The sequence below is a fragment of the Agelaius phoeniceus genome, chromosome Z, assembly GCF_051311805.1.
Source record: "Agelaius phoeniceus isolate bAgePho1 chromosome Z, bAgePho1.hap1, whole genome shotgun sequence".
Classification (NCBI taxonomy): domain Eukaryota; kingdom Metazoa; phylum Chordata; class Aves; order Passeriformes; family Icteridae; genus Agelaius; species Agelaius phoeniceus.
In genome coordinates, this window is record NC_135303.1 from 12,955,637 (window position 1) to 13,026,550 (window position 70,914).

The 70,914-nt window shown below is 47.6% G+C and overlaps 1 protein-coding gene across 1 annotated transcript; it reads left to right on the forward strand.

The window, feature by feature from the left end:
- The first annotated feature begins 16,668 nt into the window (after positions 1–16,668).
- LOC129133665 (uncharacterized) lies at positions 16,669–42,004 on the forward strand. The gene is made up of 11 exons (XM_054653292.1): positions 16,669–16,894; positions 17,832–17,869; positions 18,328–18,459; positions 30,602–30,736; positions 31,014–31,346; positions 35,226–35,338; positions 36,003–36,120; positions 36,799–36,898; positions 37,300–37,496; positions 40,419–40,556; positions 41,930–42,004. The coding sequence occupies exons 1-11, from the start codon at positions 16,669–16,671 to the stop codon at positions 42,002–42,004; spliced, it is 1,605 nt and encodes a 534-aa protein (XP_054509267.1).
- Positions 42,005–70,914: the final 28,910 nt, after the last annotated feature.

Consider the following 70,914-nt stretch of genomic DNA (forward strand, 5'->3'; position numbering starts at 1 on the left):
GGTAAAACAGCCCCTTCTGAGCTGCCGAGAGCGAAAACTTCGCACCCATCGCTCAATGTTCGGTGGCAGCCGCGGTAAAGCCCCCCCCCGTTCCAGTAAACTCGAAAGAAAGAAAGAAATAAGGGTGCCCACCCCCAGCCCCTGTCTAGAGAAAAAGAAGGGTGGTGACGAAACACCAATAGAGGGGAAGGCGACAGGGAGAGTAGCAGAATACTCACAAAATCCGGAGGCGACAAACGAAAAGCTGGAACGAGGGGTTTCCTGCGACAGGACGACTCCAGGGTGCAAGGAGCTGCCGTCCAAGGTCCCCGGGGAGCGCCACCTCACGAACAAGGTCTGCTCGACCACAGGGTAGTTCCGCGACCGCTGGGATTCTCGAAATCCCGTCCGTGGGGTCCACGAGTCCGAAAAAGGGGGGGCCCCACGCCGGGCGCCAAAACTGGAGCAGTGGCCGGTGAAAAGTGAAACGCCTAGGCTAGATAAGTGTCCAGCCAACCTCCAGCCAGTCAGGCACTTCCCCAACCCGAAGTCAGGGCCTTGTGCCCAAGGCGATGTCAAGCCTTGCGGACGTGTGGCCGCAGTAGAGAGCTCCAAAGTCGCAGGATGAAATGAAGAGGCGACCCTCAGTTTCTTCGGGGGGGGGGTGGTTTTATTGGTAGGGAAACGTGGAGGTTCAGGTAGAAGTAGCTGAGGGCCCCGAGGCAAGGAAAGCCTCGGGTTTTACAGAGGGTGGGAGGGGTGAAAGATAGCAAATCAGAGAGGGATACATTAAGGATTGGCATGATCAGAGAACCCATCAAACACAGTTGCAGGAGGGACCCTGGCCCCTAACCCAATCACTCGACACCCTGGCCCGAACTCTCTAGAAAAAGAGGCAGGGGTGTCGAGTGACAGGCAGGCTGCCAGGGGTGGGGAACAAGAAAGATAACCAAGACAACTGGGGAGGGGTTTGGGGATTGACACAAACTGGTAACAGGGCAGGACCTTCTGAGAGAACTGTGGGGGGAAAACTGAACAAGCATAAAACACACCACAACAACTGCCTAAGGTAGCTCAGAAGTGATTTTGGAATACTGCTCTTGGACTTTAAGTAGTATGGACTATTCCTCACCCAGATGTGTGGCTGTGAGCCTGTGTGTTTATCAGTGACACACAAAATGAGAGAGGCAGACAAATTCTGCAGGTCTCCTGGGGTTCAGGTGCCCTCCTGCATAATTCTGCTTGCTGCAAAAACTTCTTGCCAAGCAGTGGAAGATACATCTCCCTCTTCTTGTCCAGGAATATCAGCTTGGCCATCTGCCTCTTACAGCTCATGACAAGGGAAGTACTGGGACCTGGACATATCATAGACTCAAAACATCATCTCATATTTGCTGTCCTTCAGTAAAGAATGTCTCCTTATCAGAGGAACTTGAAGACATTCTAGACCTAAACCGAAGTAAAATAGAACAAAAAAAATAAAGCATATGTTGTCAGTATTTATGTTGTTAGTATTTAGAAAATACAAATATTTGCAAAAGGCTCAAGTGAATAAATGAAGAAACAAAGCAGGGTTTACTCTGTTAAAGCTTGGAATGAAAGTCTGCCTCCTTATGCATCCAACTGCTCTATAGGTGTACACCTGCTAGGGATTTTACATTTGTGTATACTGTATGTCTCAGGCTAAAACCATATGAAAACAAACCAAACTATGGTAGACGTGGCCTTTGAGTCCTAGCAAAATGCACGTATTGTACTTGAATATCTGTATAGAGGCTTTGCCCTGGGAGGTCCCAGTTGTCCTTGATGGGCTGCAGCTGTGACCAGTGAAGATAACTGGGATAAAAGGGGGTGGGTTAGCCAGTCAGGGGGAAGCCTTGGAGGAGCCCTGACCTGAGAGAGAACAGCATGCAGAAGAAGGAGTCTGTGCTGTGAAGATCTGCAGCCATGAGAACACACTGAGGAGGTATGGACTTTAGAAATCTGATAACAACAGTATGGGACTCTAGAAGTAGAACAACCACACCAAACCAACCAAATAAAAAAACTCCACAAAAATCCCCAGCCCCAAACTAAACTAATCTAAACTAACAAACAATCAAACAGGAAAAAAAACACCAATTGCCCTGCCACCAAACCAAATCAAAAGTAGGTGGAGGATCTTGTTTCCATAATGTTTCTCCTTTGACACAAGACAGTTTAGACCTCTTTTTGAACATAAAAGAAAAACATACATTCTAGGTAGCAAGATTAACTTCTCACCTGAATAAATAAGAAAGGAGGACATTTTAGTGAGGCAAGAATTTTACCCTTACTCTTTAGCAAAATAATTGGTACCTTACTTTCCTGGAAACATCACTTCTAGATATGCTTTTACAGTCAGTGCTGAATCAGCCAAATAGTAGCTCCTTGTCTGCTGATGAATAGTCATAATTCTCGGGGTATTTTGGTGTGTGGAGATAAACAGGTGAAAAGGAGCATAAGCCATTTCCTCTGAACTCCTGCTGTTTATGGGAACAGGTATGGATTTTGGGGATGTTAAAACAGTGCACTCCAGCAATCTGACTCCACACATTCAGAGGTCTGAGGCACACTCAGTACTTCCTGGCACCAGCTGAGGACTATGTGCTTCTGTAAAGCCAAAATGCAAAATTACCACTGTTAAGGTTAGAGCAACGATGTTGTTTTAGAATTAGGCAAATTTATTGCACAAAATTATTTTGATGACAGAATGTGATTTTTTTCAGACAAATGATGGAAATTGCAACCAAATGTGTCTGTTTTAGGTAAACTAGAATGCAAGGCTGATTTTTTCATTTTGAGATTTAGATCTTAATTGTATTTGTGCTGGACAAACAATTGGATATACCATTACAAGGAGAAAGAGGTGAAAATATTTTGAGAAAGGAGGAGCATGAGCCATATTACCATATGAAGAGAAGAGGTCTCACATAGGCCCAGCTTTCTGCCACATGGCCAATCTGATTCTAATTCTGAACCCAGTGGAGAGCAATAACCATCCTCACTTAAGTAGTGGAAAAGGGAATGTGCTTGCTTGGGTAAATTGATGTTTTTTTAGTAAATCTTTGTCTGACCATGGAAGATGAAGGAAAAAGACAAAAATTTTATAACACTATTGGAATGAGGTGGGGAAAAAATGATGGATGATGGAGTTGTTCTCTTCCTCTGGTCTGAAATCAACACAACAGTTTTCGAAGTTCAAACCTGAAATCCCTGTCATTCTGGATAGTTTAATTCCTTTACATCTGTTTTATTTATTAGTATCAATACTTTGAACTAATAACAGTTATTACAAACACCTGTTTAGACTGGAGTGTGCTGCTTTTTGTTTTCTGACTCGTAGCATGTCTATGGTGTTCATTCAGTTACTTTCCCTGTTACAGTAAGATCTCTGTCTGGAGCGGTGGCCGGTGGAAAGTAAAACGCCCAGGCTAGATAAGTGTCCAGCCAAACTCCAGCCAGTCAGGCACTTCCCCAACCCGAAGTCAGGGCCTTGTGCCCAAGGCGATGTCAAGCCTTGCGGACGTGTGGCCGCAGTAGAGAGCTCCAAAGTCGCAGGATGAAATGAAGAGGCGACCCTCAATTTCTTCGGGGGGGGGGGGGGGTGGTTTTATTGGTAGGGAAACGCGGAGTTTCAGGGAGAAGAAGCTGAGGGCCCCGAGGCAGGGAAAGCCTCGGGTTTTACAGAGGGTGGGAGGGGTGAAAGATAGCAAATCAGAGAGGGATACATTAAGGATTGGCATGATCGGAGAACCCATCAAACACAGTTGCGGGAGGGACCCTGGCCCCTAACCCAATCACTCGACACCCTGGCCCGAACTCTCTAGAAAAAGAGGCAGGGGTGTCGAGTGACAGGCAGGCTGCCAGGGGTGGGGAACAAGAAAGATAACCAAGACAACTGGGGAGGGGTTTGGGGATTGACACAAACTGGTAACAGGGCAGGACCTTCTGAGAGAACTGTGGGGGGAAAACTGAACAAGCATCAAACACACCACAACATCTGTCTCTTTGGAAAGGTTTGGATTTGTACTCCATTGTGTGGAACAAAGCTGGTTTTCACTGGGAGCCCAGCACAGGTGTGTGTCCACCTGGGGAAGTCTCATCACAAGCACAGTAAACTCAGGGTGTTCCTTCCTGCCTTGTGGAGTTTTTGATTTCCAAACACACCTTCTTCCACTTTGTCTGGAAACTGCATGGTTCACACAGACAGCATGGTTCTGATATTATTGTCTCCATAATCTAAACATAAAAACATCTTGCATATAAATCTGTTTTCGAGGAAATAACATTTACCTTAGGACTCAAATCACCACTAACTGCTTTAGAAATACTATTACTCATTTGATACCTCTTCAGGGAATGTATAAAACATCTCCACCATTACTAAAGATACCAAAATGTTGTGTGGCCCTGAAAACTGGACTACTGGGAGGCTACTGAAGGGACGGGGGAGTGGCACCAGGGCCCTTGTGGTTTCAGGGCCCTTTGTGACATGCTGTGACATAGAGGCTGCTGATGGGATGCCATGTGGCAGTGTGTCACAGGGCCTTTAACTACCCACTATGCAATGGGTGCTGGCAGCAACACCCACAGTGCCTGAAGGATGTGACAGGACAAGGACACGATGAAACAGCACAGGACTCTGTGAGGATCCCCCGAGCAGCCACCTTCCTCCTTGCTGACCTTTTGTTTTCTGTAGATTTCTCCTGCCCCTATGTCCAGATCCCTCGAGGCCAGGCAGCAGCATGGCAGAGGGAAACCCTCCAGTGTTCCTGGGCAGGCCTGGATGAAGCAGGAGGAGGAGGAAGGCCCTGGGGCTGCCCCAAAATGGCCTCCTGAAAAGCTGGAGAAGTTCCAGCCGCTGCGGACCGGTGAGTGGCAGAGCTGGGTCGCAGGGCCAGTGACTGCAGCCGGCCTGACCCCATCCCATCCCCTTGGACATCCCCAGGGATGATGAAGGGGGAGGAGGGCGTGGGGCTGATGCCCCATGGCAGTCGTGCTCCATTCACTGAGCCTCCCTGTGCTGGGCCTGCCTTGGGAGTGTGGATCCAGGGAGGCTCAGCTGTGTTCTCCAGCCTTTCCCTCAGCTCCTCAGCTCTTGCTGTGCCTGCTCTTTGCCAGAGCCAGTTGAGGACCTGACAGAAGACCAGAAGCACACCCAGAGGCGTTTCAGACGTAGAGCTCAGGTACCCACAGCTGTCCCTGCCTGGTGCTCTTGCTGTACAGCTGAGCAGCACCGCTGTGGACAACTCTCTCTTCTTGGTCCTTCCTCCTGCAGAATTTTTGGAAATACGTCAGGAACGATGAACGGGAAGAGACCACCATTGCAGCCCTTGAGGGCATGGTACGCTGTGACCCCTACAATGCTGAGGCTTGTGCTGCTGTGCTGGATTTGCTTGCACAGACGGAAACCTCCAATCTGAAGCATGTAGGTAGCTGTGGCCAGAGCTCGAGCCTCTGGGGATTGTGTGGTCCCACAAGCCAGGTCAGATGGGCACCAAAAAGCTCCTTAGGCCAGCACAGTGTGGTGGGGAGCAAAGCAATTCTCTGCAGAAGCTGTGCATTTGGCTCAGTCTGGTAGCAATCCAGCTCCTCTTCCATGTCTCCTCCAGGTGCCAACCATTGTGAAGTTCATCCACCAGTGGCTTGTGTCCAACAAGGATGTGTCTTCTGAGCACAGACTGGACAAGTCCCTTTTAGAGCTGACCCATGCACACCCTAGTGATGTGGTTGTGACCCTCCTGTGCTCTGCCCCATCATGTGAAAGGTATGGGGCACATCTGCCTTTAGAGCCCATCAGTCTGCAGACCCCATCTGCATGTAAGCTGTTAGAGTGATGGAGAGTTCCAGGACCCTCCAACTGCTTCATTTCCCAGCATTGGCGTGTCAGTCATAGAGCCTGTTCCCATGCTCCCTCCCTGACCCTCAAGACTGTCTCTTGGCCACCTGCCCACTGGCAGGGACAGGATCACTGAGGCTGAGGGCAGAGGCAGGGCTGGGGGCCAGCCTATGGCTGCCTAGGCCACAGGATTGGGTCTGAGACCCCACTGACCGAAAGCTCTGGGCCTGCAGAGCTGCTCTGACCATGTGGAAAGTGCTCGTTTCCTCGAGCAGGACTGCAAAGATGGTGCTGTCGGAGTTGCCCTGCATTCTGGAGGACTGGCCGGAGCACAGCACATGCACCTCGGATGGGGACAGAAAGAAAGTCTTTGCCCTGGCTGTGAGTTTCTCCCCAGGTCTTTTCTTGCCCCCAGGGTCACTGTTCAGTCAGCTCTCCATACTCCCTCACCTCTGCATCTCCTTCCCTCAGATTCACTGCAAGCCTGGGCTAGGGGCAGGTTCAGGGGCAGCCAGGCTGGTGCCTCCATGGCTCAGAGCAATGTCTAAGCATGGTCTCTGGGTGTTTTGTTTTTGCAGGCAACCAAGGCACTGTGGGAGATCATCCATCTGCCCTTGTCCCCAGAGGCATCGATAGTGGCCCCCTCCCTCTTTGTGGCTCTGCTGGTCCAAGTTTTCTGCAGCACAGAGCAGATGCCAGAATGCATCAATATACTCTGGCGGAGATGGCAGAAGAGAGAGCACTTTCCCACCAACCCCAAAAGGTGTTCCTTCCCAGTCTTTCTGTCTCTCCCATGCCCCTGGACCTTGGGCCAGGGCTGTCTGTGTGACCTGAGCTTTGCTCTGCACACAGGTTTGTGGTGCTGACAGTGAAAGCACTGCTCTGCCGTCTGTGGCTCGAGGATGTGGTGTTGGCAGTTGAACGTAAGAGAGGCTGGGACACACTCCTCAACAGTGACACCCACCAATATGCAGTGGGTCTGTTGGCCAGGTGAGAGCCTCCTTCTCCTCGCTGCCCCCATCATTTCTCCCCTGCAGATGGGGCAGCCCACACTGTCACCAAGGGATGGCCCAGCAGGCAAAAAGGCTGGGAGAAGCAGATGCGCAGGAGCAGCCACCTCTCAAAGCATCAACATTGCCTCCTGCGGCCCCTGGGGTGATGGCACAGAGCAGGGCGAAATGTGCATGCAGCCCCATTGAGGGCAGCCTGCTAGGGCAGGGCAGGTTGCACTGAAGGGCAGTGACAGAGCCTGGGGGCGTGGTTCCCTGGAGGCTTTTTACAGTGTCTTACCCAAAAGCAGCTTTCTGATGTTGTGCACTGCCTTTCTCTTGGTGAATGGTGGCATGGAAAGACCAGGCCTGTGTGAGTCAGTGTTGGGAGAAGCTTGCTCACCTTGCTCAGGGTTGATGTTGCCTTCTTCCTTGTGCCAGAGAGATGCGCCGTGTCTCCAGGTCCTTCCGGGAAATGATCGCACGCCACCTGGTCATGCTGCTCAGCAGGGAGGAGTCATGCTGGCGGGTCCCTGCCATGGCATTCCTTGTCGAGGTGATCCTGATGGCGAGCTCTGCCTCACTGAGCTGCCTCCTGACACTCTATCTCCTGTAGCCACAGCTGTGGGGGGAGCCCAATCAGTGGAGCTGAGGCAGAGCACAGACTCTGCTCTGTGCCCTTGGCCCCTTGTTGCAGGGGTGACACTTCCACCTCTGTTTCCTGCCACCATGGTGCCACCCCTCACTCTTCCATCATGGCTCCTCAAGGTCAAAGGATCTGAGGCTGCCGAGGGCTGGAGGGCGCAGAAAAGTGGATGAGAGGTCTCTGCAGGGCATGGAGCCCAGGGGCTCTGCACAGCCTCTGCTGCCTTTGGGCTGAGCGGTCTGGGACCCTGCTCCTGCCCTGTGTGGTGCTGGGGTCCTGCCAGCTGGGAACCCCGTCACTGTATGATGCAACCTGTGTCTTTCAGTTCCTGCAATGCTTTGAAAAAGAGGAAATGGTTGATACCATCCTGCAGCTCATGTCAAGTCATCTGCAGAGTGATTGCAAAGAAATGCGTCGCTTGGTGCTCAGAGGCCTCCTTGTGCTCTGCAAGAGTCCCTGGAAGGTGAGAAGAACTGGCTGAACATGTGCTGGCAGCATGGGGCTGGGTAGGGAATGCTGGGTGATGCAGGACCTAAAATGTGGCTGGGCTCTGAGGGCTGTGCCACCTGCTCCCAACATTTTGCCTCCCCGTTCAGCTGCCCAAGTCCTTTGGGGCAGACCTGTGCCTTCTGGGCCCCAAGGCTGCACCACCAGAACAGTTAGAGCAGCCTTCCATAGCTTTGCAATACAGCCTTGTGTTCCACACAGGCCAGAAGGTTGCAGAGCTTTCCTGAAAGCCTCGTGGAACTACTGGAGGATGCGGATGGGGAGCTGGTTGGGCTGACCCTCTCTGTGCTCAGCAAGATGCTCCAGGACAAAAAAGTGACAATTCCTGTCCCCATTGGTCTGCAGCTGGCTGAGGCACTCCGGCCACTCTTCGACAGTGTAAGACTATACCCTCTATCGTGGTTGCTGTGTGCTGCCAAGAAACTTTGTGCCCTGTGGATTTTCAGGCCCCTGCGCAGGTGGGCCTGGAATAGCCAGTGCTGAGGTCTTGCCCACTTCCTTTCCACAAGGACACCAGCCATGTGCAACTTCTCTCCATTTGCCTCTTTCGAGAGATGATAGTCTACCTAAAGAAAGAGGGAAAAAATTCCCTGAAGATGTGTGTACGGCAGAGTCTGCTTCCACTTTTCTACCACCTGTATGATGAGAACCAGCGTGTGGCAAAGGTGAGGATTCCAAGCTGCCTTCTGCCCTAGTGACTCACAGACTGCAGCTCTCCATCCTCCTCCTGGCTTTGCCTCCAGGGACATAGATCCTTGCCCCAGGCTGTGGTACCATCTCCTGGTCTCTGCTGCTATTTAGGCTTCTCTGGAAACCCTGCTTCAAGCGACCAAGTTTCTGAAGAAGAGGAAGTTCAAAAGACATCTGGAGAAGGACAAGCTATGGAGATGTAGTGAGTGCCTGGTAGGGATGGTTCCAAAACCCAAAACACAGCCTGAACAAACCCTCTGCCCACAGTACCCAAGGCCTGTGGGGCTGGTAGCTGTGCCCCTGCCCACTCCTGCACTTGTTGCCAACAGCCTGCACCCCACATGCTGCTTCTTACTGTTGGCCTGTGAGCTCACAAACTTTTCCAGACTCCTTCCCCCACAATCCAGGGGGCCAATGGAGCCCTGGCCCAGTTGTTCTTTGGCAGCAGACTGGCATCAAGGTTCACTATGGAGTACCCAGCCCTCTGCTCCCTTCAGACTCTGGCACCATCCAGCTGCTGTCTGAGTAGGAGAGCCCAGTCCTGGGAACAAGGGCAAGCTGGTCAAGGCACAAAGTCTGTACCAACCCTTCCCTTCCTGCCCTTGCACTGTCTCCAGCTGGCAGAGGACAGAAAAACAACAGACGAGTACTGGCGCCAGTCCCTGGCATACCTGCAGAGCTCACAGGAGTCCATGCGAGAGATTGCCATCAAGTTCCTTGGTGAGCCACAGCCCCAGGGGCACTCCTGTCCCACTACAGCTTTGCCCCAGCCCTGGCTGCTGTGCTGGTAACAGGATTTAGCCCAGTGACTTTAGAGCCCTGGCTCTCTGGTTCAGGGCCACAGTCCCTTGAGGCCGCTGCCACCCTCTGTCACCCCGGAGTTTCACAATCTTGGAAGGTCCTGGGCTCAGCCCTGCCAGGGGAGGAGGGCGTATGGCTGTACTGGCAGCACTGGTGTGGGGAAGCTGAGTCACTGGGGCCATAACAGGGTCTGTGTTCCCAGGCCTCATTGGGCAGCGCATGAGGGAACGACGGCAGGAAGAGTTCCAGATCATCTGTGATGGTGAGTGGGGTGTCAGCTGGGGCTGAGCAGGGAGGAGTAGAGAGTCAGGAAGCTTCAATTCCTGCCCCATCTTGTAAGAGGTCTGTTCCCTGCACAGAAGAAGTGCAGTGTAGGCAGAGCAGAGAAAGATTTAAGGGGCATATGGGATATTTGTAGCCAGCACCTTCCAGCTGATTCCATTAGCCCCTGTTCTCTCCTGGCCATGGGAAGAGCTGGATGGGAAGGCCCTCCTGGGAATGTCAGGAAGGCTCCTGGGGACTCAGCAGATCCGTGATCTGACCTTGTCTCTTCTGTGTTCCAGCCCTTCTAGGCATGGGAAATGACATCAGCCCCTCTGTCTCAACCCTGGCAGATCAAACACTGCACAGCCTAAGAACTGTACAAAGAAATGGATTGCCTGGCCCATTGCAGCTGCTACAAGACCAGCTGCGCAGGGTGTGCAGGAGATAACCTTCCCTCTGGGTCCATGGCTGGCCATGCTTTGCAAGCTGTGAGCAGAGCTGATCCCAGCAGCCCTGTCTGCTGGGACCACCTCAGCCTGCAGGAAGGCCAAGTGGGTCCTGGCCTCTCCTGACCCACAGCACAGCTTTCTTTCTTCCCAGCATGGAAATATAAAAACTGTATTATCACATCACACAGAGAGCCAGAAGCTTTTTATTTTGGCTGCAAGTGTCCACAGAGCATTGGGGAAGAGGAGAAAAAGTGTTTTGCAGCAAGCAACCCAGCTACTCAGGCAGGAAGGTAGGAAAAGTGTCTGGAAGCTTCTTTTTAGGACTTTGGTTGTTCTGCTGAAGCTTCTGACAGAGCTGATGGGCAGATCCCAGAGCTGTGGAGAGTTCCTGGGAAATTTGTCCTTGGATATGTCTATGAATGCTCTCCCAGCCATGAACTGCCATCTGTGTCCTGTCCATATGTTACTGCCTTGACTGTTGAGTGTCTGAGGTGCCTCTTGAGGCTGCTATGTGTTATAGGTAAAAGTTAAGTTATGTTAAGTTAGGGTATAGTTCAATTATATTGTATTAGTTATGTTATATTAATTGCATTACGTTAAGACTGGGGGGGCTGATTAGAATGCGCTAGGAGAAGGGTCCAGGGTTTGGTGGGAGGATGGTCTGGTGGGGCAAGGCGAGGTCGAAGAGGGATTGGATGGAAGATCTGACCAATCATTCGAAGCCCTGCAGAAACGATTGGTCCAGAATGAACGGCGGTAAAGACCAATGAGAAGCCTGGAAATGGACCAATCACCATGCGGATCCAAAATGGACCATTCTGGACTCAAAGGGGGCTATAAATGGGGGGAGTTTGGTTGGGCCAGGGTTCTTCTTTTCGGAAACTTGTTTGCTGGGGAGAACCCAGTGCACTTGGGGTTAGCACACTGTTCTGGTTTTGGCTCACTGTGTGGGTGCTTGGGCTTATCCTGAGTACTCCGTTCCTTGCAGCTATTTTAATAAACAAGAACCTCTTTCTCCAGAGAAAGTTTGGCCTCGTTCATATTCGTAACACTATGGACCTCCTTCACCAAGGAATGGATTGTGATACAACATCCCTTTCTGCTTATATTTGGGCACTGACAGAGCCTGGACCACTCTGGCTCGAGCTTGGGCTCTCGCCAAGCAAGATTGCTAATAAGAACAGCTCATGGTCCTCAGCTCTTCCCTCCTGCTGTGACAGACAGACATGGCCATGGGGACAGAATGGAGCTGCCCCATCTGCCAGGTCACTAAGAAGGATCTGAATTTTTCTCTGCCCTGTCACCACCCAGTTCTGCCTGGGCTGCATCCTGCAGTGGGCAAAGAGAAATCCAGCATGCCCACTCTGCAGAAGAATGATAGAAGCTGTCAGGTTTTCTGAGTAGGATGAACAGGGAACATAAAATTTGCCATCAGCTCCCCCAGACAATTGCTAGAGTCCAGCAGGGAGAGAGCCTGAAAACCTTGCTGAAAACAGCCCCCAAGACCCTGTGATGGCTGCTCCATCTTCCCCACAGGGAACACTGTCCCCAGCTGAGCAGGGGGCTGCAGAACCAGAGCCTGTGGATGGCCTTCTGCCTAAGGTGTGGGCCGAATTTTTCAAATAACAATGTCATCTACTGGACCAAAGGTGGCCCTGGCTGCACCAGAAGCTGAAGGGAATATGCCAGGACCAGAGATGGCTGGTTAAAGAATTCATAGAGCAGCATCCTGCACGTCCTCTGTGCCTATGATCAAGTTGCCAAAATTTTGGTGCCAGTACTGCAGCTTCTCCTCTGTAGCAATCTGAATTGCTGCTAGCATAGTCCAGGGTAAAGAAGCAAAAAGGACCTTTGCATAATGTCCATAAAACATCTGTATGTTTTATTCAGCCGTGCAGTGAGATGTTCAGGTCCCAGCACCCACACACAGAGGGTCTCACTTTGTCTCCACAGGGGCCTGGGGGCTGACCCTGATCTCCGGGTAGTACAAAGATGAGGGCCAAACAGGGAATAGGGAAGGTGTGGCTCAGGAACACAGGAACAGACATAGGAACAGGGGAAGGAGCCAATGGGGTCGAACAGCTTTTTGAGGGAAGCTTCTTGTGTCTCCCTAGACCAGGGAATGCGCCCTCAGGGTCTCCACAATTCCCCGTGTTCTATATTATTTAGACAGCTTCTCTGAAGGATCAACTGAATCAACACAAAATGACAAAAACAATCAAAAGCACTCATAAGACAATTGTTCAAAATGCAAACAATTCTGAGTTCTCAATGTGCCAGCAGATTTCTTGGAGTGTCTTAGATCTGGGAGGAGGGATGCAGGGTTTTCTTAGCACAGTTTATCAGGAAGCTGAGTCATACATACTGAACTCTGGTCCATGGCCTCCTCACAGTCATCGTGCAGCAAGGAGGCCCAGAGGCTGCTGTGCTCTGGTCCTGTCAGGGATGAAAACAATGGCTCTGTGGCCAGTGCCAGCTCCAGCTCCAGCAGCTCACAAGAGGAGACTCCTTCCAGAAGCTCTGTTGGCCCTAGTGGAAGACCAACAGAGCACACTGGAAGCCACCCTCCATTGCAGCCACCCCCTAGCTGCACCCATCATCACTGCAAAGCAGGACCTGCCCCAGAGGACCTGCGGCAGGAGCTCGTGAAAGTGGCAGGTTCCTCTGCCCAGGGCAGAAGTCACAGAACCTCTGCTCCTGCCTGGGACAGGGGCTGCTTACCCTGGTGTCCCACGAAGAGGAGGGATCCTGGGCCCCAAACTCTGCCCAGCCCTGCAAAAGGCAACCTTGCTAGGTTCCTGCAGCCATTCAGTCAAATAAGAGGAAAAAAATGTCTCTTTAGCTGACATAGTCTCTGCACACAGCTTTCTCCCCCTTCTCCTGGTGCCTTTCCCTGACTCCAGGAAGAGCTGCAGGAAATGCTGTGTGAGCCATGATGATGGAAGAGTTACTGATAAAAACACTGGGGTGATGCTTTCAGAGGAGTCATGAATGGAAGAGTGACCAACCTTCCAGCCAATTGTATGCCAAAAGTTTCCATTCTTTAAATAATAGACTGCAATAAATTAGTAAAAAGAAAGATAACAGAAACAAATCTCCCACAGCTGCTGGCTTTCCTCAGGCTCTATGGTCTATGTATTGCTAGACTTACTTCATTTAGACAGAATATTAACTGCTCTGACTTGTTGGAGACTGACCACAAGGTCTCATCTGTGGTGAGCAGTCACTAAAATTAGCTCAGCAGAGGCATCCTCAGCTGTGTAAGTGTAGCAGAAATACATATTCTCTGCTTCATGACTGTGTGGCAACAGCTGCTGGTGTGGATTTGTCAGCGTTGCTTCATGGATTACTCCTGGGAAGGAATTGTGTGCACAGGCACAGTATGATGGCTTCTATCTTCTCTAATTACTCCAATCAGATGATGGCCAGACCTTTTAGGCAAAAACCATCATGACAGAATAATTTACAATATTCTCCAAACTACTCCTGTGGTTTTGATTTTCTTACTGATTAGGTTCAGTGTCTGGCCTCAAGAAATCAGTCCAGAAAAAACAGGCAAACCTCAGCTTGCAAGTTAGAGTGCAAGTCTTTAATCTGCCATTTTTGCAGTATCTACAAAAAACTTTTCAACATATTTGCAAAAAAACCTCTTCATTCTTGCTATACCTATCCTGAGTATACCTGTCTTGCTATACCTATCTCTTCGTTCTTGCTATACCTATCCTGAGTCTCTCCTCATTTTATTTTGATTTGAGATCCAAGCCTGACTTTTTTCTGGACAGGGAAGTAAGAACCAGCTGCAAATACAGACTAGTGTGAATCTATACTGCAGGAACTGAGCTGTAGCTTGGAATTAAAGGCAAGAAGTGATGCCATGGTAAATGGGAACATTTAGTGCTGACATAGGAGCCTTCTGCAATGCTCCACCAACCCATGGTTCACATTGCTACAAACTCTCTTTCTGCTGTTACAAAGAGTGTTGAAGAGCTGACTATAAGTAAAAAAAATAACCAGAAGGATAATTTTTGTTAATATGGCGAACAATGACTATCTGATAATTCAGACCTCATAGAAGTGAGTATTGAGATTTCCACTTAGTACGTGCCGGCAGTTTTAATTTGAAATCAACAGGTTTATCCAAATCAAGTTATCCATAGGAATTAATTTGCTCTATGATCACCTAAAAATGCCTCATTGCCTGATAAGTTTAGTAGAAATTTGCTAAGTCAACAGTCCACAGATTTTAATTTCTTCTTTAGTGGCTGTTCTGCAGGAAAGCTTTTACAGACTAATCAGTTTGGATGTAATTAAAATGCCAGTACATTTCATAGAGCCATTTTGGTATTAGAACAATACCATATGACTGCACAGCCTTTTAAAAAATACTTTAAAATAAATTTTCAAATCAACAGTCTGAGTAGGACTCAGAATAAAAACTCTACCAAACTTCAACACCATTGGAAGATTCCCTTGTCACCCTGTGAATCAACTTTACATTCAGAAGATGAAAAGTCCCAATTATGGTGGTTTTGGTATGGTTAGGAATTGGGGAAGGGTCTTTTTCCTTCTCAACTCCATGCTGCAGTGCCTTCGGGATATGGCCTGCTGGCTGTTGTTTGTGCAGCCCTGGTATTTCTACATGAGGCAGAAAGTGCAATTGCATTTCCAGCCAAAAGCCCATGAGGAGTGGGGCAGCCAGAGCTGTGCCAGATACAGGCCAGCAGCTGTGCCACGAGAGGGTTTTGGTTTCTGTCCAGTGCAGCTGGTGCATCTTTTCCGTGACTGCCTCCCCTTCCCAGGTGCCCATGGATAGCAGGTGCAGGGTTCTGCAAGGGGTATGGAACAGGGTGGGGATGTCTGCTGGCAACAGAGTGCAGCGGAGAGCAAACAGTCCAGGATGTTCCTGGAGAGTGTGAGAGAGAACTTCTAACACAGCTGGTGACTGAGCCAGTGAGGGAAGGCACTGCTGGACCTGCTGTTTGTGAAGAGAGAAGGGCTGGTGGGTGACAGGAGGGTTGGAGGCGGCCTTGGGCTCAGTGATCACAAAATGCTTGTGTTTGATTCCCAGAGAAGGAATGAGAGATGTTGGGGAAGTGTTGACCTGCAACAAATTGTGAATTTGTTAAGCTTTAACAGGCAGTGCTTAGTTGTACCTTCCCTCACACCAGTGGTTAATGTGTGCAAGTGGATATCTTAGCCTTGAGAATAAAGACAGTGGGCCTACTGAGGAGGTAGCTGCAGTGCATTCAAGAAGAAGAAAGCTCTTGACCATGGAAGGAGAATTTGATGAATGGGATGTTCACCACATGACCACCAGAGACCCTCAAGAGACCCCTACTCTAAATGTCAGTAATTTTGGGGAAGTGATTTAAACATGTCAAATACTTTGTGAGAATGTTTAGCCTGTGAGTTTGAGCAAAGTAATGAATAAAAGTAATGAAAGTAATGTCTTAGTTCCATGAATACTAACACGTGGGTGTGCATGTTTCAGGGAAGCGATTCCCCACGCACCCAGCACTGAAATAAAATAACGCCTCTGTTCTCACACTGAGCTGGCAGTGTGGATCGCGCCCTGCTCGGTAACTTTAATTTTGGTCATTGCTATTGAAGCATAAAGAATGGTTGAAATGAAATATTTTCCAGCTGTTTCCATCTTGTTTACCTTTCGGGGGACCAGGTTCTGTGCTGCAGGTGTCCTGGGTGTGTGCAGAGCAGTGCAGCCCCAGAAACCCCTTGGTTTGCCCACAAGTTGTCATGCCTTGTTCCCAGGTGTGCCCAGCTGTGGCAGGAGAAGGAACCTGCAGCGCAGTGGGCACTGTGCCCTGCCCAGCCGGGGCTCTCTGGCACAGAGCAGCAGCAGCAGCGCCAGCACCGTTCAACTGCTCCTGCCTTGGCTTCCCCTGGGACACAGGAGCCTCTGGAAATCAGCACTGCCAGTCACGTTCCCAGCTTGGAGCAGCTGCTGCTGCTGGGCAGATGCTGCCAATTCGACTGCTTCCAAAGGGGAAGAAAGGCAGAGCAGAGGAAGAGATGTACATACACAGCAGCCCTGGGAACATCCAATAAACATGCAGATATATGGGGTGATTTGTTAGGAATTACTTCAGCCACTATGCCAATAGTGCTTTCTCTCCTGGTTCTGTACAATGCTTTGGGCCATTTTCTTGGTTTGATTTCCTTTGCTTGTGTCTCATCTGAGGGCTCAGTTGGGGTACAGGCTGTAGGTGCTTGGGGCACTCTTGGAGTTTCTCTTGGATCCCTTGAACAACAGGCTTTGGCCCATGGGGGGAGTTTGTGCTGCTTTGTGACAGAGGAGAACTTCCAAGGCCATTTTGTGTTTGCTGTAGGGAAGGTTGGTTATTGCTTTGCATAAATTCACAGATTAACATGCTTTGTGATGCTTTGTTTTGTCATACTTTGCTTTGTGATATCAGGGCACGGTTGCCACATCATCGTAGTGACATCAGAAGGGTGCCTTGTTGCATGGAAGGCCTCAGTGCCAGAGCAGCCCTAGCGCTTACTGAGATCAGGAGCATCCTCCTGATTGTGGCCTTTGTCAGTGGGTACCTGCACACTGACAGGAGTCTTTGCTTTTCTAGTGTTAGTGTAAACGTGAACAACAGTGCTACAATGATTGAGCAACTCGCTGCTGCAATTTGCACCATGTATAGCACTGTTTATTCCACTTACTTCATGACTAGCCCGGCAAGTAAGTAGAGGTTTCAACTCTATTTAGGTTAGGGTGTAACCTAACCTGGCTTTTGCATGTCTTCCTGCTCTTTCTTAGTGACTGAGTTTCTGATTTTGAAACAGAAAGAGCATTAGGATGCCACTGCTTTGGTCAGGCTCCTGTCAAGGTGTTCAGCTAAAAAGGGGGTGTCTGTAGCCACAGGGGCAGCATTTGCAAGGCAACCTGCAGGGCTTCTGTTCCCTCCACGGGAGAGTCTGTGGCAGCAGAGTCTGTCATTTCCTCAGTTTGCTGGATCAAGCAGGACAACTTCCAAAATGCAGACTGGGAGGCCTTCTCAGAAGGCCTTCTAAAGACTTTGTAGTTCTCCCCAGAACCGAGGGAAAGCTTCTTTATTTCTAAATTTTGTAATGAAAGGATTTGACTCTATATTGACCCTTGACTGAGTGCTAAAATAGTGATTCCCTTTGCAGTGAAGTGCAAACTCTAAAGCAGTGAATGTCTGCTCCTGAGCCCGGGAGCTGCTGCTGTGCTGTTTCACAATAAAACTGCTACAGCTCAGGGGGATGTGGGGGAAGCTTTTCTGGGTGACTGTTTTCAGCAGCTTAAGGGGAATTAGTGCATGCAACTTCTTTTTTTTTTTTTAAAGTACCTGAAAGACAAAAGAGCAAAAGCTGCTTTATCTGTTGGACAGAACGGAAGCATTGAGTGTTGAAGAACAATTTGCATTTTCTTGATCATGTTTGTATTCATTTACTGGCTAGACAGGCCGAAGTGTAGGCACAACCAAGATTATTGTCCTGATCTCTTGCTGGCTGTGTGAAAGAACTATGTCACGTGGAGGGATGTGGATAAGGAAAAATACTCTCTGTTTGGGTTGACTTCTTCTCTTCTGTGGGATTCAGCAGCCCAGGCAGTTTTCTCACAGCACTTGTTCATTTTCCCTTGCCCACTCCAGATCACATGATCCATGTATTCAGAGGTGCTGATCCTGAGGTGTGTGAGAAAGGAACATTTCATGTTCCTGGTGCTTAAGAATTGTAGAGCAAGCTGTGAGCTTGGCCTGTGTTAGTAGAATGTAGAGGGCCAGCTGGGTAGGCTGAAAGAAAATCCGTTTCCGTGTCTGCAGCAGCAATAACAAAGGCATCGCTGGCTATTTCCTAATTTTCCATTTCAGAACTTTCAAGGAATGAAAAGCTCATTTTGCAGAGAGAATGTTGCTTCTTGCTAGTAGCCAGGGTGTAATGTCTAATTCAGAACTATTAGCAATTCTGTTGAATTAGCCGATTTAAATTTAGTCGCACTGACTTAGAATCCCATTGTTATCAAAGTTTCTGATTTGTCCTTAGTACAGCTGGTTGTAGAAATAGAGCTGAATAGAATAAAATTCTGAATAGAAATGAGGTTATAAATTATAGGTAACCAATGTCCCTCACACTGATGTCTGTCCACAGATCACAGAATCAACAGCAGTCTCTCCTCTGGCTCCCTCTGCTCACGGAGAGGAGGCCGAAGAGGAGGCAAATGAGGTGGATGAGCACCAGCCTCCAGGTGTGGTCACACCACAGCCTGAACATTCTGAGCCAGTAAGTGCCAGTTGTATGTGGTGCTGTCTTTAGTGCAAGGCAGAGCTGCAAGTTTCTGACCAGCCAGCACTTTGCTGTTGCTGGCTGAGGATGCTGAGTGCTGGAGTCCTGCCAGAACCTAGTGATTGCCCCCAGCCTGTGACAGCTGGACAATGGGCTTTGGTCTGTCATGTTTAGGCACCAGCTTCCCGGCATTTTGATAGGGGCCAGCCTGAAGCATGAACGCTCCCTGTTCCCAGAGCAGGGAGCATGTCAAAGACACTGTGTTCAGCCTTGTCGGATACACAGGGGACACTGTGGCGTGGAGAGACCTGTCCCCCTGACCAGCCTGGCCAAGTAGCTGCAGGCACAAAAAAACATTGATCTGACCACACAAGCTCTTTGTGGTGCTTTGTCCCCACAAACTTCTTGGGTGTGCTTACCTGGGACTATTTCAGAGACACACTGGGGATGTAGAGTTGCTGCTTGAAGTCAGGGATTTTGGTGCCTTTGTTGCCAGGTTGCTCTTTTGCTTCTTCAGGCAGAGCAGCCAGTAGCAGAGCAGATAGGTGCTCTGAGTCTGCCTGTTTCTTGGTCTTTGATAAGCTGCAAGGAGATGACTGTGTTGTCCATGAAGCTATGGCGGGCCATTCTTGTCTAGTGTGGCAAAAGAAACAAAGTGAGTAATTCTGAACCCTTCTTCTGAGGAAAAAACCATGCGCTGAATGTGTCTGTTGATACTTTCTATTGTGTAGTTTGCTTTGAAAACTGCATTTGAAAACTGCATTGGAGCCTAGAATGGGGGCAAAGCTGCAAGTCCTTGACTACTGTCCTGTAGTGCTAAAACCAGGATGTACATCTTGCAATGGTGCCTGCTGTATCTGAAGTGAAATGGGCACCTTTGTGGCTGGGGACCTGTGTGGGCCAAAAGGAGCCAGAGGTGCTGGCGGCCTTGATCAGCTGAAGATGAGGCAGCGTGTGGCCAGGTGGCCAAGAAGGCCCAGGGCATGGTGGCCTGTGTCAGCAGCAGTGGGGCAGCAGGAGCAGGGCAGTGAGCGTGGCCCTGTGCTGGGCAGCGCTGGGGCCACAGCTGCAGTGCTGGGTGCACTTGTGGGCCCCCGGGCAGCAGAAAGTCCTTGAGGGGCTGCAGCGTGTGCACAGAAGGACAGGGGAGCTGGGCAAGGGCGTGCAGCACAAGGCCAGTGAGGAGGTGTTGAGGGAGCTTTAGCCTGGACAGTGGGAGGCTCTTGAGGGACCTTCAGGCAGACTTCCATCAATCCCTGCCTTAGATCCATAGATCCAATGCTCAGCAAAAAGGCTGTTTCCCTGCCAAACATCCCTTCACTGCATCCAAGTGCTTTAGACACTGGAGTGGGTAACACTTTCATATTTTGTTTATTTGTTTGTTTGTTTGCTAGAAGGAGAAGCCTTGTGTAATTTGTCCTTCTCCAGGGAGCAAGGGAGCTTTTTCTCAATCTTTCCTGCCCTTTTCCAGCACTGGCAAAAACACATCACTTTCAGGTTAACGGCTCCCATGTCTTTTGGCAGCTAAGGGAATCAGTGTGTGTTGTGTTTGGGAATTGAACAGGAAATCAATGCCCTTGCATTCCAGCTTGTCCTCAGTAATTAGAGGAGCCGGGAGGGGCTGGGCTGCATTTCTTAGTCCAGCCACTTTAGCACCATCAACGTGGTCAAGTACAAGAGAAGAACTTGCCGGAGTGCACATGCACAAAGAGTGCAGTTCCCAGTGCAATGCTTTGGGTCTGATTGCATTCCATAAGGACCCACACGCTCCAGATTCCCCAGCAGTGTGGGTTACTGAAGCAACAGGAGATCAAGTTCAGGATGGCTGCTGATCGGGGCAGTGCTACCAAATGTTGGTGTGTGTAGCGACAGAAAGGACAGTATTGATTCAGGGTTACCCCCATGAGGCGAATAATGTGCTTTGACTCTATGATTTAGAAGCTTAAACAAATGCTTTCTTAAGCTGTGTTATATTACACTAGTACTATATTAAAACTATACTAAAGAGATACTATACTAAAAAGATACTAAAGAAAAACTTGTGACTGTCTCCAGATAGTCACGACACAGCTTTTATCTAATTAGCTAATCAATGTAAAAAACTACCACTAAAATCCAATTAACAAATCACTTTCAGTAAAAAATCACTATAACACATTCTACATGAACAGCAAGTAGAGATAATAATTGTTTTCTCTTCTTCTCTAAGTTTCTCACTACCTTCCCTTAAAAAAAACCTAGGAGAGAGAACTATATCTCTCTGTTAAAAAAATGTAAATACCACAGCACAGTAAAGAGAGATTATAAAAGTGAGATCTGTCTATCTATCTTTCTATTTGAATTTTTCTGGCTCTGCTCCAAAGCAGTGGAAGATGCAAAGCTCACCTAAAGGCATCCCTTCAGGAGAGGAGTAGAGACAAGTTCCATTGACTGATCCTGAGAAGGCAGAGATGTTTGCCCCTCCAGAGATGGTTGTTTTTTTCCTCTCATGTTTTCCTACTCCAGCCTTTTCTGACCTGAAGCCTTTTTTTTTTTGCCTTTAAATTTTTGCATGTCCTAAGGGAGTGGAACTTATCCCATGCTGTAGTTGGGGTCTGGTGACTTTGCTCATACGTGCCATACGTGACACATGGTTTCCTTCACTGGCATCCCCAGGGCTGTGTAAGTGCATTCGTTAATGGGGCTTTAGGAGAGATTCTGTTAGGTCTCAAAGATGACAAATGTTTTCCCATTCACTACTGTGCTGAGACAAAGCAGCCCTGAGCCATGGCAGAGCAGGAGGAGCTCACAGACAGCCCTGCCAGACATGCAGCTTTGTCCATCAGTGACTCTGATGTGGATATAAGAGAGATTCAATGCTGAGAAATGCAAGGTGGGTGCCAATAAAATGTACTAACTCAAAGGCTACCAGAAAGCGTGTCCATGGCTTTGAGAGCCCGTATCCCCAAGAGATTTGGTGGCCTCCAGGCCCCCTGGCCAGTGGCCAGTGCTGCTGGTGGCCAGCAGCCACGAGATGGAGCTCCGAGCCTGATGATGAGCTGGGTGAGCACAATCCCTCCTGCTCTTTGCACTCGTTTTTCCCCTTCTTCCCTCCTGCAGAAATGTGGAGCTGTGAGCATGTAATCCATTTTCTTATTGAGTGAGTGCTTATTCCAAATGTCAGTTTGAGGCTTTTCTTCCCCATCTGCATCTCTGACTTTTCTGCTTTGCTCTCTTGTCCAGCATAGGCCCTGCTGGGTGAGGACTCAAGCCAGGAGTGTGACCAGAGAGTGAGGCCCAGTTGTGAACACAGATCAGGCCAGCTTCACTCAATGTTCCTGCTGAAAGCTGCGGGATGCAGGGAATATTGGTGGACTCAGATGGTTGGTAGTGACATTGAATGGGGATTGACCCAGGCAGAGCCATGGTCAAGAATTTCTGGGAGTTTGCTGAAGATGTTGGGGTAATTCTGTAACCATTCAGCAGCTTCTGTAACTGTGGCAGGAGGTCAGTGTCCTTCCTGCAGCCCTGGCACAGACAGCTCCCAGTATATTTCACAGCCTGGAGACCAAATGAGTCATCAGAATGATCTTGCCCACTTTTACAAGGGATGGTTTGTTGAGGAAAATTTTTTAATTATTTTTCTTCTCAGGTAGAGGGCAGCAGTGCTGATGTCAGAGGGATGGCAGCTGAGGAGAGACAGAAGTTGTCCTTCTTCCTGCAGAGGAAGATTGCAGTTGCAGCGTTTCCCTGGGCTGTGCTCCAGCTGCTCTGAGTCCCTGTGTCAGCTGCAAGGCTCAGTCCTGGCAGCTCCAAGCAGATTTGCTCTGAGGGATTCTCCAGATTCTGCATTGAAACAACTGCCTGATCTCTTGATTGCCCAACTTTACCCATGTCAGGTCTTATATCTATCTGGACTTAAAAACACGAAACCCCGACGTAAGAGCCCGAGTCGTGCCTGACTCCCCTCTGTCAGGAAAAACAGCTGCCTGATTTCTAGTTTGCCTAATCTTCCAAATGTTTGGCCTCACCATATCAGGACTTAAAAACAAACCCCAGCTTCCTTCGCTGGGATTTGTGCCTGACCCCTTTGTCAGGACTTAATTTGCCTGCAGGGCTTGTGAGCTTGCCCGAATCCTTCTCGGGACTTGCAATCTGCCTGACTTCCCTCTGCCAGGACTTTTGGGGTGCGTGCCACTCATACACTATTTCCTCCTCACGCCCGGAGGGGGGGCCCTCTCTGCCCCTTAGGAGACGACTCACTCACGCTTATTCCACTCGCTTCCCTCTGTTCCCGGCCAGCCCCCTCGCGGGGGTTTGGAACCGCGGTACTGAGGGCTCCACACTGAGGGCGAGGGTCCGAGCTGCCCGCTCTCGTCTCACTCACGCTCCACTCACTCGCCTCCTACTCCCGCCGCCGGATTTCTCACCAGTCCGGTGCTCCTCTGCGTCACTGGTCCTGAGCCGGTCTCTCTGCTCCTGATAGCCAGCTGTCCTGGAGGTCCAAGATGGCCAGTTCTGGTGTCCTCTTTGGGCATGGCTATCCCGGACGGGTCCCCAGCTGAAATAAACAGGGCAGGAGACTTTTTCTCCTTTTAATGCCTTTATTAAAAGTGATCAGCTCAAGGTTGGGAAGGCCGCCGGGTCTGCAGTCTCTGTCCTCTCTCCTTGGGTAGAGGAGAGAGGACTCCTCAGGGCAGAGCTGGGGGTCCAGTCCTTGTGGAAGCAGTAGGGTGTGATCCTGATCTCGACTTTCCACTGCCTTCCAGCTCCGGCTCTTGGTTTAAGATGATTTCTTTGCTCAGAGCGAGGGCAACAAAGGTTTTCAGCATCTCTGCAGGCTCAGCACTCTGTTCTTCACATCCAGACATCACTCTAATTTCTTAATTCTGTATTGGCTCGTTGGTTTTGGGGTCTTTTTCAGTAAGTTTGACACTTTCCACGGCATGCTGGTCCTGAAGTTATTTTGCATCTTCTGATGTCCCCCCCCTCCCAGGTCTTCTCCCCTCCCCTGTCACTGTCAGGGGCAAAAAGCCATTAACTTAGCCCTAGCCAGGGCCTTTACTGATACAAAAAGAACCATTAACTTCAACAACTTGTGATTATCATAACAATCAGGTAGCACTGTAGCAGCAACACTGCTCTGACTGGATTTGTAACCTTTTTCCCACAAAAAAATTGGCAGAATTTTTGTTTATAACACTTCTGCAGGAGCCAGCGCCTCACACAGCTCTGGCAGGAAGCGCCTGCAATCCTGCAGTTCTGCACTCAGCCAGAGCAAAGGTGTGAGGTGCAGAGTGTTTGGCAGAAATATTCAGGCCCAGCAGGCCAGCCTACTTTGTGCTGTCTGGCACACAGCAAGCGCTGTGCAATGCAGCTCTGAGCTGCTGGGAGAGAGGGAATCAGGGATGTGCCTGAGAGTTTTGCTTGAGTAGTGAACTGATTAGGAAGGGAGCAGAAGGGTTGCAGTAGGCAATTTGTGTTTTCTTCATTAATTTCTGAAAGAAAGTCATCATGTGTTGCACACAGGTAGGGGTATTAGAAAAGAAAGTCCTTATAAAATCAGGCCTTGCTATGGTAAATTCCCAGCTGGCCTGTTAGGTCTTCTACGTGCAGCCAGATAACTTCCCATGGGAATAGTCATGAGTGCAGTTAGCACAACAAGCTATTGTGCTAAGAAAACTATTTGCATCTGGAATGAACAAGAAATCTGTCCCAGGAGCGTCCACAAAAGAAAAATGTAATCACCTAAGTAAGAGTGAGTCTTAAAAAGAGAGAGTCTTAGCATGTACACACCAAAACACCTTCTAAGCAATCAATTGTGTGGCAAGGAAACTACCAGCCAGTTGGAGTTGAACACGAGGTCTGTGAAAACAATATAAAAATGAGTTATGTGAATAAAGAATTGGCTTTCCCTGCATGAAGAAACTGAGTCCCGGCTGCTTTATTGACACAGCAATGTGGCTTCACTCAGCAGGAGCACTTGCAGGGTGTATTGATGAAACGCTTGTGTTTGATTCCCAGAATAGGAAGGAGAGGCGTTAAGTGTAACAAACAGGGCTTAGTCTTGTGAATTCCTTTAGCTTTAACAGGAGTGCTGAACCCTGTATTCCCCCACTGCAGTGCTTACTGTGTGCAAGTGGCTATCTTGGCCTTGAGAATAAGGAGAGTGGTCCTGCTAAGAAGGTAGCTGGAATGCATTCAAAGGGAAGAAAGTGTTTTTAGGAGGCTCTTGGCCACCAAACGAGAGTTTGAGCACTGGGATTATTTCCCAAATGACTGTCAGGAACTGGAGTGGTATCCCAGGCCCTGCCATGTTTGATCCATATTTGAGCAGGTTGACAAGACAATGAAGAAAAGTGTCTTGTTTAACAGGTGGGACCTTGATCCTTGAAAGAGAAACAATCTATTGGTCAATCAGTGAGCAGTCAAGCTTTGAAAGGGGAACAGTGCATAATGGAGCCCTTGGTGGCAGGGAGTCATGGAGTCATCCTGAGCCATCATCTCACAGTCAGCCATGTGTGAGCTGATGCCATAACTGGGAAAATGGCACTCCTGAGCAGGAGATACAAGGCCTGGTTCTGAGCTGGAAGGGTGAGAAGGATGAGATGCACAGCATGTTGATCCAGAGGATGTCCTGGAAGTGCACTGCCTACCTGCCCCTGCTGCCAAGCACCATGCTTCATCTCCTTCTTCTGCTCAGCGGATTTCTGGAATCCAGGGGTTTGTATGTATTATTTGCTACTGCAATTAATGGAATAAATTTGCTTTGCAAGCTCAGTTGTGTCCTAGGTTCTTTTGTGCATGGGTCTCCTCCTGAACCTTTGGCAACGAAAACCAGGGACCTACAGGACACTCCTACCCTGATGCCAATAAATTCTGAGAAGTGATTGAAATATGTCAATAAATCTGGGGTAATGTTTAGCTTGGGAGTTTCAGCAAAGTATTGAACATGTCTTAGTTCCATGCATACAAACTGGTAGGTGAGATTGCTGGCTGTGCAGGCCTTAGGGAAGTGATTCCCTATGCACCCAGCACTGAAATAAAGTGATGCCTCCTTTCTAACGCTCAGCTGGCAGCAGGGATCAGACCCCGCTTGGTAACTTTCATTTTGGCAACTTCTGTTAGCAGGTAAGAAAGGTCAAAATGAAAGCTTTTCCAGCTGTTTTCCTCTGGTTGATCTTTTCAGGCACCAAAGCTCTGTGCCACGCGTGGCCTGGGTGTGTGCAGAGAAATGCAGCCCCCACAAAGCCCTTGGTTTCCCCACAAGTTCCCAGTTTGACTGCTTCCAAAGGGGAAGAAAGGCAGAGATGTACATCCACAGGAGTCCTGGCCATGTCCAATAAATGTGCAAATATATGGGGAGATTTGTAAGGAATGATTTCAGCTGTCATGCCAACAGTGCCTTCTCTCCTGGTTCTGTGCATTATAGGTGAGTAATGTAGTAGTTGGCTCTCACAATTAAGAGATAGCTATTATGTGGATAGATATTATGTTTAAATGGAAAGTGCTGTTATTGTAATATGTCCTCCCATAGTCCTCTTTCTCATCCCCCTTGTAATAGCCTTGGTAGTCAGGGCATTTGGGGAGGGCTGGCTTGTGACCAGCAGGCGGGGTGGAACAATCCCTGACCTCCAATCAAGGTGCAAGAAAGTAATCTCCACCAATGGACAGCAGAGAAAGAGTTGACTGAGAAAACATTGGGAGGGGCTAAGGGTATGAAAGGCAGAGCATCCCTTTTGTAGATGAGCATGTGGCTGCTAGTCATGGAGACTCCCAGTGCTGCAATCTTTCCTTATTCAGTCCTTTCTAAAGGTTTAATAAACCTTTAAAAAGTTAAAAGAAGGGTTGTTTCTCAGAAGGGCAATGCTTTGGCCCATTTTCTTGCTCTGGTTTCCTTTGCTTGTGTCCCATTTGAGTGCTCACTTGCGGTACAGGCTGTAGGTGCTTTGTGCACTCTTGGAGTTCCTCTTGGATCCCTTGAATGACAGGCTTTGGCCCACAAGGGGAATTTGTGCTGCTTTGTGACAGAGGAGAACTTCCCAGGCTCTTTTGTGTTTGCTGTAGGGAAGGTTGGTTAGTGCTTTGCAAAATCTCACAGAGCAACATGGAGCGTTTGCTTTGTGATGTCAGGGCATGGTTGCCACATTGTCGTGGTGACATCAGAAGGGTGCCTTGGTGCACGGAAGGCCTGAGTGTCAGAGCAGCCCTAGCGCTTGCTCAGTTCAGGAGAATCCTCCTGGGCAAGGCTTTTGTTAGTGGCCTATTGCACACTGACAGGAGCCTCGTTTTTTCTACCGGGTGCGCGCAGCCTGCAGACTTGCAGGCCATGATTACAATGATTGAGCGACTGGCACCTGTCCTTTTCGCCGCATATGGCGTTACATATGGTGCCTATTTCATTACACACTTCGCACGTAAGTAGATGTTTCCTCTTCTGCTTAGGTTGGGGTGTGACCTAACCTGGCTTTTGTATGTCTTCCTGCTCTTTCTTAGTGACTGAGCTTCTGCTTTTGAAACAGAAAGAGCATTAGGATGCCACTGCTTTGGTCAAGCTCCTGTCAAGGTGTTCAGCTAAAAAGGGGGTGTCTGTAGCCACAGGGGCAGCATTTGCAAGGCAACCTGCAGGGCTTCTGTTCCCTCCACGGGAGAGTCTGTGGCAGCAGAGTCTGTCATTTCCTCAGTTTGCTGGGACAAGCAAGACACCTTGGAAAATGTAGACTGGCAGACCTTCAGGGAATGCCTTCTAAAAACTCTGCATTTGTTCCCAGAATTCAGGGAAAGCTTCTTTCTTTCTAAATTTTGTCATGAAGGGATTTGACTGTCTAACTTGACCTTTTACCAAGTGCTTGAATAGTGATTCCCTTTGCAAGGAAGTACAACCGCCAAAGCAGTGAGCATCTACCACAGCTCAGGGGAATTTTGGGGAAGCTTTTCTGGGCAACTGTTTCCAGCAAGTAAATGAGAATTAGTGCATGCAACTGATTAAAAAAAAAAAGACCCGAAGAAGAGGATTTAAAAAGCAGTTTTATGTGTTTTCTAGAAGAGGAGCATTGAGTGTTAAAGAACAATTTGCATTCTCTTGGTCATGTTTGTAGCCATTTACTGGCTCAACAGGCCAAAGTGTAGGCACAACCAAGAATATTGACGTGGTCTCTTGCTGGCTGTGTGAATGAAATGTGTCTCGGGGAGGGATGTTATGAAACGGGAAATCCCCTCTGTTTGGGTTGACTTGTTCTGTGGGATTCAGCAGCCCAGGCAGTTTTCTCACAGCATCTGGTTCATTTCCCCTGCCCACTACAGGTCACCTGAGGCGTGTATTCAGAGGTGCTGATCCTGAGGTGAGTGAGAAAGGAACATTTCATGTTCCCGGTGATTAAGAATTGTAGAGCAAGCTGAGAGCTTGGCCAGTAGCAATAGAATGTAGAGCTAGGAAGGCTGAATGAAAATCCATTTTCATGTCTGCAACAAAAATAACAAAGCCAGAGATGGATATTTTTAAATTTCCATCTCAGAGCTTTGAAGAACTAGAAACCTACTTTTGCAGAGAGAACCTTGCTTACTGATAACAGATAGGGTGGAATATTTACTTAGGATCAATTTCCTTTACAGTTGAATTAGACCATTTTAATTTAGTCAGAGTGCCTTAGAATACTGTTCCTATCAAAATTTATGATATCTATTTAGAAGATGTCATTATAGAACAGGAAGGCCATCTTGCAATGGTGCCTGCTGTATCTGAAGTGAAATGGGCACCTTTGTGGCTGGGGAGCTGCATGGGCCAAAAGGAGCCAGGGTTGCTGGCGGCCTTGATCAGCTGAAGATGAGGCAGCGTGTGGCCAGGTGGCCAAGAAGGCCCAGGGCATGGTGGCCTGTGTCAGCAGCAGTGGGGCAGCAGGAGCAGGGCAGTGAGCGTGGCCCTGTGCTGGGCAGCGCTGGGGCCACAGCTGCAGTGCTGGGTGCACTTGTGGGCCCCTGGGCAGCAGAAAGTCCTTGAGGGGCTGCAGCGTGTGCACAGAAGGACAGGGGAGCTGGGCAAGGGCGTTGCAGCACAAGGCCAGTGAGGAGGTGCTGAGGGAGCTTTAGCCTGGACAATGGGAGGCTCTTGAGGTACCTTCAGGCAAAATTCCATCATTCCCTGCATGACAGTGCTCAGCACAAGGGCTGTTTCACCACCAAACATCCCCTCACTGCATCCAAGGGCTTGAGACACTGCAGTGGGTGACACTTCCATCTTGTGGTTTGTTGGCTCATAGTTTTGTTAGGAAGAGAAGGCCTGTTCATTTTCCTGTTTTTCCAGCAAGTAAAGATGCTTCTGTACAATGTTTCCAGCCCTTTTGCAGCCCTGGATGGCATTCTGATCCAGCCTGAGTTTTCCACGTCTGCAGCAGCAGTAGCAAAGGCGTTGCTGTTGCTTTCCTAGTTTTCCATTTCAGTGCTTTCAAGAACTAAAAGCTCCCTTTTTCCAAGACAACCTTGCTTGCTGATAGCAGCCAGGGAGGAATATTGAATTCATAGCTATATAGAATTCCATTGAATTAGCCCATTTGAATTTGGTTGGTGAGGTTGGTGTGACTTAGAATCCCATTACCAAAAAAATGTATGATTTCTCCTTAGAAGATGTGGTGGTAGATCTGAAAAGACATGAGGTTCTAAATGATAGGTAACAGCCTGTCCCTCATGCTTCTCCCTTGCCACAGATGACAGAAGCAAGAGCCGTCTCTCCCCTGGCTCCCGCTGCTCCTGGAGAAGAAGCCAAAGAGGAGCAAACTGAGGTGGATGAGCGCCAGCCTCCATCAGTGGTGACACCGGAGCCTGGATATTCTGGAGCTGTAAGTGCCAGTTGTGTGTGGTGCTGTCTTTAGTGCAAGGCAGGGCTGCAAGGTTTGGAGCAGCCAGCACTTTGCTGTTGCTGGCTGAGGATGCTGGGTGCTGGAGTCCTGCCAGGAGCTGGGGATTTCCTCCCGCCAGCGACCGCAGAACGTGGCCTTTGAGCTGTCACGTTGAGGCAGCAAAGGGCTGGTGCCTGTGGGAGAGCATCTGGCTGCTTGGCTCAGGGAAGCTCTATCGCTTGGCTTCTGCCGTGCTATGGCCAAGGGCAAAGGAGGGAGTGCTGGAGGTGCCAGGCCATGGTTTGTTTGTTTTCCCTTTCTGGAAAGGTGTGCTTGGATTGTGAAAGCAGTCTGCGCTTTCCTTGAGTAGTTCTTCACTTGTACAGTCTCTTTTGGGCCAGCTGTCTTTTGGCTTTTGATAAGCTGCAAGGGGAGGATTGTGTGGTCCATGCAGCTCTGGGGGGCCATTCTTGTCCCGCCTGGCCAAAGAAACAAAGTGCAGAGTTGCGAAGCTTTCTTGTGAGGCCAAAAGCAGAAGCGGCCAGTTTCTGTTGATGCATAGTTTGGTGCAGTCTGCAGCTTTGGCCAGTGCCTCTGAGCCTGCAGTGGGGGTGAAGCTGCAAGTCCTTGACTGCTGTCTTGTGTTGCTCAGAACAGGAAGGCCATCGTACAATGGTGCCTGCTGTATCTGAAGTGAAATGGGCACCTTTGTGGCTGGGGATCTCTGTGGGTCAAAATGCTTGTCAGAATTCTCAGTTGACAAAAGAGGGAGAAGAAACACCTTGGTTCTCGTCCATATACTGAGGTGGCCATAGAGGCTCTGTGACCTCCATCAAAGATCTTTGCACACATTCTTATCTCCTGAATGACCAGGATTTCTTACAAGAGTATAGATGTCAGGTATGCAGGAATGCTGGTGCAGGCCTGAAATGAACTTGAACTGCAGAAGTGTCTCTCACAAGGGCTGAGCTCACCCAGGAAGCCACCTGCAGAGCCAGGATGGAGCTGTGGGACAGGGTGGGGTGTCAGTCACTACTGAAAGACAAACAGGACATGGCAGAAGCAGAGGGAGGCCCTCAGCAGACCCTTGAGAAATGCCACACCTTCCCTGTCAGCTGCCTGAGAGGCTGTTGGAGCTTCAGTCCCAGATGGCCCCTGATTGTAGGGCCAGGGTCACTTTGGAATCTGTGCCTCTCCTCAAACAGAGAATGACCCAGCAGAGCAGCAGCACAGTGCTTTGGGAACGTGTGAGCCCAGCAGTCTTTGAGTCTTGGCCCACAAAGGTCGTGTGGGAAGTTGGAACCCATCTTCTCTTGCTTTCTGTGCAGGTGCTTCTAGAGAGAGAGCAGGAGCAGATTGCTTCATCAGAGATGCCATGGCAGACTCAGGGAGAGCTGTTCCCAGCGCGAGAGCAGGAAGAGCAGCTCAGGCAGCAGGTGGAAGAGCCACAGGAGAATGGCCAGGTAAGCCTGACTGGCCAGGGGACAGAGGGAAGGGCAGGAAGAGGGGCATAAAGCAGAGCTCTTGGGACTGAGGAGGCCAGGAGTCCCACAGGCACTGGAAGCACAGAGCCTTGGAATCTGCAGAGATCAGCCCTGGGACAGGAGGCTTACACTGGAAGCAGATGTGGGGAGGAAAGCAGAAAGAAGTGGCTGAATAAATGTGATTTTAAGGCTGCAAGAGGAAAAAGCTGAGCCTGATGGCAGCTCCCAGTCACTTGCTCTGCATTTGTGTGTACAGAAGATGAAGGCAGAGCCACAAGCAGAGCTGCCCAAAGCTCAGAGTGCCATCATGGACGTGAAGAGGAGGAAAAAGGAAGACATGGGAAGAATTCAAGAGGAGAATCTCCATCAACAGAGGGGCGATCAACAAAACCAGGTGAGTGAAAGAGTGGCAGCCACTCCAGTCATAAGGCGTCCTCTCCCTCCTTGTTTACAGAACATCAAGGAATACCTGCAGGCCGAGCTGCAGAAAACTGACGCTAGGATCAGGGCATTGGAGAAGAGGCTTGAGGAAGACATGAAGATCATCAGAGAGAAAGATAATCCCCTCCCTCAGGCTCTGCAAAAGCAAGTGAGTGAAAGAGGGATGCAGTCACTGCAGTCACCAAGCTGGTGGTTTCTGCCCTTCTTGCCTTTCCACTCAGAGCAGCAGGGAGTGGGGCCATGCCTCTGAGTGCTGTCCTGCTGTAGTGTGTATCACAGTCACTCTGAAGGACATTTCCTGGTGTGCTGAATCTCAACTGCTGCCCTGGACAGTGAAACTCGTCCCTTGGCCTTTTGGCCAGCAGTCATCCAAATTGATTCCTGCTGGCCTGTTCCTGCTCTCCTTGTTTCTTGAGGTGTTTTTGCAGTGGAATGTGGTGACCCAGATGGAGGATTGGAACAAGCTGTCTGTATCCTCTGTCAATCTGTTCTTTCCCTTTTCTCACAGTCAATGACTCCTGGCTGACAGGGACAAGCTGTAGTGTCTGACTGCTTTGTTCTGTTTGACTTGAGGTGCAAGTGTTGACATCTCACCGGGCAGCCTGCGAAGACTTCCAGCGAATTTCTGGCAATGAAGAGCCCCAAGGTCGGCATGAGGCACAGGAACAGTGCCCACCAGAAGTGCTCCAGGTTGAGCACATCTACACGGGCTCTGGCACTAAAGCTGCTGCCGCAGCAGCATCACCTCGAGGAACCTCTATTGTCAAACCTGGGATCTCGAGCTCGGGCAGTTTGTTCATCTCCAGTGCTGAGAGCAGCATGGCTGCTGCAAACCAGGAGACTGAGGAGAAGTACCTGGAGATGCTGGGTATGTCTGGGGGGCTTCTTGTCTGAGGGACAGTGTGTTGTGTGCAGGTGTCAGCAGAGCTGTACCAAATGCTCCTCCTGAGTTTGGTGTCACAGGGCCATTTAGGACTCCCCAGAGGAAGTGCTGTGCTCCGAGGCAGCGAGAGAGCGCTCTGGGTGAAATGGACTGGCTTTGGAGTATTGTCTTTTTGGTTGGGGATTTTTTATTGGGCTTTTTTGTTTTGGTTTGGTTTTGTTTTTGTGGGTGTTTGTTTTCAGTTTTCTTGTTGCTTTTTTTTTTTTGTTTGTGGTTTTTTTTTATTTTTGTGGGGTTTTATTTGTTTATTTTGTTTGTGGGGTTTTTTTGGTGGAGTTTGTTTTTCTCTATCCTGAAGGAGCCCATCTGCCTCACATGTCCTGCTGATGTCATTTTTTGTCATTTTTATGACTGTTACTGTTACTATTACTACATCTGCATTATATTTTCATGAGAATGCTATCTTTTTGTCAAAGAGAACTACTTTGAAAGAACATCAGGTTACAGGACAAATAGAGAGCACGAGGTGTTTTCCATGTGCCCCCAAAGAAAAAAGCAATACTTTGAGAACAACTTTTATTTAATCTTCTAGTTTTGTGCTTGTCAAGATGTGTCCAAGAGACACATCCAAGTGGTGTGATCAGATAAAAGTGTAATGCAGGCATTTCTCAGGAGAGAGCCTCCAGCCCAGCCATGGTCTATTCCTCAGATCAATGGCACTTTTCCATACCCAATTCCCACTCTTTTCCATGACTGTTAGAATCCTAGCCATTGGCCCAAGCCCTGCTCAGATCAGTCCCTAGGAAAACACATCAAGTCCTTTGTGATTCTGCAGCACAACCCAATCAATCTGCTTCTTGCCCGGAACAGCTGCCAGTGCTGTGCTCTCAGATAAGACCTGGTGGGGCTGAAACCAGAGCCCGGTGGATTCTGTGTCTACCATCACCTGTTGGGACCAAAAGGGCATTGATCTGTGCCTCGGTGGGGCTGATCTCAAAGCCCATCCTGTTGTGTCCTGAATGGGGGCAACAGCTTGTAAGGGGCTCAGGTGCACTCTGGCTTCTTCCCATCAGTGCCTGTCAGTGCTCATGCTTGGGCTTTGCCAGCCTTGTTGTGCTGGCTGCCCTGTCCCTGAGGGTTGCTGGGACTGCAGAGGCTGGAGCCTTCCTTAGCTGGGAGAAGGGCATCTTTGAGCTCAGCCTGCTCATAAACAGGTGAGGGTCCTGATGCTGAAAGGCCCGTTGGGATTAGCTCTAGCATGAGCTGCTCTGGTTTACAAATGGGAAGGCATTCTTTTGGCAAATTGCTGAAAGGTGGAGAAGATGTCCTCCTCTCCTGGAAATGCATCTCCCTGTGCTTTCTTTCCTGTCAAGAGAACTCTTCAAAGGACTGTACAAAATCAGTCTCTGTGCCAGCCATCTGTACTGCAGGGCTGCCTGTCCTGTTGCTGTTGTGATTGTTGTTGTTACCCAGCAAACTCCAAAGGGCTCAGAGCTCCAGAGGGTGGGGCTGCCTTTTGTACCTCCTGGAATCTGGGATCTGTGCTTTCAAGTCAGCATCCTGCATTTTGTTTCCCTCAGGGAGAATGGTGAATCCCATTGAAAATCCTGTGAAGAAATACACTGAGCTGGAACATATTGGCAGCGGGTGAGTCCAACCGCAGTTACTCCTGCACAACCATGGGCCAGGTGTTTTTCTGGTGGAATGTCTATCCAGCGTGAAGTCAGGCAAGCTGCAAAGATGTTCACACACTGGGGATAGATTGTCCCATCTCTCAGTGCTGCTCAGAATTTGTGAGTGGGCTCAGAAGGCATTGTCAGCGACATCTCCATGCTGCCAAGGTCTTGCCTGCATCAAGGAACAGGACCTTGAAGGTCTCCTTGTCACACAAGTATGGAACAGTTCTGTGTCAATTTATCATTTTTGCATGTCTCTAAATCATACTGGCCCACTAACGAAAAAGTAATCTTGCTTGCCTGAAAGAGCAACCTACCCCCTATCAAAGCTGTGAGCTAACAGTTCTCAGGAACATTTCTTTCCAAGAGTTTGCTGAAGGAAATACTCTGTGGTCAGGATAGAAACTGCACAGTTTAGAAACTGAAACCCAAGACAAAAGAAGAAGCTGTCTTTAGGAACTGAGACAGTAAACCCCAACACTTCAGGGACAGGCCCAGTGCCCATGCACTTGGGAGGAAAATGCATCATCTGCCTTCTGGCAGAGCCCTCCTGCATCCTGCAGGTTTTAGACATTTACAGCACAGATCTCCTGTGTGGGCTGGCTTCACTGCAAGATCTAAATGGCTTCTCCTTTTCTGCTTGTGTTTTGTTTCTAGGAGTTTTGGAGATGTTTGCCAAGCACTCAACAATGCCACAGGGAGAGAGGTAAATGTCAACAGGCCCTGCAAACTCTGCTGCTCTTGAGGGGCTTTCCCCTCTGGTGTTAGCTGTGGCTGGAGCTTTGGGCAGAGCTGTGCTGAGAAGGCACAAGAAGCACAGACTGGTGCCAGCCTGCAAAATACATTTGGGACTTTGTCCTCCTCAGCTGCCGGAAGGAAGGCACGGAGGGCAGCGGTTCCTTTCAGAGAAGGACGCGCTCGCTCGCTCTCCATTGCTAAAACAAAGGTGGTGCCTTTGAGCACCTCACTGCTCTTTGGGGCTACAGCTTCAGAGTCCTGAATTCTCATTTCTGGCTGCCAACAAATACATCTGAAAGTTCCTGGTAGTTCCTTAGCCACCTGCAGTGCTGCCCTTGGGAACTGCACGTGGGGAGAGATCTGCAAGGTGTCCCTCGAAGCCCTGCCCATAGGCCAAGATGTATCCACAGAGTATTAAGGCATGGATTACTTCTTCTGAATCCCATCCAAAGCAGCAGAGAGTGTGGTCAGAGGTTTGCCGGTGATAGCTGAGACACCACTGTTACCAAGTGGTCAAGGCAAAATGTCAGTGGCCCCACGTGTGCTGTAACTGGCCCCCAAGGGAGCAGAGAAATGGGCTGTTGGAATGTCAGTTCCTCATGACTGCAGTGCCTCATCACAAGGCAGTTTGGCACAGCTCAGCTGTGTCATTGCAAAATCACTCGCTCCATGTGCGTTGTGGTCTCGTGCCACCAACTTCTCGAGTTACTGATTTTCAATGTCATTTTAGGTGGCCATAAAGAAAATAAATCTCCAAGGACTGAAGAGGAAGCAAGTAACTGTCAATGAAATCAAGGTCATGAAGTGCTACAGGAGTCCCAATGTTGTGAATTATTTAGACAGGTGAGTGGTCATGGTTTTATCCCATGAATGCACATTTATATACAGCAAACGTGAGAGGTTAAAAACCCGCTTGGTCACTGGCAGAAAGTAGAGCTGTAAATTATTATTTATTCATATTTCTCTACTCATCTCCAATGGATGAGAAGAGATTGCATTTTTTCTGCATGAGTCTTCTCTGGCACACCTAATTTGAAAATGATTCCAAAATTATTCACAAACTGGATCACATGTATCTTCCTAAGTCAATACCCTCTAAGTTCATTGCCTTCACCTTTTTTGGGATGGATTTTTTCAAGTTTCTTAAGTGCTGATGAACCATCCTAAAGATGATTTCCCTTGGATTGTTGCCCCTTTGCCATTGCTGTACATGCCAGGAAGACGAGGTGCTTATTTCCAGAAACACGATGCCTGACAGGTTTTTTATCTGGGCTGTTACTAAACTGCATTTTTCACTTGCTGGCCATCTAAGACATCTTCTTTTTCACAGCTGTGCCTTTCTCCTTGAGACTGCACAGATTGCAAATGCACAATGCACAGCCAAGAGGGGATCTCTATTCCTTTTATTCTGCCCTTGTCACAAAGGGACCTGAAACAAGAAACCTGGAAGCAAAAAATCAAGGTAGCCATGCATGTTTATCTCCATGCCCTTGTTTCCTTCTTTCAGCTACCTTCTGGGCGAGGAACTCTGGCTGGTTATGGAGTATATGGATGGAGGCACTCTGAGAGATGTCATCAATGAGTCTAACATCTTTGAAGGCCACATTGCAGCCATCAGTCGGGAGGTCAGAGATGTGCTTCCGAGGGCTTGGGCAGGATTGTCTGGGGAACGGGGGTTCAGATCAGGAGGGATTTCCTGTGCCAAGCTTTGTTTCTGTGTTGCTGGTATGCTATGGGCAAGTAAAAGCACCTGAAGTGAAAGGCCTGCCAGTGCCCCTGCACTCCCTGTACTCAGTGCCAGTACTCTTATCTCCTGCTGTTGTACTCTCGCTCTGTCTCTTGTATTTGCTGTTCTCCATCTTGCCTCGCTAAACTTTTGCCTGTCTTCACTGCATTCCTTGCCTGTGAAAGCAAAGGTGCTGGTGGCAGGATTTGAAACAAGCAGCAAAGGAAAAAAGAGAGACTCGTTTCTCTCAGTCCTCAGCTAAAAAGGACAGGAGTGCAGCCCAAATGCTCTTTGCTTCTGAGCACATGCACTGCAGCAGCAGTCATTCTGGCTGGTTTGCAGGGGACAGCCTACAACAGCAGGTGCTGTTGCTCTTTCAAAAGCTGACGTGCCTTTCCTCAGAAAGGACCTGCTCTGCAAGTGTTGGAGCAGCAAGCTCTTCCTCTCAGTGGCACTGTGTTCTGCCATTACTCCCCATTCCCCTGGAGAGGGAATCTTTTAGATTCTTTGTTTCCTTTCTGGTGTGATGAAATCCCATCACTCATTTTTGCCCTCCTGTTTCTGTTTTCTTTCTCAGTGCCTGCAAGGACTGGATTTTCTTCATTCAAACGATGTGATCCATCGAGACGTGAAGAGCAGAAACATCCTTCTCAGAACCGACGGTTCTGTCAAGCTGGGTCAGTATATTCTTGGTTGTGTGCAGCATTCCAGGGATGTGGCTGTGGGGCTGCTTTGAGTGACTGCCAGCTCCCCAAAAATGGTGCTGGTGGCAGTGCAGGGACACCCGCTGTGAGCTGAGGGCACAGTTGCAACGTGCACAGAGGTAGGACAAGGAACAAGCAGTCAAGGGTGGCCTTGTTCTGTGTGTGTCCCTTGCAGAGGGAGGGAGTTACAAGTCGAAAGCTTCCAAAGAACAAAAGCCACTGCTGGAGGCAGTTGTAAAAATGGGGGGTTTTTTTAAGTTGCCAATGCCAGGAGATTCAACAGCACATTTTCAAACTTCTACTGGGGAATTCTTTTGCTTGCTTTCCTAATTGCACAGAATTGAAATAAAACCAGTATTTTGCTTTCTCCTCAGCTGATTTTGGCCTCTCTGCTCAGCTCACCCCTGAACAGAGCAGACGGTGCTCGGTAGTCGGGACTACTTGGTGGATGGCGCCTGAAGTGGTGATGCATCAACCATATGGCCCCAAAGTGGATGTATGGTCTTTTGGAATTGTGGGGATTGAAATGGTAGAACAAGAACCTCCTTACTGGAGCGAAAGTTCTGGCACGGTAAGGAGCAAATACTCACTGATCCCACTGTCTTTCTCACCTGTCCCATGTCCTGCGTGCCATTGGACAAAATCCCATTGCCATCTGCTGGAACTACTTCCACCAAGGTTCCCTCCTCAAAATGTCCCTGCAACACATCAGCATCTGCTCTAGTTCTGGTTGCATCAGTGGGGGAACTCAAGCCTCACCACATGCAGACAAACTCCATTCTCAGGCAACACTTTCCTTTGGGTTATAAGTGGTTCCAGTTCTTTTCTCTGTGGAGATGGCTCCAGTAACAGGAAACAAGTATCTAAGAAGTGGTGTTACCTTTCCAAAAATGAAGGAAAGAAACCCAAATCCAACAAAGTTTCTAAAACAGTGGATTCTAGAGAGGAACTGCATCCCCCGTGCAGTTTCTTCTCATTGGGAAACATTCCTGAAACCTGGGCATGAGGGTGTAAAGGCCACAGAGTCTCTTCTGCTTCTTGTGCAGTGCTGCTGAAACATTTAGTGACCGTGTTTCTTTCATAGCCCAAGCCACATCACCAAGCCAGAGCCTGGTGATGTGGAGAGCCTGCCAAAACCTGACACTTTCTGGGATGGGCCTACCATTCATGCATTGACTTGAGTAGCCAAATGAGCAGAGGGTGACCACAGGGATGGCACCTCTCCTCCTCTGACCCTGACAGTTTTTCTTTTGCTGCAAAATGGGAGGGAAGCTGAAATTTTCAGACTGCTGAGAGACAGAGCTGCAGGTGGCTCCTGTGTGGCCAAGCAGGCATTTTCATCCCAGTACATTTGTGCAGGCATCCTAATGTGTCTGTGTTGAAGATGAGATTGTAAATGTTTGTTTCCTTCCCTGGGGATTAACTGATGCATTTCCTTTCTTTTCTTCCAATTGCCATTGTTTTCAAGAACAGCACAAAAAGCTTAATGAGTTTTGTCCTATGGCATTGTTACAGTTTTACATGAGGGACATTTAGGGAAGTGACATAAAGCTTTTAACCACTGGAAAGCTGGACACACCTCTGTGAAAAACAGATGTTAAAAGATGAAAGAAACTTTTTCTTTCCCTTCCGGTTGGGAGGGAGGTGACACGGCCAGGTGGCCCCTGCTACGGGGCCAGGCCGGCGGGTCTTGTCGCGGGGTTAGGCCCCCGCTTCTCCCAGGCTGCCTGCCGGCCCCCTAACATCGGTTTCTGGGCAGGGAGAGGGGGGTGCTGTGCAGCCAGATGGAGCCGGCCTTGGTAATATTTGGTTACTTGTTACACTGCGCCCAGCCCGGGGCCCAGCTGAGCTCACCGGCCCCGGGAGTAGCCCCGGCTCCAGGCTGGGATTTGACCTCCGCAGAAGTTACTCACAACCATCGGGCAGAAGGAAGGAGGAACTTCCTCTCTATTATCCTGGGTGTCACTGTTGAGTCCTGGGCTGGTTGATTAGATCTGAGCTGAACCCCTAGCCCCAGTTTCTCCTGTTTGCAACCCCTAGTCCGACTGGGGTTAGGCTGACCATTTATAGGCTCTAGGTAAAATACGAATCCTTTTAGTGCTTCGATCCTCCCTCGAATGAGAGAAAAGAACAAGATATAAGTATGTGAAGGAATAAATATGAAAACATTATCATCAGTGAGCGAGAAGTTAAGTCCTAGATGGGAGGGATGAGGAAATATTTTAATTTTAGAGCTAAAATTCTCTTAGAAACAATGAAGAAAAAGGTTTTTTTCTTATAACACATGAAACTATGGGGAGATGAAGAGTTCAAATTGATAGTGAACAAAGGCCTCCACGTTAAAGTAAGCAGCTATTAAAGTAACTATAATCGTATGAGAAGTTGAAACAAGAGAAAGAGAGAAGAATAGTCCTGTACTGCCAGGAGGAGATTTTCTGTTCCCAGGGATAAAGATGATTTTAAAAATAGATAATGAAAACTTTTACTTTTGAACAACTCATCTTTAAAACAATACCCCATAGATCAACATGGCCCATAAACAAGTTGGGGGAAAGCTTTTAGAAAATGGGAGAAACTTTACGATAACAGGGTTCCCCAAGCAGCTGTTATTGATGAAGAAATTAAGAACCACAAGAAAACTGTTTTTTCCTCTTGTAGAGAAGTCCCCATAAGATTAACAAGAGGTAACAAGAGGGACTTCTCTCCCTAAGTAAACTGAAGAAAGACTATTTTCAAAGTAGTCAACGGACTGGAAAGTTTAGGGTTTGTTTCTTTACATTATCAGTGAGAAAGAAAAGGTTCTGGGAAGAGGAGAAATGTTCTGAAGGCTTTATTCTGATCCTTATTACTCTTTCTTTTAGTTGCTATTCATAACATTTTCTTTATACTCTTTGAAAGTTTTAAGCCTGTTTTCCTTTCTCCTAATCCTATCTTCCTAGCTCACAACAGGAAGTAAGTATATTAATAATTGACCAACACCAAACCCACCACACTCTTGAATACATTAGCCGGCAAAAACTAAGAACTGGGGAAATCTTAAATTGGGGAACCAAAACCACTAGACAAAATTGGTGTTTCTGCCCAGTTTTGAACTGGAACTGCCACAGGCACCTATGCTCAAGGGACCAACCACCACTGCAGAGATGCCTTTCATGTACTAATCTTTGGAATTGGTTAGTATAGCAAAGACCCTCTTCCAAAAAGCCTCTCAAGCTGGTGTGAATCCTCAGAGAAGCAAACGTGCTTTTGCTGATGTAGCTCCCACTAACTAGGTCAGCCAATGAAATCAGCTGCCAAGGCAAGATCTGCGGGATGGTGGAAAAGCTGTGGCTGCATCGGGGTTTGGGTTTTTGGTTGGAAAAGGAAAATCATCTCTGGGTCTCTGCCAGGGCAGAAACTACCACTGAAGAACAGAGGTTAAACAAAGGCATGTGGGAGAGCACTTAGAGATGTGAAAGGACCTGGTGGAACCTGGTGTTTCCTTTTTCCCCAGGCTAAACTCATGATAGCCATAAAAAGGACCCCACGGCTGCGGCAGCCCAACCGATTCTCGCCTTGCCTGCGTCACTTCCTGGGCTGCTGCCTGCAGAGAGACGAGGAGCAGCGCTGGTCTGCCAAGGAGCTCCTGCAGGTAAAATGTGAAGGGGCTGCAGGTGAAACAGGCTCTGAGGGATGGGCTCCTCCTCCACTCAAGTCCAAGGCATCAGATGAGCCCCCTTCCTCCTCACCTCCACTCTTGGAGCTCTTCAAATGAAAATGTGAGGAATCCTAGACTGGGCTGGATTGGCAGGGTCCTGTAAATGTCCTGTGGTGCAAGTGTCCTGCAATGAGCAGGGACATCTTTAAAGAGATCAGGTTGCTCAGAATCTTTTCCCACTGGAGCCGGAAGGGTTACAGGGATGGGGCACCTAAAAGCTCTTGGGGCAAGCTGTGCCAGGCTTGCACCATGCTCCGAGTAAACAAGTTCTTCCTTAGACCTACTCTGATTAGATCTCCTTTGTGTTTAAAAATATTCACCCACATCCTATTGTAACTGGCCCTGTTAAAAAAGATGTCCCCCACTTTCTTCAAAACCACTCTGAAATCTTGGAAAGTGGCAACAAAGTCTCCCTGGGGCCTGTCCTTCACAAAACTGAATAACTCCACCTCCCTCTGCATTTCCTGAGAGGAGAGCTGCTCTGTCCTCTGACCGTTTCTGTCACCCCCTTTTGTAATTTGGTGGGTGTTCAGTTTTATCTAATGGCAAAAGAATGGAAGTAGAGCAATGCAGGGTACAGAGACATGAAATGGTGGTGGTGGAACCCAAGGAAGCCAGTCCCAGCTGAGCAGTCAGAGATTTGGCTGTGGGCAGGAGGGGCTGTGGGGGGCTCACTGGGAGCCTCGGAGGGGCCCTGCTTTGTGCCCCCCAGCCCACCCTTAGAGGTTTCTGGCACACAAACAGGGACAGCTGGGAGGGACTTGTCCCAGCCCCATCTGCTGCCTGGCATGCTCAAGCAGATGGGAACTGTGCCAGGGTTACTGCCAGGTTGTGTGGCAGAGAGGGAACTGCAGGGCCCAGTGCCACTGGGCTGGCCCTGCTGGGAAGGAGGGTGCCATCCAGCATACGAGGGGCAGGGCGTGGAAAGGCAGACACTGCTCTGTCTCCCTGTGGGAATCAGCACAGTGCCTGTCTTGCAAAGGCAGGGACCTATGTGAGTCATTGGAGTTTCCTGCAAGGAAGAAACACCAGGGACAGGAAGCACCATTTCTAGAGCACTGGCAGGGCAAAAATCCCAGCAAGAATGAAGACATCACAATAAACAGATGAGTGGGATTCTGGGCCACCTTTGCCTATGATGGCAAGTTCCTGCACATGACAATTGGGGAGGAGATGGTCCCATTCTTCTACTTTCTGGGTCTTTCTAGGAACTAGAGGAATCATGATTGAGGCTGTGAAGCACTGAGCTTGGAAAGTCATGGTTCACTGTTCTTTGTTGTTTTGTTGTTTTTTTTTCCTGTGGACAGCATCCATTTGTACGTTCAGCCATGCCAGTGTCCAGCCTGGCACTACTCATCAACTCAGTCAAGAAGAGGAAGTAGGAGACGAGAACCTATCAATCGTGTCAAGATGTTATCTTCATAGCCAAGTTTGAGTAGGATTGTAGAGTAGGATTGTAGAGTAGGATTGTTGAAGAGTTTTGTAGAATAGGATTGTAGAGTAGGATTGTAGAGTAGGATTGTTGAAGAGTTTTGTAGAGTAGGATTGTAGAGTAGGATTGTTGAAGAGTTTTGTAGAGTAGGATTGTAGAGTAGGATTCTAGAATAGGATTGTTGAAGAGTTTTGTAGAATAGGATTATGGATTAGGATGGTAATTAAATAAAGTTTCTGAAACATCAACGCATTTGGAGGATTCCCCTCCTTCTGACCCCTTATCATTCCATTCTTTTTCCTTTGCTTGCAAGCCTTCTGATGAAATCCTTTCTTCTACTCTTTTAGTATAGTTTTAATATAATATATATCATAAAATAATAAATCAGCCTTCAGAAACATGGAGTCAGATTCTCATCTCTTCCCTGGTCCTGTGAACACCACCACAGCCCACTGGCTGGTTTTGGCACAGCTGTGGTATTTCTAGTTAAGGCAGAAAGGACAATGGCATTTGCAGGAAAAACCAAAGGAGTGGGGCAGCAAAGACATCCTGTGCAGATGCAGGCATTGAGCTGTGGCTTGGGAGCATTTGGGCTTCTGCCACTTGGATTTGGATCCCTAAATGCAATGTCTTTGTCTGGAGGAGAGCCTTGCTCAAGTGAGAAAGCAGAAAGATCAGAGAGGGTGCTCAGCAAGGTCTCCTGAGGTGCAGAGCTGTGAGCGCCTGTGAGGTGAGAGCGGGCCTGGCCTTGCCCGGGCTGGAGCCCCAGCAGAGCCCTGGCAGAGGGCTTGCAGTAAGGAGGTCCTTGATCTACCATTTCAATTCCCACAATTCCAAAAGCAGCCTGACCTGCCGGGACAGAGGGAATCGGGGATGTGCCTCAGGCTTGTGCTTGAGGAGTGAACTGATTTGGAAGAGAGCAGAATAGAAATCTGTAGGCAATTTGTGTTTTCTTCATTAATTTCTGAAAGAAAGTCATCATGTGTTGCACACAGGTAGGGGTATTAGAAAAGAAAGTCCTTATAAAATCAGGCCTTGCTATGGTAAATTCCCAGCTGGCCTGTTAGGTCTTCTACGTGCAGCCAGATAACTTCCCATGGGAATAGTCATGAGTGCAGTTAGCACAACAAGCTATTGTGCTAAGAAAACTGTTTGCATCTGGAATGAACAAGAAATCTGTCCCAGGAGCGTCCACAAAAGAAAAATGTAATCACCTAAGTAAGAGTGAGTCTTAAAAAGAGAGAGTCTTAGCATGTACACACCAAAACACCTTCTAAGCAATCAATTGTGTGGCAAGGAAACTACCAGCCAGTTGGAGTTGAACACGAGGTCTGTGAAAACAATATAAAAATGAGTTATGTGAATAAAGAATTGGCTTTCCCTGCATGAAGAAACTGAGTCCCGGCTGCTTTATTGACACAGCAATGTGGCTTCACTCAGCAGGAGCACTTGCAGGGTGTATTGATGAAACGCTTGTGTTTGATTCCCAGAATAGGAAGGAGAGGCGTTAAATGTAACAAACAGGGCTTAGTCTTGTGAATTCCTTTAGCTTTAACAGGAGTGCTGAACGCTGTATTCCCCCAATTACTGCAATTTTTCCTTATTCAATCCTTTGTTAGGGTTTAATAAACCTTTAAAAAGGTAAAAGTGAAGAGTCTTTTCTCAGATGTGCAATGCTGTGGGCCACTTTCTTGGTCTGGTTTCCTTTGCTTGTGTCCCATCTGAGTGCTCAGTTGGGGTACAGGCTGTAGGTGCTTGGGGCACTCTTGGAGTTTCTCTTGGATCCCTTGAACAACAGGCTTTGGCCCACAAGGGGAATTTGTGCTGCTTTGTGACAGAGCAGAACTTCCCTGGCTCTTTTGTGTTTGCTGTAGGGAAGGTTGGTTAGTGCTTGGCATAAATTCACAGACCAACACAGAGTGTTTGCTTTGTGATGTCAGGGCATGGTTTTCACGTCGTCGTAGTGACATCAGAAGGGTGCCTTGGTGCACGGAAGGCCTGAGTGTCAGAGCAGCCCTAGCGCTTGCTCAGAGCAGGAGCATCTGGCTGCTTGAGGCATTTGTCAGTGGGCTATTGCACACTGACAGGAGCCTTGCTTTTTCTGATTCTGAAGCACAGCCTGCAAACTTGCAGAGCAGTTCTACAATGATTGAGAGAATTGCTCCAGCACTCTTCGCTGTATATGGTGTTACTTATTCTGCTTATTTTGTGACTCACCTTGCACAGAAGTAGAGTTTTTCCCTGGGTGTAACCTAACCTGGCTTTTGTATGTCTTCCTGCTCTTTCTTAGTGACTGAGCTTCTGATTTTGAAACAGGGAGAACATTAAGAGGCCAATGGTTTGGTAAAGCTCCTGTCAAGGTGTTCAGCTAAAAAGGGGGTGTCTGTAGCCACAGGGGCAGCATTTGCAAGGGAACCTGCAGGGCTTTTGTTCCCTCCACAGGAGAGTCTGTGGCAGCAGAGTCTGTCATTTCCTCAGTTTGCTGGATCAAGCAAGACAGTTTGAAAATGTAGTCTGGGAGACCTTCTTGGAAGATCTTCTAAAAACTCTGCAGTTGTTCCTAGAATACAGGGAAAACTTCTTTCTTTCTATATTTTTCTCCTGAAGGGATTTGACTGTCTAACTTGATCTTTTACTGAGTGCTAAAACAGTAATTCACTTTGCAAAGAGTGCAAACTCCAAAGCAGTAAATGTCTGCTCCAGAACCCTGTGGGAGCTGTGGGAAGGGGGGACAGGGAAGATGGAGCAGGAGCACCCTAGGATGATTCTAACATCAGTCACCTGTAGCCCACTCCTTCCCTTTTGGAATATTCCCTGTTCCCCACTTCGCCATTGGACCTCACCACAAGACCACCCTCTCCCCACATTCCTATAGGTGTACCCCCGATCACCCCACCATGTCCCCTCCTCTGAGCCCTTTCCCCACTGGTTGATTTGTACCCCAACCCTGCCTACCCTCTCCCCTTTATAACTCCCGGTCCCACCCCGGTTCAGGGCTCGAGCTCACCCCGACACCGCCTCCCTTCAACTGCGGTTGCACTCCTGCTTTCCTTCCCTCCTTAAAGCCTCGGACCATCCGCTAATAAACCCAGTTGGATCTGCGCCGGTGCCTCGAGTGCTCCTTCTCCCTGGTCGTGTGTTCAGTATACAGCCGGGACTGTGCGTGCAGTAGAAGAGGTGGAGCTGCTCCTACGGGAGCCACGAAGGAGTGACCTGCCCGCACCCACACAGGACGTTCCCCCGCGAGGGAAACCACCCCAGTATGGAGCTGCTGCTGTGCTATTTCACAATGCAACTGCCTCAGCTCAGGCGGATTTTGGGGAAGCTTTTCTGGGCAACTGTTTCCAGCAAGTTAATAGAATTGAGACATGCAATTGATTTTTTTTTAAGAAAGTACCTGAGGGAGAGGATTTTAGAAGCTGTTTTATGTGTTTGGTAGAACAGGAGCATTGAGTGTTAAAGAAGAATCTGCATTTTCTTGGGCATGTTTTTAATCATTTACTGGCAAAACAGGCCAAAGTGTAGGCACAAGCAACAATACTGTCCTGATCCCTTGCTGGCTGTGTGAAGGAAACATGTCTCCTGGAGGGATGTTGTGAAACAGGAAATCACCTCTGTTTGGGTTGACTTGTTCTGTGGGATTCAGCAGCCCAGGCAGTTTTCTCACAGCATGTGGTTCATTTCCCCTGCCCACTACAGGTCACCGTGTCTTCAGCGGTGCTGATCCTGAGGTGAGTGAGAAGGGGAGATTTTAATGTTCCTGGTGTTTAAGAATTGTAGAGCCAGCTGTCAGCTTGGCCAATGGCAGTAGAGTGCAGAGGGCCAGCTAGGGAGGCTGAAAGAAAATGCATTTTCATGCCTTCAACAAAGGTAACAAAGGCGTAAGTGGATAGTTCCTAATTTCCATCTCAGAGCCCTGAAGAAATACAAACTCAGATTTGCAGAGACAATGTCGCTTGCTGACAGGAGCCAGAGGGGAACACTGAACTAAGAGCAACTTCCTAGAGAGTAGAATTAGCCCATTTATATTTAGTCAGAGGGACTGAGAATTCTATTCCTATAAATTTAATGACATCTCCTTAGAAGATGCGGTTGTAGAACAAGAAGGACAACTTGAAATGGTAGCGTCTGTATTTGAAGTTAAACAGGCAATTTTGTGCCTAGAGAGCTGTGTGGGCCAAAAGGAGCCAGGGTTGCTGGCGGCCTTGATCAGCTGAAGATGAGGCAGCGTGTGGCCAGGTGGCCAAGAAGGCCCAGGGCATGGTGGCTTGTGTCAGCAGCAGTGGGGCAGCAGGAGCAGGGCAGTGAGCGTGGCCCTGTGCTGGGCAGCGCTGGGGCCACAGCTGCAGTGCTGGGTGCACTTGTGGGCCCCTGGGCAGCAGAAAGTCCTTGAGGGGCTGCAGCGCGTGCACAGAAGGACTGGGGAGCTGGGCAAGGGGGTGCAGCACAAGGCCAGTGAGGAGGTGCTGAGAGAGCTTTAGCCTGGACAATGGGAGGCTCTTGAGGGACCTTCAGCATCTCCTCAGTGCTTTCAAATATTTGAGCCACTTTTAAAACTGACTTTTTCCCCTTTTTTTTTTTTTTTTTTTGTTGTTGTTGTTGTTGTTGTTGTTGTTGTTGTTGTTTGCTTGGAGGAAGGGGCTTAATCATTTTCTTTTTCTCCCAACTAAGTTGCTTTTCCTCATTATTCCCTGCCCTTTTACAGCACTGGGACTGGGTCTGCTAGAATTTTAATTTCCCAGATGTCACTTCTGGAGAATGCAGTATTTTTGCATAAGAACACATCATTCTCTGCAGAGACCTTGGTGCAGAAGGAGCTGTTGTGGTTCCAGGCCAGCCAGTATGGCCTTACAAATCACTTTGAGCTTAGCAGTGCCTGTGCCTTTTTGCAGCCCAGGGAATCAGTGTGTGTTGGGTTTGGGAATTGAGCAGGACATCAATGCCCTTGCATTCCAGCTGCTCCTCAAAATCACAGGGGCTGGGCTGCATTTCTGATTCCAGCCACTTTACTACCACCATCAGTGTGGTCATGTCCAAGAGAAGAACTTGCCTGAGCACAGATGCACAAAGAGTGCAGCTCCCAGTGTAATGCTTTGGATCTGATCCCTTTCCATAAGGACCTACACGCTCCAGATTCCCCAGCAGTGTGCTTTTCTGAAGCAACAGGAGAGCAATCTCAGAATTTTAGTTGAGTGGGACACTGGCTACCAAGTGTTGATGTCTGTAGCAACAGAGAGGACAGTAAAGAGAGATTTCAGTCATGAGATCTGTCTATCTATCTATCTATCTATCTATCTATCTATCTATCTATCTGTCTGTCTGTCTATCTATCTATCTATCTATCTATCTATCTATGTAACATTTACATAACTGAATCTTCCCGGCTCTGGTCCAAGGCTGTTGGAAGTGCAAAGCTCACCTAAAGCATCCCTTTCAGGAGAGGATTAGAGACATGTTCCCTCGACTGATTCTGAGCAGGCAGAGATGTTTCCCCCTCCAGATATGACGGTTTCTTCCCCTCAGATCTGTTTTCCTCCTCTGGCCTCTTCTGCCCTCAAGTCCCCAGTTAACTCTTTAGGTTTCTGCCTGTCCTAGAGAGGTGCAACACTTCCATGTTTAGGTGATGTTTGGTGACTCTGGTCATACATGCGTTATGTGACACATGGTTTCCTTCACTGGCATCCCCAGGGCTGTGTAAGTGCATTCGTTCATGGGGCCTTAGGAGAGTCTCTTTCCCTCAGCAGCAGCAGCAGCAGCAGGGAGCGGTGGCAGGGTCAGGACGAGGAGGAGGTGGCTGCCCTGGCCCTTTGCTCCTGGGCTCCAGGCCAGGAGGGCTCTGGCTGCAGCAGGGCCGCTCTCTGGGCAGCCCCTGGCAGCCTCTGCACAGAGCACGGCTCGCTGCCCCATCCTGCTTGTGTCACTATCCTTCAGCAATACCCTAGAGCTCCTCTTCACAAGGAAAAAACTCCAGCAATGGAAAAAGAGATCATTCAAGTCCAGTTCTACCTGCCTTTGTATTGTACTTAAGGGCATGTATTTTTTGTCTATAATTTCATGACTTTTATGAAAACATGCATTTGTATCTTCACTTTTTTGTGTTTCCAATAGTTCCTATACCAAAACACTTCTTTTTTAACTCTTGATTTATTGCAGTTGGTAATTTTGAGGTAGCATATTTTAAAATGTCACAAACCAACACCCTTTGGGTAGTTTTCCTCACTCCTAAAAAAAACCCCATAAGCCATTTTAGTTTCTGTCTCTCCGAGTTGGTTCATACTGGTCTATTTTAAATCAGGGCTACAATACTTTTTTAGGATTGAGAGAGGTCCAAGAAATGCACACCACTGATTCCTCTTGTGCAATTTCATGGCCCTGCCATAAAGCCTCCTTTTACTTTTTTTTTCTCTCATTAGCTCAACTGCAAACACACATTTTCTTGTGTAAGTCGCAAACTTACACAAGATTGTTAGCGTTCAAAAACACATAATCACATAAGCGATTATATGTGGTGCTTTTTATTCAAGAGCTCTGGGAATCGGGGTAGTTTCCACCCAAATCTGATTCCGACCATACATTCAAGGTGAACATGTTTTATATTCTATCGTTATAGAACTTTCATGATAATTACCAAACTTATATTGTTCTATTGTATATACAGATTTCAGCTAAACATACCGCCCTTTAAATTTCCAATATAGTTTCTCACGATTCTTCTTATGGTTATATAATAATTATATTTAATTACTAAACAATCATCACATTTAACAATTATATCTTTTATCATACTGCTTACGCAGGTGCAGTGATCTGAGAAAACACAAAGCCTAATATTTTCAAAGACTATTTTTAACATTTTCCAGGGCTCCACTATCATTCTGCCCCCTTTGAAAGAATTTTCACTTCACTATAGGTGTAAATGTTTTCACCTGATACAGACCTTTATTACTCAATTTATACTTGACGTTCTTCAAATCCAGGGTTGATGTGGATGCTATCACGCACTGGAGAACCAGAAGATTTTGGGCGTGGATCTTGTGTCAGTGCCTTGATTATTTTCTGGTTCCAGGACATTTTCTTCTGTATCTCTCCCATTAAAATGTTGTAAACTAACCAAATTGCTAAGAATACAATTAGTAGGATTATCACACTCTCAATGATAGATTTAATCCATGAATCACATTCCACCCTAACCCTTTAAAGATTTTTCCTAGCCAGCTTGTAGTCAAGTCCTTTTGCTCTTCTTGTGCTTCATTGCTCTATTTGTTTCAACTGATTGATGTCATATTCTACATCTGCAGTTACATTTGGGATATGAATGCAGCAATGATCAACTTGTCCCTTTAAAAATCCGCATACTCCATTCTCTTTCAGGAGTTACAAGTCTAAGGCTAATCAATTTTGTAAAGTCATTTTTGGTGGCTTGTAATTGTACGTTTAATTCTTTAAATCCTTCCTGGGTGACTCTTGCCAGTCTATCTACCTGACCTGTAAGTTTGTACAGCATCTCCCTATTCTGATAGTTTGCTATAGAACCAAGTAATGACTCTAGGGCCCACCCAAATTTCACTCCACTAGAGGGTTCTTGCCAAGTGTCATCTGGATTTTCATTGTCTAGAACTTCCCATCTTGCTCTTATCTGCAGAAGTTCATGTTTTCCGTTAAATGGGGACTTTTTCTAAATTGGACATAAGGTTGGAAGGCCTAAAGTAATCTCCTTTACTTTCCCGTCTACACGCAGCTGCGTTGTCCAGGTACCATCGCTTGCTGCCCCTACAAATTGTCCTGGACCTTGGACTGTAATCCTGGTACATCCTATGACTGCTTCAGAATTCACTCTGCCTTGTTTATGTTTGATCCCTCTGCAAGCACAACCAATTTGTAGGGCTATTGCCAGGGGTGGCATCTGTATTATCTCTACATCATCAGAAGTGCAGTCATACATTTTATTACATGCCCACCAACTTACTTTGTCTGCCCTCGTTCTGCTCCTAGTGGCAGTGTTTGTTACTGTTAGATCTGTTTCATTCTCGGGGCCTTCCCACTTAATACACCAAGGGGTATTTGCCATATATTGGAATATTTGAAGAATACTCACAGACCACGCACTGTCCCAAGGCTCTATCTGATCTTTCCAATCCTTGGCCTCACACTTCCATACCAGAGTGGTTTCTGTAACATTTTCTATAATATTTTTATAGTGTGGAAAATAGCATCGCCTTTGTGTAATGCCTCCTGATTCTCCCATAGGGGTTCCTAGTATGCCATCACTTAGAATACAGTCTTTCTGGCCCATGGGTCTCATCCATGTTCCTATTTTCTCCAGAGTTTCCTTGATTACTTGCCTCCATTCGGGTACCTGTTTACATGCAATTGTTTTGTTCTTTTGTATTTCAGGTAGTTTTGATGTTATGATTCCCCAATTTACTGGGTCTCCTGCTGCCTTTGGTATTGGCAGACAGGCAGTTATTCTACTGGTGTTTTACATTTTGGCAAAGTCTTTGACTAATCCGATCATTACATTCTCAGCCCGAACTGCATTAGAAACCTTTATCACCTGTGTTTCTGTTTGTACCTCTCTCTTCATTCTAGAATGAAAAGTAGTTAGTTGATCATTTTGCATTCCACATCCCAAAGACATTAATTACCATAACGTTAGCACAATTACTGATAGCATTCTCAAAGTAATTAAACACATCTTATCTGCAGCCTTGTTGGTTCCACAGTTTACACAGTCCGTGATTCAGGATGGATTTTCTTCACTCGGGTATAGTGAATCCAGGGGTCCACGCCGGCTACTTTGACTGCTGTAAAGGTGGTCAGCAGTACCTGATGGGGTCCACTCCCCTTTTCTTTCAGCGGTTCTTCATTCCAGTTCTTGATGTACACCTCGTCTCCTGGATGTATGTTATGAACTGGGTTCTCGAGAGTCAGTGGTCTATTCCACACGAGGATGCTCCGGAGCTGAGCTAAAGTTTTCCCGAGAGACAGAACATAATTATACACTTCCTGCTTTCCTGTGACGTGTACATTAGGGTTAGGCTCAGGAGATTCATATGGTTTCCCATACAATATCTCATAAGGACTGACTGACATCCCACTCCTAGGCTTTATCCGAATCCCCAACAGTGCTATTGGCAAAGCCTGGGGCCACTGCAATTTGGCTTCTTGGCATATTTTACTGATTTGCCTTTTTAGTGTCTGATTCATCTTCTCTACCTGTCCACTCGACTGGGGTCTCCATGGTGTGTGGAGGTCCCAGGTTATCCCCAGCAATCTACTTACCTCTCTTACTACTGTGGCTATGAAATGGGGCCCCCTATCTGATGATACCCCTAGGGGTACCCCGAACCTGGGAATAATCTCCTGTAGTAACCACTTAACTGTTTCCTTTGCTTGGTTTGTGCAACAGGGAAGGGCTTCTGGCCACCCAGAGAATGTGTCAACCCCCACTAACAGGTATTTGTATCCTCGAGTTCTTGACAGTCCTACAAAATCTACCTGCCAATAGTCTCCTGGCTCTATTCCTATCCGAATTCTTCCTAGCTGTGCCTGTCGCCTAGCCACTGGGTTGTTTTTCAAGCAGATATCACATTTTGACAACACTGATTTTGCCATTGTTAACATCTGTACTGAAATTAAACTCTGCTTTAGCAATTTTACCAATGCCTCTGCACCCCAATGACATTCTTTATGTTTAATTTGTAGAACTTCTCTCATTATCAAGGGGGGTACCACTATTTGTCCTTGTGCAGTCACATACCATCCCTCTGAATCCTTTTTGCATTTAGCAAACGTGCCAGTCTCTCATCTTCTACTGAATATTTTGGTTCTGGAGGCAAATTGAATTGGGATACATTAAGCTTTAAAGGTATCAATGCCATTGTTGTTTGCACCCTTTGAGCAACCTGTCGGGCTGCCCAGTCTGCTTTTTGATTTCCCTCACAGATTTTGGAGTTTCCTGATTGGTGTGCTTTACAGTGTATGATTGCCACTTGTTCAGGTTTTTGTACTGCTTTTATCAATTGCAGGACTGCGTCTGCAATGTTTAATGTGCGTACCTCGAGAAGATAGTAATCCTCTTTCTTTCCACAGTGCTCCGTGTACATGCACCACTCCAAAAGCATATTTTGAGTCAGTCCAGATATTTACCTTTTTCCCTTCACTTAATTCTAGTGCCCTGGTTAAAGCAACCAGTTCTGCCTTCTGGGCAGATGTATTTGGTGGTAATGCCTTTGCTTCCACTACTGTACTGACTTGTTACTGCATATCCAGCGTATCTGGTTCAGTTTTCCACAAAGCTGCTCCCATCTGTAAACTGCTCCCACTCTGGCTGCTCTAGTGGGACATCTTTCAGGTCTTCTCTTGCTGAATAGGTGTACTCTATTACCTCCACACAGTCATGCTCTAATGGGCCTTCTTCAGTTGTGGTACCTAGGAACAAAGCTGGATTCAAAGGTTAGTTGTTTTTAATGTGACATCATCCTGCTCAGTCAGGACTACCTGGAATTTCATCATCCTGCTTGGGGATAGCCAATGGCCCCCCTTCTGCTCTAAGACAGTGGTTACCATGTGTGGTACATAGACATCTGTGTGTCTTCCCATAGCAAGCTTCCTGGCTTCTTGTATCAGCATCACAGTGGCTGCAACTGCCTGCAGACATGGAGGCCACCCAGCACTTATGTTGTCAGGTTGTTTGGAAAAGTAGCCCACTGGCCTTTTCCAGCTTCCCAGATGTTGGGTCAGGACTCCGAGTGCTAGGCGCAGCCTTTCCTGTATAAAGAGCTGAAAATCTTTAGACAAATCAGGTAACCCGAATGCTGGAGCAGTTGTCAGTGCTTCCTTTAATTTTAGGAAGGCTTCTTTCTGTGGTTTGCCCCAGGTGAATGGCTGCGTCTTCTGAGCTTCATACAGGGGCTTTGCAATCAGTCCATAGTCCATGATCCACAGGCGACACCATCCTGCCATCCCGAGGAAGACTCACAGCTCATGTAAATTCTGGGGCTCTGGAATAGCACAAATAGCTTGGATACGGTTAGTACCTAGTTTTCGTTGCCCTTGTGAAATTTCACATCCCAGGTAAATCACAGTCTGTTGGGAAATTTGTGCCTTTCCTCTGGATACTTTATAACCTCCCATTCCCAGTGAATTTAAAATCTCAATGGTTACCTTTCTACAGGTTGCTTTTCTTCTGTAGCTATTAGTATATCATCAACATACTGCAACAACAGCTATTGGTCTCTTGGTATTTGCCCATTTTTGGTCCAAATCTCCAGCTCCTTTGCCAGTTGGTTTCCGAATAGGGTAGGGGAATTCTTGTAGCCTTGTGGGAGTCATGTCCAGGTGAGCTGGGTTTTTCTTCCATTCCCTGGGTTTTCCCACTCAAAAGCAAACAGTTTCCTACTTTCTTTGTCAAGGGGAATGCAGAAAAAGGCATCTTTTAAATCAATTACAGTAAACCACTTGTATTTCTCTTTTACGGATGTTAGCAATGTGTAAGGATTTGTTACCACTGAATAAATGTCCTTTGTTATCTTATTTATTGCTCTCAAATCCTGCACTAATCTATATTCACCATTTGGCTTCTTTACTGGAAATATTGGTGTATTAAATTCTGATTCACATTCTTCTAAAATTTGGTATTTCAAGAATTTCTCAATAATCTTTACTATTCCTTGCCGTGCTTCTGGTTTTATAGGATAGCGTTTGACTTGTACAGCCCTCACCCCTTCCTTTAACTCTACATGCACTGCTTGTGCCAATTTAGATTTCCCTGGTGTATCTGTCTCCCATACAGAGGGAATCACTGCATCTTCTACCTCCCTAGGGATAGAGGGAACAGGTTTTTCTTTGATCATTAATATCTGTCCCGTCTTTGATTCAGGTATTTTCATTATAAGCTCCCCATTTTCAAAGGTTTTTACCACATCAAGTTTCGCTAGCAAATCTCTCCCTAAAAGCAGAATTGGACACAGGTACGTATAGGAATTCATGTGTTATAACTTTGTTCCCAAAACGCAAATTAGGGGTTGCAAGAATGGCCATTTTCCCTCTTTCCCTGTAGCCCTGACTACTGTTGTTTCCTTGTCCCCAATCTGTCCTTGCAAATCATTCAATACCGAGTAAGTAGCTCCTGTATCTATTAGAAATTTGACCTCTTTATGCCCTAATTGTATATTTATAACAGGTTCCTTAACTTGTTCTACCGGTTCTATGTCTAGTCAGCTGGTATACTCCCCCAGGACCATCTCCTTGGTTAACTGCTGGAACTGATTGTCCTGGTGAAACTGGTTATTCAAGCTTGGACAATCTCGCTTCCAATGCCCCTCCCGCTTGCAATATGCACATTGATTTAGGCTTAACCTTTGCATTACTGGTCTCCTATTTTGACTATTCCTGTTTTGACCCCCGAAATTTGGGTTCCTTTTTCCTTGTATTACTTCCAACAGATTCTGCTGCTGCCTTTTACTAGCTTCTCTTTTGTGATTGTTATATACCTTCCAAGCAACTTCAAGTAGCTTATCCAAATTCCTTAGTTCTTCCCCTTCTAATTTTTGCAATTTTCTATGAATATTGTCCTGTGATTGGCCCAAGAATATGAGAGCGAGCTGAACCTTTGCTTGTTCTGTGTCCATTTGGAGATCTGTATATTTTCTTGGTACCTCCTTAAGCCTCTCCAAAAACAATGGGAGATTCCTTCTTTTCCTGCTGAACTTCATATGTTTTAGACCAATTTATAGTTTTGGGCACAGCATTCTGAACTCATATTTGGATTCACTCTTGATATTTCCGTAGTCTCCTTATATCACCTAATAAATTATGGTCCCAATTTGGATCCTCAGTTGGGAAATTCACATCTAAATTCCCTGTTACTAGCCCATTTCTGGTATCTTCTCTTGCCCTCTCTTTGGCTGCCTTAAGTACCATCTCTTTCTCAGTAGAATCCGTCAAAGTATCTAATATTACTTGTATGTCATCCCAGTCAGGATTTTGAGTTTTTATAACTCTTTTTACTACTCGTGCCATTTTATCAGGATTTTCTCTCTAAGTTCTGGCTGTTTGTTTCCAAATAACTAAATCTGCAGGAGTAAAAGGCATTTTTACAAATACTGGCCCTTCCACTCCTACACCTTGCCGTAGGGGGCGATTACAGTCCGTTTTTGTCTGCCAATGTCTTTTCTATCCATAACTGGGGCCAGGTTAGACCGACTCCTGGTTCTGTGGGCTACTGGGGTCATTGATTCTCTCTCTCTCCTTCCTGCCACAGTTAGGTTTCGCTCATCTTCCGAGGAAGAGAGATCAGGTGATGATGGGAGAGGAGAATAAAGAGGGAAAGGTGTACTAGATGAGACAGGTTCAGGACTAGGTAGGGTAGGAGCAGGCAGTGGGATAGGGACAGATGGAACAGGTGGGATAGGGTTAGGTTCTCTTGTTCCTATTGGAGCTACCTGTAAATCAATATCTGTATAATTTTCCCTACTCAGGCTTTCTTTCAATGCCAAGTGTTCTAAACAACGTTCCTCACAAACCCCACACTTATTGCTTGCAGATGTTTTAACCATCATTAATTCACATTCATCCTGCTATTCTGGCTTTCTCTGTGAATAGAAAAACAAATCAACATGCGGAACCTCATCCCATTTTCCTTCTGGTTTACAAAACAACATTAACTGCGAAATAGTGTTATATTGCAAAGTAATATATATATATATATACACTATATATATACAGTATTTTGGCCATTTTTCACCACTCTCCAAGGCATATTCTGGCCATCATGTATTACAATAATTAATCAACTTAGCTTTATGTAATTCTTCCCCAAAATTACCCTGCTTCCAATGTGCTAATAAGCACCCCAAAGGAGAACTTTTCGGGATAGGTGTGTTGCCGCCCAAAATCCCTTTCAGTTTCTCCATTCCAAATATTCCACAAATTGCCGAACCCGCAACGCTTTCGCGATTGTCTTATGGAACGGCGCCTAGGCTTGTCCCAGCAGGAATTCCTTTAGCCCAACCAAGCGTAGCTTTCGCAGCATCTTATTGGCAGGCACCCAAACCAAAGTAAAAAGCGCCGGGGGGGTAGAAGGCCCCAGTGTTATCTTGGTTCTTCCTGGGACAGACACCTGCAGGGAGCTGGTGGACTCACCATCCCTGCAAGCCTTTAAAAGAAGACTGGATGTGGCACTCGGTGCTGTGCTTTAGTAGAGGTGTTAGGAAATCGGTTGGACTCGATCATTTTTGAAAGTGGCTGTCTTCCAAGGCAGTGATTCTGTGATTCTGTCACTGAGGGAGCTTTTCCGCCAGCCCTGGAAAGGGCTGCGGGGACCCTTGGCCGAGGACGGCGATCAGGGCTCATGGAAAAGAAGCAAAGGGCTCAAGGCGAAGGCCGAGACGGCAGAGCTGCCCCAGCGTGGCCCAGAGCGAGCCTCATGTCCTCCTCCTACTCAACCTGCGCCCTCTGCGCTGCCTTTGCGGCACCGGCGGCTCCTCTCGCTGCGGGGCTCCAGGGCGTGCTGGGGGCCGGGCCCCTCGTCTTCGGCAGCGCCGGAGCCTCGGAGGTGAGCGGCTGCTGCTGTGGCCGGCAGGGGAGAGCTGCGGCTGCGGCCCTGGGCACGGCCAGCTGCCGCTATGGCCGGCTCCTGCCGCGGCTCCTGCCTCTGCTCCGGCCTCTGCTCCTGCCCTGTGCGCACAGACACGGCCGAGGGCTGCCCGGCAGCTCCCTGCCGCTCCGCGGCGGGCCCGGCCGGGCTGCTGCTCTCTGCGGCCTCTGCCCGCCGCTACCGGCCCCGCCGCGCTCCCGCCTGCCTCTGCCGCAGCCGGGCCCACACGGGAGGCAGCACATTGCGGCCGGCTCGGAAAAGCCCTGCCCGCAAACTGCCCGCCACGGCCTCGGCCTCAGGGCACGGGCTGCCGGGGCGTCCTCGCAGCTGCGAGCCGGCCCGGGCCGCCTGCCGGCCTCGGCCACAGCTCCCGCCTGTGTCCCCATGGCCGCGGCTGCTCGGCCCAGCGGGCTGAGCACAGCGAGCGCCAGCAGCAGCAGCTCCTGACGGGCCCAGCCTCCGCGCGCTCCGAGCCCGCCCTCCCCCGAATTCCAGCCCTGAGGGCCTTGGCGTCCCAATGCATCCCCTGCGGGCAGCAGAGTCGGCTGCTGAGCTCAGCCCATGGTGACACCACCAAGTGACCATGGAAAAGTCACCAAATCCTCAGCAAAGACAAGACAAAACTCCCATGCTGCCTGACAGCCTGAAGCAACTGCCAATTCCACATCATTCCATCCACATGGGAAAAGAGACTTTTGCATTAAAGCAGAAAAGAGTTACCTAAAAGGAGGCCAGGAACAACCAACAAAGTTACTTGGACTTGTGCTTCTTGTGTCTGTTGGAAAGGCCAAGAAAATGCAATCTTTGCTCTTCTGACACAGCTCTCTGTTCATGATGTGGGATAGCGAGTGCTGATGTGCAGGAGCTGACGGAAGGGACAGGGACGAGGATGCAGCAGGCACAGAGCCAAGCTGACACAGGGATGATCTCTGGCAGTGGCACTGAAGGAGAGGAGTTTGCAGGCAGGACAGAAAATGGCTCTTGGTTTCACCTCTTCTTTCAGTGCTGCTAAGAATGTAGCCTGGAGCAAGCTGCAACACCAGAGCATGGAGCCCTTTCCAGGCAGGGCTGCGTCTGCTGCAGGGGCAGAGAGAGCCCAGCAGGGATCAGACACAAAGCAGCAGGAGACAGAGGAGCCCCTGTGGTGGCAGGGAGCAGCCTCGGTCTCTGCTCACTGCCAGTAGCATTTTCTATTGAACCATCTCTGAAGACTTCTGTTGAGCTCTGTGTTTCTGAGTTCCTCCCCTTTTTTTTTTTGTCTCCTGCACCTTTATTTCCCCGCATTTTCCTACCCTGTCAGCAGCAGCCTCTGTCCAGAACTGGCTCTAACCTATCAGCAAAGCAGCCGGCAACAGCAATGAGTGGAATCCTGTGGCTCAGGAATTCTTATGCCAGAGCCCTGCCTGTCAGCACCTCCTCCTCTATGCAAAAACTAGTCATCAGTGGAGTTTTTTTGCCTAAGAGCTCCTGAGAAGCCAATGTTGTGCTAGAATTCTCATGAGTGTATCCATTAAGTTCATTGCTGGGAAACAGAAAGTAAGGCCAGGGTAGAAGAGCAGCTGGGAGCTCGTCACTCCCTGCAAAGGGCTGCTCTGTGATGTGGGAACACCACACATGCCAGGATGGGCAAAAAGGGTAAATGTGCTCAAGGTGCAGCAGGTGAGGTTTGGGTTCACTCAGAGGGCAGGTAGGGGTGGTGAGCACTGCAAGATCCAGCTGCAGTCCCCATCCATGTCCCTTTCAGTGCTGGCTTTAGGGTGTCTGCAGCCTGGATCCAGAGCGCCCTGGGGGGCTCCTGTGGCTGCCTTTGCACTCAGGGTGAGGATGCCCAGAAGCCCCCGAGGCCGGCAGTGGGGACCAGGGCTGGGGCTTGTGGCCTGGCAGGTGCGGCTCTGGGGGCTGTGGCATGCCAGGGCATGGGTGACTGTCACTGGCCTCCGGAGCCCTGGCTAGCTCTGTGATGTTCCAGAGGCAATGGCAAGAGTGAGGGACTGGCTAGGCTAGAGTTTTGCCTGAGCCAGAACCTCTAGGCCAATTGCCTAACAGTACAGAGCCCTGGAGGACCAATGAGGACCGAGTGAAGGAGGCAGAAGAGGCTCTTCTGCAGTGTAAAATACAGCAAATTTATCAGGAAAGGGGGGGGGGGGGGGAAGGATACAAAGACAAAAACTCCCAAAGGCGAACAAAAGTTAAAAGCACTCCCAGCGCCCCTACGCACAGATTTTTTTTAAATCTTTCAAAGTGGAGGGTGGACACCATATAGTAACCAGTAAGCGACTCTCAGAGTGTGGTTTCGAGGGCTACAACAAATCAGAACAAGGGGAGGAGAGAGGGTGGGGATAGGGATTGGATCTTAGGGTGAAGGACAGGGAACTTTCTGGAACAAAGGGTAGGGTTTGGGCTGATGGATGGGCCAAAGGGGCCGGGTTGTCTTGACAGACAGGGAAAAATCTGGTGAGGAGGGAGGGGATTCCTTGAGGGACGCCTGGGTAGGAGGGCATAACACAGGGGAGAAACTAACTGTAGGAACTCGGGGAGCACTTGAACGTACCACAAGATAACAGAAGATTTGACTCAGAAACTAACACACTGCAACACAGACATTCAGGCTTTCAGCAGCTGAGAGGTGGCACTAGTAGAACCCGCAGCAGCTGGTGAAAGCCATCTCTCCCCTTCAGGTTCTTGCTGTGTGGGAAGGGGCTGCGAGTTGGGGTGGCTGCACTCCCCCTTTGCTGGGAGGGTGATCTGTACCAGGGGAGAGCAGAAAGCTGCCATGGTGAGCAGAAGATGCTCAGAGCATTACAGTTGAGAGAATGGCACTGCCCCTGAAGTGCAAAAAGCTTGAAAGCATATAGTTATGTGCAGAATCACTGTACAAAATTTTCTCTTCTAAAATGTGCCAATCTTTGTATTCTGTAGATGAATACTCTGGTTTTTATAGAATAAATGGGGTTTTTTTCTAAAGCTTTTTGGGAGAATGTCGTAACGGCGGGAGAGATGCGACACACCATATGCGATGAATAGCAAATCTTGAAGTTTATTGAAAGCTTACACATTTTTATATTAGTGTTAATGAAGCTTATGCATATTGCAAAATCTGAGCTCATTATTGGTTAAAGCACACTATAATCAAACACACCTACTTCTATCTCTTAACAATTATTTTGCTTCTATGTGTACATTCTTCTAATTTCTCTACCTTGGGATAGCTACATTTTCTGGCAAGCAATTTTCTCCCCCGTCTTCCCGTTTTAGAGAAGGTCACTGTGACCTTCGTCAGTAATTGGGCACCGGTTGCTCAGTTCCCAGCTTGTTTCTCTTACCCTTATCCATCGGTATCACATCGGAATGTCCTTTCTCAGCTAACCAATTATCCAAAAAGCTCTCTACATCTCCCCTGTTTTTCTGTTGAACAAGCATAGTTTGATTAAATGCAGTAGTTATCATCTTTCGCACCATATTCTGCAAGCATATACAAAAACAAGGCAAGACTTATACTAACAACAAAACTACAATAGCTACTACAATGCTAACCTTAATAATTGAACGTAACCATGATCCTAAGTTTAAAGATTTGAGCCATCCATCAATACCAAGGCCTGATTCCACCTGTAAGTTCCCAGTTAACCTCCGTAACTCAGAGAGCTGTGAGTGAACAGACTGTGCATGATCAGAGAGATTCATGCAACACATGCCCTCAAATTCATCACAACCATGGCCTTGTGCAAGTAAGAGAAAATCAATCGCAGCTCTATTTTGAAGCGTTGCATGGCGAATAGAATCTACATCAAGCAAAAGACTAGAAATTGCTAAAGAAGTTGCATTTGTTTGTTTAGCAAGCCAACATCCTAACTTATTTAAAATAGCATGAGCACCTGCTGCTGATACCCCTGGAGTTAAGAAAGATGCTGCAACTATGGCTGCCGGGGACCAAAACTTTACATCGTCCTGGCAGTCAGCTGCAAATGCATACCACACAAGTGGAAAAAATATACTGTAGCCAAAATACCACTTTTGAAATGAACAAATAGTTTAGATGCCTGATCTGTGTGAAGCCTTTGTTTCAGTGAAGTCTGACGTATCAACAAAGTCTTTCAGCATCTTGGTTAAACACAGGAAACAGAGAAAAATAACTCAGAACTAACTCACCTATAAAATATTAAGAAATACAAATCAGATGATGTGTTTTAGATTGGATATTTGAGACAAATAAGCAGTGTAGAATAACTCATGTGCTTGTGAATCTCCTTATGCAAAGCCAGTGAAGAACTTAACACATGTGAGACAAGCTACAGCTCACACTGGTTATTTTCAGAGGGAAAAAAATATAAGAAGTGATGGAGAAGTTACAAGTTGAGTCAGGTGCTTAGAGTATTGCAGGTTTGCTTTAAATTGAACAGGTACAAGAAATATGCTTCTAAGTACAAAGGGACGTTAATGCTGTGGTATGATTTTTTAAACTCATATTCTCTTTCAGATTAAAATGTAAGTTAAATGAGAGAATATTTTAAATGACATATTGTGTTCTCACTTGGACAAAGAAAAAGGATAACAACTAAGTACAAAATACTCTTTGTTCGATGTTACAGGAAAAGCTAAGCAACAGTTTTCCTGTAGACTGAAATCATTATTCAAACAATAGAATGAATGTTTTCTAGGCCTCAAACATCAGTGTTTATGCTTTATGTTTTAAAAGTCAATTGATGCTTAAACAGTAGGGATGAATATATTCTTTTTGGTAATTATTTATCAGAATTGTCTACAATAATAATAATAATAATATTAATATTATGGTTGGAAGTCTATTATATATTTTAGTATCTGTTTTGAGTGGGAGTTTTGTTGTTTTTGTTGTTTGGAGGGAGTTGTTTTTTTGTGCAAACTAACATTCAGGTTAAATTATAATTCTAAATGTTACATGACATCCAGTCCAGTTTTCTAAACATATAATGAGTAACAGTTGTTTGGATTTTCTTCCTGCACCTGTGTAAGCAGTTATAGCATCCGATAAGGGCTTTAGTGATCTTTTTGGGCATTAAATCTAACTCCACTGTCCTATCACGACCCTTTTTGAGCAAATCAGTTAAAATGTCAATTTTCTGAAGAAGGGTTTTATGTTGTTGAAGTGGAGGAGATATCCATTCCAAGGCCCATATCTCCCCCGTTTTTCTGTTATGCTAAGTAAGTGCACCCAGTAAAAAATTTTTTTGTCTACACCAAACTGTCAGCTGTACAGGGAGATCAAAATCACATCTCTGAACACTGCCTTGTGTAACACAGTCTAATATCTGCTGCAGTGTCTCAACCTGTTCAGGGGCTATACAAACAGACTGTGCTGGATCAGTTCCCTTTAACAAAGGTCAAAGTTCATCTAACAGTTCATTGTTCGATTCGCATAGGTGGAAAAAGAATATACAGCATAATAGAACTCTCCCCTACATAGCCAGCGTCCATTATTCTAGATAAAACAAACAATCCCAACACTGTAGCCGAGAAATGTCCTAAAAGCAAAACTCTCACAGATAATCAATCAATAATGAGTGGTCTCTTTACTCTCGTTGGGACTTTTGTGGGTGAACAGTCACCAAAATCACTGTCTGCTGTTGCTGCTAGGTCTACTCCGATGCTCCCGGCGGTTGCAGGCTGAAGGCAGGTTTAGCCGAAGTGGTGATAGCTGCTATCTGTGTCCGGGCGCGGAGAGCTGGTGGCCGGGAAGCAGAACTGCGCCGGGCAGCCGCGGGGCGGGCGGACGTCTCGGAGTCCGCTGCTCCACGGGGGGTGGAAGGCCCGTCCTGCCGCCCCCCCCCCCCCCCTCGGCTCGGGGGTCGGGGCGGCTGCGGAGCGGTGCTGGCGGCTGCGGAGCGGCGAGGGGTGCGGGTCCGGAGCGGGAGGAGGCTGAGGCGGTGCAGGGTTCAACACCGGGGCAGGCGGCGCGGACGGCACGGCTGGAATACGCGCGGGGGGGCTGCTGCCCGCGGCAGAAGCCGATAGCTGCAGGGAGCTGCTGTTTAGAGCAGGAGCTTGTATCGGCGGGGACCCAAACCAGTCTCTGCAACTCCTGTTGCTTTCACGGGCTGCACTAGTCTGCTGGGCAGCTCTTTCCTCTGCCTTGTATTTCAAGAATTCAGCATGCACGACTCGCCATAAATTTCCCAACTCTCTCGCGGTCTTATCCTCATCTATGATTGCACGCCACAGTTTATCCCCGAATATACGCCATTCCGACAATTCATGCACTGTATGTGGATTACGAAAAAACCCCTGTGCACACCGATAAGCTAACAACCCAGGAAGTTCTTTCTGTAAATCTATCCCTCTAATCTGACGCCCTCGTAAAAAGTCAGTAAATAAATCATATGCTGCTTGCCTGTCTTTATCCATTTTAACAACGATTGCGCACTTCTTGCGGCTCTATTCAGGTCCGGCAGCACGTAGCAGCCGGGCTCTCCTCTGAGGTCACCCGGGGCCGGCACCTTCCCTTTTTCAGCGGTGCTTATTGCCGTCCCCAGCCGCGAAAGGACCTGCACTTGACTTTTACGCCTCCGACCGTGGCTAGTCCCGAAGGTACACGTCCGGGGTCACCATTTGTCGTAACGGCGGGAGAGATGCGACACACCATATGCGATGAATAGCAAATCTCGAAGTTTATTGAAAGCTTACACATTTTTATATTAGTGTTAATGAAGCTTATGCATATTGCAAAATCTGAGCTCATTATTGGTTAAAGCACACTATAATCAAACACACCTACTTCTATCTCTTAACAATTATTTTGCTTCTATGTGTACATTCTTCTAATTTCTCTACCTTGGGATAGCTACATTTTCTGGCAAGCAATTTTCTCCCCCGTCTTCCCGTTTTAGAGAAGGTCACTGTGACCTTCGTCAGTAATTGGGCACCGGTTGCTCAGTTCCCAGCTTGTTTCTCTTACCCTTATCCATCGGTATCACATCGGAATGTCCTTTCTCAGCTAACCAATTATCCAAAAAGCTCTCTACAGGAGAACTCTCAAGTTTATTTGTATTTGCATTTTACATCCAGCAAGTATGCAGATTTTTTTTTTCTTTTGTAAATACTTAGGGAAAAAATACCCAAGCATTTTTTAATCCTTTGGGATAATGTGATTAATATTTTTGAAAGAAAACCTTGTTGAACAAGTGTGAAAACAGAGAGAGAGGGAAAATATTATAAAAGTCTTCTAGAACAGGGCATGTAATAAGGACTGCAGAACTGAGTAATTCCTCCAAGGGCAGAATTAGCAAGAAAGAATACCTGCCAAGATACTTCCTTAAATCAAGGGAAATGTGACCTGCAGCCATATGAAGCACAGCCAAAGCAAATGAAAACCTTTGGAAAAGAGGGAATTTTTGCCAGTGACATCAGTCTGTCTGGATAACTGAGGGATGCCCATCAACCTTGCACTGCATGCATTCCTCAACATTTGCAATGTCTTTTCTCCCAATTTCTGGGAAGTGAATAAGCTGCAGTTGTTTACCATTAACTTAAGCTCTCAGGGGAATTACCCAGCACCATGTATGTTTTTTTGTAGCTGAGCAGGACTTGAGTTTCCCAAATCTTCTACAAAGTAGAAGTGAACCACACAGTTACTTGTGCTAATGTTAATGAAGGGTTTCATGAAAGCAGGTGAATGAGAGCATTGCATTGTAAAACTTCCACATTCAAGAAAACAGGAGTCCACTTAGAATAAAACATATGAGGCTAGCATAACATCAGAACAGGATAAAATGAAATTGCTGACAGGAAGTGATGCATCAGAAATTAAGTGTATAATTTCTCATACATCTGCATGCATTTGCAAGCTAAAACAGAAAAAGAAGGGCAGAGATAGAAAGGAATGAAGATTTTAAAATTGCACTGTGCAGAAGAGACACATAAGCCACCAGGATAAAAACAGCTGAGAGATTCAGCTTGGAGATGTACTTGAGTGGAATCCATTCCCTGAAGGTTTCTGGTGCACACGAGTGCAAAGACTGAGGAAAAAAGGAGAAAAGTTTAATTTCTGAAAGCCATTTAGATTCCTGGAAGCATTGCCTAGAGATCCAAAAAGCTAAAGCCTCAGAGAAGCTGAACCTAAAACATCCCCAAATAAGGTATTATGGGCACATCTCTGCTGTTTTCAGAGTCAATGAAACTGACAATGAGTGTCTGGAAATTAGGAATGCCAACCCAGATTTTATCTCCATTACTTGAAGAACACCTTAATAAGGCACTTTAGGTAGGGAACATGAACATTCTCACCCTGCTCTGTTTACTTTAGTGACTATTTACTTAGTCTATTTACTGCTCTATTTACTTTACATTTGAATACAGGCTGGTAGAAGGAGAGATCTGGCTTTAATTTCTCCCCAAGTTACCTGTTGCACTTTCAGGTAAGGAGTAGATGTGAAGTTCAGCTAATCACTCTCTCTATCCATGAATAATCCACTAGTAAACTGACATGTAGAAACATCCTTTTCTCTTGGTATCTTCCTAAGTGGTACCCAATGAACAGGAGACTTGCATAAATCCCACAGAAAATCACCCAAATTGCTGAAATTAACACTCAATTCCATGATAAAAGCTTCTGAGAAAAGGCTTGACAGGATCACTGAACGAAGTGAAACTTAGGAGAGAAACATGCATTTTAGCACTGATCAAAGGAAAAGAAAAAGAAGTGCTGTAAAAATTCCAAGTGGAAGATAAGGAGAAAGACAGGCAGCACAGGAAGAACAAGGCCCTGTCAGATGACCTGTGGAAGGTAACTTTGTGCCCCAGCACTGTTAGAGGACATTCCCTGTCATTGGTGCAAGCAGCTGGAGACATAAATAGTGATTGATTTGGGGGCCACCATCTTGGTAAATGCAGAGGTGGTTCAATAACGTGACATGAGGGAGTTCCCTCAGAGCAACTGGGATGCCTGAAGGAAGTGAACAGCTCACCACAGCCTGGTCCACTCGGATGCTTTTCCTTCTGACCCTCCTGGGGAGGCTCTGAGATTTCCTCTTCCCTGATGGAAGTGCAGCTGCTGCCAAGGGAAACGTCCCCAGACTGACTCAGTGTTCCCTTTGCTTGCCAGATGTCCCATCTGCTGTCGCTGTCCAGGAGAGCTGCTCTGCACGGGAGGAGGAGACCGAGGGAGAGCCTGGGAACATCAGCAGCTGCAATCCCTCCTGATCTAGTGCTGTTTATGCATGTGTAGATTTAGACTTGGACAGTTACAAGTATAGGGATATTTACATACACTGACTGATATTTGTATAGGGATATTATGAATGTGTATCTAGTTACATTTTTGGATGTATGTGTACATATATATATATGTGCAAATATATATAAAAACATAGATATGTATGCAGTTATTTATATGTGTACCTTTGTATCTAGTTATATTTATATGTCTGTGTTCACTTTACATCCCTGCTTTCTTATATTCACCATATGTGTACAGTTGTACAGCTGTATAGTTCTACTATTAAAGTTAGATGAATTTTTATATTGGTACAATGATATTTGTATTTATAGATAGGATTCTTATGTGTATATTTATATATATCTTGTTATATGTAATATGTAACACAATATATATTTATATTGTACGTTGTTGTGGTTGTGTGTTTACTTCTATTATATTGAAATGTGTATGGATTTGTATAGTTCTGAAATTGTATTCCTTTAATTCTAGGCCTAGGGTTATTTAGAGAGGGATATTGATATTTCTGTGTTTGTATATGGGCTGTACAGTTGTAGTAGTATGTAATAAATTTGTTAAACTTCAATTGATATTTGCTTATAGTGAGTGTTTGTAGATGGTTTCAGTACATTAGTTTTTTACCTGCATTTGATATTTGTAAATATTTACATTGCATGGTAGTAACAATAAATTTCTTTTGTAACCTTAAATTGATATTTGTATGTTGGCAGCGCAGGTGTAGCAATTTATAAAAAATTTCATTTTTTAAACTTCCGTTGATTTTTGTGTATTTGTTCACTGTTGCAGCATTGCAGGGTGGTAGAAATGCGGCAGCCTTCTTTGAGGCATTTCCTTCAGGAGCTGCTAAGAGGAAGGCCACGAGAACAGCCATTTCCAGTCCATGTGTGCATGGACTCATGGACTCACAGATAGCTCAGCAGAGGAAAGACAGGAAGGGTCTTTGCATGAGATATTCCAGTGAGGGTTTTATTGCATCCCTCACGCCAGAGGGACGAGACAAAAGGACAAACCACGTCCTCTGCACAGCTTAAGTGTGGGGTCAGTGACCAATGACCTGAGGGCACAGGGGCGGGCAAAGGGCAGGGCCAAGGGCAACAACAACCTGTAGGGGGGATGAGGAATGAATAATTGGGGTGGGCAGTGTCAACTGGCCAGTGGGGGAGGCAATCTGATGTAGATTGGCAGTAGTGCTGCAGAGCGTCATGGGTTAAGTCTTCTCCATCAGCCTAGGTGGAGAAAACTCTATGATACAGAGTTTGAGGGGGGGGAGTCAGAGGATTCCACAACTCCCCTGTTTTTCCTTACTATGAAGACTTCCCCAGTGGAACTCTGCAGACACTTAACTAAACAGGGAAACAGGAGTAAAAACAATGATTACAACCCCAAGAGTTCCTCTAAGAAACGATGAAACCTATACTGTCAATCGCCATTGTCCAAAAAGTTCATTGATGTCATCTGAGTTCTTCTCAACTTTTAAGTTCTTTACTTGCCCCTTCAGCTCTGGATGTTTACGTGGATAGATGTTGAGTCGAAGAAAAGTTGAAGCAGAACATCCTTTGAAAGTTGTGGCAGCTGTGTCCATGGGCAAGAGTGAAAAATCTATTGCTGCTGGTTTTATAGTGTTACATGCTTGGCGCTATTAGCATTTGTTAGCAGCTCACTCAGTGTTTATGACATAGCATTGGTTTGCTTACTGAGCTAGCACTTTCAATTCTCTTAGCATTTTTTTTTTTTAAGTTTTTTGCAGCAGTAACCCCAGGGACCAATACTGAGGCTGCTATTTTCTTTTTCTACCTCAAAAATCAATTTTGTTTCTGCAGCCAGACTTAAACTGATGAACAAATCTGTTGAGCTTAATTTTTTTGGTCACGAATTATGGTAATGTTAGGTGCTAGCAGAGCAGGCTTCCCCAAGTCATGTGGGTCACTTCAGCCATGGGACCATTTATTTGCTGGTGGGGAGTAAGGTTTCCAAGAGGCTGCATGGGCGAGCAGGGCTCCCTCGGAGATAATTTCTCGGAAAACAACCTGTAAATAGAATATATCTGCAAGAAAAAATTAAATTGTAATAGGCTGCAAGATTTAATAAAGACTGAGTATTTGCAAATTTCAGTTCATGGATTTTTTGCATCTAGAATACATAGACAAAATTCTATTTAGTTACACATCCTTTTCGTAAGGCTGTTAGAGGGTTTTAGCTCTCTGCTTCTCAATGGCTTTAAAGACTCCTTATTCTTAAGACAAATTCACTTGGATCTTCTAACTAACATTATAAAAAGGCGACAGTTGTGCAGTTAGAATATAACAGAATTTTGGAAACGGAAAACATTCTTAAAAGCTCACAAGAAATAGCTATAAAAGAAACTATGCCTTTTTTAAATTTTTTTTTTATTTTATCAGATGACTTGCATGTGTTTGAGCAGTTGAACATTGGTATAAATCTTTGCATGAAATTCACACATATGGAACAAAGAGTCTTATTCATGTGCAGAATGGGGGGCGGCCGGTGGCGGGAGCGGCTCCACGCCATGGAGTGTGATGCGGAGGTGCAGGAGGGGCTGCGGCCCAGCAACGCCCGCTTCGTGGCCTCCATGAGCCGCATCCTGGAGGAGTATAATCATCCCTTTGACGGTGACATTCTGGTTCCCCTGGATACTCTCACTTATGATACACCAGACAGACCAATGTGATCGGAGCAAGTGTCAAGGAAGGATGTTCGAAAATGGAAGAAGAAAACATTTAAGCATGATAGATGAAGTCAAAGAAATACAGACATATCAAAGCAACAGAGCAGTGATTTCTTTTTTTAATCAGATTACTTGCATGTGTTTGAGCAATTGAACATTGGTATATGACTTTGCAGGACATTCACACATATGGAACAAAGAGTTTTCAACACTTCTGAAGTTGCTGCAAATGAGGTTTGGGTGCACCTAGAGGGTGGACAGGGGTGGTGAGCACTGCAAGATCCAGCTGCAGTCCCCATCCATGTTCCTTTCAGTGGTGGCTTTAGGGTGTCTGCAGCCTGGATCCAGAGCACCCTGGGGGGCTCCTGTGGCTCTCAGGGTGAGGATGCCCAGGAGCTGCAGTGGGGTCAGCAGTGGGGACCAGGCTGGGGCTTGTGGCCTGGCAGGTGTGGCTCTAGGGGCTGTGACATGCCAGGGCATGGGTCACAGTGGGAGCTGTGAGCAGGGGTGTTGAGAGTTTTTGCAGGACAATGGACATATGCAACATATGCACAATCCAGCCTTCATAGAAACTGAGTAAGGTCACAATGCCCTTGAAAGGCATGAAAGGAGAAGAACACACTCAGGAGCAGACAGTTCAGGATGCAAAGGCAGACAAGAAAACCGCAGCGAGGCGCACAAAGAAGAAAGAGTAACCAAAATTACCTGAAATATTAAAATGCATGCGTAAAAAGGATTTAACCAATCATGTATTAGCTTGAGGTGTGAACAACAGAGAACAGTATAAATATAGTTTGCTTTTTGTAATAAATCAGCTTCAACTGATCATATTGATCATGGCATGATCTCCTGTTACTGATCCTCCGCACAGGGGCATGACCAGCTTGGCAGCTGAGTGACATGGTTCTGCTGGCTGTGACATCACAGAGGACAGGTCACGCTGGCACCTGTGTCCAGGGGCAGCACCGGGCAGTTGGATTCTGGCAGCCAGTGAGTGCACACACAGGGGGACAGCTGAGCTGGATGGGGGCTGGGAAAGGTGCCCTGGGGGTTTAAAGCCAGAGGGAGAGTGGGGACCCTCAGGGCAGGGCACTGTCCCCAGGGCTGGGAGAAGTGGGGCTTGAGGCTCTCAGCATGGCAGGTGCCTAGAGAGGCTCTGGGCACATTCCAGGTGTTGGCAGCCCCTTGCTCCCTCCCAGCCAGACATGCAGAGCTCCCTTTCTCCCACCAGGCCATGTCTCCAACACTGGCCTTCATCCTGGCCCTGTTATGCACCCCCAGTGGGTTGAAAGCGGACATGAAAGTTGATAAGGATGTGGTCAGGCGGATGCGGGAGCGGGAGGAATTTCTGCATCAGGAGATGACTCGGCTCCTGCAGGAGGTGGATGACAACAACTCCATCATGGAAAGCCTGTTCCTTTCTGCACGGCAGCTGCTGTGGCTGCCTTGGCTCACCAATGCTGGGCAGAAGGTGAATCCAGAAACTGAAAAGAGTGAAGCTGAACGGATGCAGGAGCGCGAGGAGTATCTGCTTCAGGAAATGACTCGGCTCCTGCAGGAGATTGATGGCAACAATTCCATCATGGAAAGCCCGTTCCTTTTTGCACAGCAGCTGCTATGGCTCCCTTTGCTCACCGAGGCTGTTTTGCTCTCTCTGGCCTTCTGGCTGGTCAGGAGATGGAAGCGCAGCTCTGCTAGACACAGCGCGCAGGAGGGATCCAGCAGCAAGTGGAATATTGTCAGGGGGAAGTTCAGCAGCAAGGAGAAGGTCAGTGAGCATGAGAAGATCAAAGGTGCAGACTGGGGTGGCAGCACTTTGGCTGTGCCCAGCCCATCACCAATGGGCACATCCAGGATAGGGCTGGAGCGGGCTGTCAGCAACCTGATCTCGTTGGGAATGTCCCTGCTCATTGCTGTGGGGTTACACTGGATGGTCCATAAAGGTCACCCCTGAGCCCAGCTGTTCTGTGATTCTGCAGCAGGGCCTGCCCAGCACGAAGGTGCTGCAGGAGCTGGTGGACGAGCTCCTCGGTGTCTGCCGAGTGCTCTCCCGGAGGAGCTTCATGCCGGAGCTGCACCCAGCTGCTGGGACGGACACCAGCCCTGCAGCCTGCAGTGTCCAGGAGAACAGCAGCACCTACCGCCCGCTGGTCATCCTGCGGCCACCCCCCGGCCACTCCTTCAGCCTGGAGAGCACAAAGTGGCCGCCAGCCAGGCGCATCCGTGTGGCGCTGGAGTGCCTGTGCTCCGGGGAGCAGCTGCTGGGGCACACGTGCTTCCTGCACGCCTCTGGTGGCCAGCTGCCCACGGATCAGGAGTGGTACCTGATGGACACCCTCTGCACAGGCTCCTACTTGGATGCCA

Coding starts and splice junctions, on each gene's coding strand:
- LOC129133665 (XM_054653292.1), top strand. CDS start 16,669: ATGGAAGGCCTCAGTGCCAGAGCAGCCCTAGCGCTTACTGAGATCAGG. Junction 18,460..30,601: donor AGCCTGAACATTCTGAGCCA/GTAAGTGCCAGT, acceptor CTTTCTGTGCAG/GTGCTTCTAGAGAGAGAGCA. Junction 36,121..36,798: donor TTGCAGCCATCAGTCGGGAG/GTCAGAGATGTG, acceptor TTTCTTTCTCAG/TGCCTGCAAGGACTGGATTT.